Here is a 72,089-nt window from a genome sequence, read left to right as displayed (position 1 = left end):
TTTCAATATGCCAACTCATTAAGCTTAATTTGAACAAATCTCTTTGTGTCATAGCAGTGCATCAGTGATACAGCAGCACTTATCAATTAAATTACTTCTCATTAAATTTTTAAAAAGAAATGAAAACACAAGAGTTAAAAACTTCAGTACACCTAAATAACTAAACTTAATAGATACAACTTTAAGACAGTGCATAATTTATATATATAGGGAGAAAAACAACAGGAGAATACTTCCCATTTTTAATCAAATGGTATTGAAAGAGGAGGTGAGGCTGAGTACATCCATGACAGATGAGAGGAGAGGGGGCAGATCCTCCTTTGGCATTGTATCTGAAAACAGTTTCTGCTCTAGTTTAGTTTCTAGACAGCCCTCTGTCTCCACTGACCACACAAGGATCCTGGGGAGAATTGAAGTGCTGTATAACCTTTATGGCGTTGTCCCATTATCAGACCATGGGCAATCATAGGTGAATTTCTGATTAAAGGAAAGGGAAATTCTATGTTCCCCTAAGTGGTATCAAGTGCTCAGTACTGAAGTCCAAACCCATAAAGTCCATTCTTCCTCCAGATGATAACAACATCATTTGTTTTTTATAAGCAGGTTCTTGCTGATATTTGATTTAAACAAAGAATAGAAAAGCACAGGATAAAAGTGTGTCACTTCCTTGCAAACCTAATTCTATTACTCTGCTTTGTCACTGTTGTTTTGACCAACATGTTTATTATTTCATAGAAGAGGAGTACTCATAGTAAAAATCTGAAGGAAAATGACATTTTTTCATTGTTTTTGTAATTGAAGTTATTGTTTTGCTACAAACTTGCAGTCTTCCTTATTCTTATTTTTTGTCCTTGTGTGTTTACATCCCTCAGGTTTGGGGTGGAATAAATCATCAGGTGGAATAGCAGGTGAGGAGGAGAATATTGGCAGACAGATGATAATGCTGCTTAGCTTTCTGCACAGGAGATGCTTTTCTGGGCAGCACATTGCCACCTACCAGCAGCTTGGCTGAGCAGCACATTCCCCTTTATGGCTGAAGCATTTCCAACTGCACTGAAATGCAACATGAACGGTGGAAATAACATGCAACACTGCAAGCTGCACTTAGCAAGTGCAGATGGAGATCTCCCTGGGCTCATGCAAAATAAGAAACTAAGGGCATGAGACTACCACATGAACTAGAGAAAGCCCACATTTCAGCATCAACACTAAAAGGAAATTCAGTCTACCTTCATGGTGCTTTTGTAGCTTTACTTTTAACACCTTTCCATGCACAATCACTGAGTCCATTTGAGAGACCAGTAGCATTAGGGTTTTTAAGTAGTTGACCATGTTGCAAGGAGTAGTCTGATGCTTAGCAATTGTTTAGAAATTCAGACATAATTAGGCAGTTCCTCCAAATATACTGTTGTGCAGCAAATTGTTTAGGAGAATGCAGCTACAACAAAGAAGCTTCCAGAAAAATCTGAAAAATCTACCTGGCCATGTGATGAGAAATTCTAAACTGCGTGAGTCTTTAAAACGTGATCAACTTTTATTCCTTTCTTGCAGGGAAATAAGAAACTTTTTCAGTGTGCTCAGTGACCAAGGTGTATCTAGTTAAGCACATGGTTTCATAAATCCAAGCTCTTGAGGTGCTAGCTATTCTGAGAAAATAAGTCTTCGGAAATTTCTTTATGAAGTCTTCAATCTGAAAATATTTTATCTAAAAAATGCTACTTTTTAAAGTCTTCTGTGCATGAGCAGATTGACTATGAATCTCTTTTGTCACACCTGTAGAACTCTATTTACCATATATAAGCTAACAGTGACAAGCACTCCTTTGCTCTGCTCTGGGCTAAGAGCCAGCTGAAGTCAGCTGCAAGCAGCTGGCTTGGCTCCAGTGCACCTTACACTCTTTCCCACCATTGAATTATTACCAAATTCATCTTCTTAACAAGTCATCAATCCTTTATTCTGCTGCCCTGTGCTGCCCTGAGAAGCTGTCATCAGCCCAAGCTTTTCCTGTTGGTCTCTGCACATTCCCTAGTCTTTCCATTTTTTTTCCCAGCTGTGGATAACATATTGAAGAAGGATCCTGTAAACATCTGTGTCAGGTTTATCATTCATTTTAAATGAAGATACTGTTTTAGTATAATATCCAAGCTGGTAAACTCCTGACAGACTCTCTGAGATGCAGTTTCAGCACTAAAGCAAATAGGGAAACCAGAAGCTTCCTTATCAGTTGCATTCTATAACAAAGAGAAAGACGGGAAAAAAAAATATGTTTTAACAGAGGGGAGCTTGCAGAATGACAGGCAAGTGGAAGAGAATCTACTAGGAAATGCTACTATGGGAGTGTCTAAAAATAAGTATTTCTATTTTAAGATTGAAAGAAAGCACAAAGTACTGCACGACTACGTCCTTTTGTGCAACAAACGTGCCAAAGGTCTATTTTTTGACGTGTTTGTTTTTTAAAGCAATTATTTATACAAATAAGAAAAATTGAAATATTGAAGTGAAATCTGCAGCTTAGGGGTTGAACAAGAGCAATTCAGTCCCTTATCCATAAGGACTGATTCACTGTCCTGGAACCGCCTCAAAATCCCAGTACATCCTACGCCTTCTTCCTCTTAATCGAGTAGCAGCAATAGTTCAGACCCATGGGCCATCTAGGTCGCAGCCAGAGAAAGGGATATCCAGTGCTATCCAACAGTCATTTGCAATATTCCACAAAGGAAAGGGCAGCCAGCCAACAGACAGTAGCCTGGATTTGGTCTGTAATTCACACTGATTAAGGGTACAACAATGATGACCTCTGTCTGATATCAACTACAGAACACTGACATCACTGTTCTATGCCTTAGCTTTCAGTTTGAGATGGCTAGACAATAGCTGTTGAGAAATACTATCAGCTAAGATAGTATATCTTAACATACAAAATAACTTTAACTAAGAAGCAGAAAGATTTCTTGGATTTTGGCAGTCCTGGCTACCAACTTGAAAGGAAATTGTAAATATAACAAACACTCAGGATAAGACCTGAGTTTCGTAAGAGGACTGTAGATTCCAGCCAGATAATTTGATTGAAACAAGGAGCATCCTTCTATCACTAAGTTTCGTTAGCTAATAAATTTTCAAACTCCTATCGAGCTGATGAAAGTCACAAACAAAACACTGTTTTTGGTGGCCTTCCTTAAGCACAACGGCGGTTTCCCAGATAATATTCCTCACAGCCTCCTCATCGTCTAGCACTTATCTTCTGTTTGACTTTGACTATGCTATTATTATAAAATGCATTGCAGAGCACTTTACCATTAAGCTTTAAGTCTGTGAAGCATATTGCAATGATCTTTTTTGCTTGTGTTAAAGGACCATGCCAGATTTAAGAACATGACATCTCATGGCATACAACTTGTCATTTGGAACACAAATGCATGTTGCAGTATGTCTGGTCCAGAAGACAGAAGTTTCACATGGTGAAACTAGTAAATTAACCGATATTGCAAGATGACCTCAGATAGCTTCACTGCAAAACACTCCCTTTCAGTAGACTGATTTAAGTAGTCAGAAACAACTTTCGGAGAATGAACCACCAAAATAAATAAAAGCCTTTTGTGTCCCATATAACTTTAAAGAACCAAGAGCCATATCAAACAGGTTGCACATTTTTTATCTCAGGTGTTCCTTGGTAAAGAAAATATACCAAGTTTATATTATTTCCATAAAAGGTCAGCTTCAGTGAAATTTCATTTCTCCAAGGCTAAAGAAAAGAAAAAAAAAAAAAAAAAAAGAAAAAGAAAAATTAATCCAGGCAAAGTTTAGCTACAGTTGCATATTGTACACAAAAACTACTCTCCGCCTCCCACCCCTACATCCACCTTTTAAAAATCAGCTTGCCAGTTGCTATCTCCAACACATTCCTTGAGAGTTGAGGCATATCTTCTAATTTTTGCTATTTTCTGAAGCACCGGACATGTGCCATTTGCAAGCACCTTTTAAAATAGAGTTCTCCAAGGACAGCTTATACAGCATGCATCCAAAGTTTTAATAGAAGTAAAGGCAAAGACAGCTATTTGAGAACAAGATACGGGTATTGATCCATTAATAGAGTTTTAATCTTCACATAGATTATGATTAGACATTTTTCCTGTTTTAATAATGTATTACATGAAGGATGGAATAACATTATACTGAAAAAGTACATTTGCTTCCAATTTGATTAAACGTAGTCTGTCAAAAATACTTTATCTCCTCCAGTATTCTTCCCCTTAAATTTTTGTTTCTTTTGTTCTTAATAAGCACAAAGCCAAACGTTAGTGCCCTGAAATCCTTTAAGAAATGGAAATTCAATCCTCAGCACACATGCTTTTGTCACATGTTTCTGGTTTTATTTTATTACAAGCCACAGCACCAACACAAAGCTTGAGTACAAGCACAATATTTCATGACTGCTGCAAAGTAAGCAACAAAATATAAAAATCTGTTTAGTAAAAAACTCGAGCAGTGTCTGCCTAGCTATAGTGGTGCTTCAAATATCTTCGGATTAGTGCCAATGTAGTGCAGTATATGATTTAACAAGCACTTCAAATGAAGTGTTTATTTCATTGGTTATTTTATTTCATACACCATTCCCCCTAGATCTGCTAAAACATTTGAGAAACAGTAAAATGTAGTGGCAGACACACTAAGCCATACAACAATCTACTGAGGACTTTCTCAGACAGAAAGCTACACAAGGAACAATAATGAATAGCAAAGAAAAAAAAAAAAGAATATTGTAGTATGTTCAAGGAGCCAAGGATGTAGGCAGAAGAGGAGTGATCTTTTGGCATAAGGAATAAATTTAAGAAGCAACAGCTTTAGCTTTTAGATCCTGCCTCATCTGAACCAAGGCTTGTTGGACACTGTAGAAAAAATTCTTTTGATGTCCACAGGTTAGCAGTACTTTGCCTGAAGCCATCCAGGGGTGAAGCCTGATTTTTTCTTTGCTCAGGCTGCCAGCACATAAACCTGAACAGAAAAGGTGAGGGCCATCAAATTAGAGCAACAAATTTGCTGATTCCCAGAACACAAAAGACAAAATACCAGGAATCTTCAGCAGAGATGTATCCCAAAGCAAAGAAGTGGGATATATTCCATATACTGTGGAAGTGCTTATTTCACCCTTTCTTTTTCCTCCAAACCTTGTAGACTTACACCACACATAAAATAAGAACAATGATGCCTCTCTAAGTATGGGAATGGGAAGAGGGAAGGCTGCTAGGCACAATGGTCAGGAATGTGATTCCAAAGCCAAACATAAACACCTATAAGTTTGTGACAGATCATCTAACCAGACTGCTTCTGAGGAGTGGAAATAATAGAGGCTATCTTATAGAGATGCTTTGTAGTATTGATGATTCTCCAGGCTCTTATTTTTTCTTCACAACAAACTGCATTTATTAATGCTTCTGCATTTGCTCTGTTCTAAATTCCCTAACTACTTGCATCTTTTCCTCATGTAGGGTTCATTTTGAGGGTTCACTTTCTTTCTTTCTTTCACATACACACATTTTTAAAAAAATGCAAACCACAATGAGCTGAATATTAGTTGGACTCTAACTACAACTCTACTAAGCTAGTAGAGTTTTCTGTGCCTACCAGCAATTGACATCCGTGCCTTACTAGAAGTACATAATCTACAAATTTCATAGGCATGAGTAAGATGTCAGCTGTCCAGTTGCCTGCCTGTATGAATAGCTCTTCCCCTTTGTATTCTTTTTCAGCAAGGTTTTTGACCCATTCTCATCAACTCTTCCTATTAAAAATGATATAGAGGAAATTTGTTTATTCATTTCTGACATTTGTGGGAGTCTTGTTCATTCGTTACTAACAAAATAGAGCATGATTAGTCATTAGCATGTTGCCTAGCAATGGCAACAAAGAAAAAAAAAGAACCTCCAGTGCTCTGCAGCAGGCACAGTCCTTTGAAGTGTTAATATTAAAATTTCTGAGAATGCAACAGAGTTCCTGTGCCAGACAAACAAACAAACAAACAAAAAAGTGAGGAAGAGGCCTGCAAAAATGGAAACAGAAAGAGGGAAGGGAGACATTTCCTCAGTTTTCCTGAAATTTTTAATTGGTATTACTCAATCAGTTGTTAGCATCATTATTTTTAATTGCTATTACTAACTTTACAAATTAAATACATTATTTTGTAAACACACTAGTCCTTCTCTGAGAATGTGTTGGGAACAGCCCTGAGCAGGAAGCACCTCTCCTATGAAGACAGGCTGAGGGAGTTGGGGTTGTTGAGCCTAAAGAAGAGAAGGGTCTGGGGGGACCTTACAGTGGCCTTCCATTACCTAAATGGGGCCTACAGTAAAGCTGGGAAGAGACTCTTTATCAGGCAGTGTACAGTGAAGGGGACACGGGGTAATGGTTTCAAATTTAAAAAAAAGGTACATTTAGATTAGGTACTAGGAAGAAATTATTTATTCTAATGGTGGTGAGGCACTGGAACAGGTTGCTCTAAGAAGCTGTGGATGGGATGCCCCTGGAAGTGCCCAAGACCAGGTTGGATGGGGCTTTGAGCAACCTAGTCCAGCAGAGGGTATCCCAGCCCATGGTAGGGGATCAAACATGATGATCTTTAAGGTCCCTTCCAATACAAACCATTCTATGTTGATAAGACAGGTGGAAAATTTAACCCCTTAACTAATACTCTTAAGCGTTGAGTTTGGCTCCTAAATTCACTAGGAGAATATGGGAACAAACAAACAAACAGACAGCGAGACAAACAAACAAAAAAAACAAAACCAACCAAACAAAAAAACCCTTTGAACAGTCTTTCTTGCCATTTCACTTTAGCTGCAGTGACTCTGAATCTAAGCATAGTCCTGTAAGAGTTAGGAGGAGGTGGGAAGGAATAAATAAAGGAGCAATAAACAAGATAGCACTTTACCCTGAAATTAATTCAGATCCTATGAAAGAACAACCTTCACGTGACAGACTTCTGGGTGCCATAAAAAGGTGGTTGTTAGAATATTACAACAAATTTCCATAAGACTAGAAGCTTTGTGCTATCTCATTAACATGGCTAAAAAAGTAAATATCACTCCTGCAGAGGTTTTAAAAAATATTAAACAACAATAACAACGAAGCTATGTTTCAAAAGAAAAAGCCAACCTTTTTTTTTTTTTCTGTGAAACAGATGCTAAGCTTTCCAACAAAATTTACTCAAAGAAAACAACCTTTTTGTTTTGAAAATTAATTTATTAAATGCTCTTTTAAGGTTTTAGAAAATAAATACTTAGTGATCAACAACATATTTCCAACATATGGCTTAATTAAATCAAATTGATTTGTAATCTTACAAAGATACTAAGGAATAAAACTAGCTCCTTAGCCTTTAGAAAGGTCGTTCTTTTTTCCCCTGATTAAAACTCATAATTAAATTACAGCAGCTATGTTTTTCATCAAGGAAGTGGTTAAATTACTAATGTTATATAAATACATTACATGCTAGCTCAATAAATTAGAAAGAACAAGGATAATCTGGTTAGAATCCAATTCAGAGGAAACTGTGGGCGGATCCTTGTGTGCTAAGGATCCTTGAGCTGTGTAATGGCATTATTGGATGTGCCTAAATAGTTACAAAACTGTGTCTGTAGGAAGCCTGGAAACTATCAATGCGTTCTGCCAGAGCGAACTGGCAGCAAACAGAACTGGAGGTGTGCAGAAATTAGAAACGAGTGGGAGATAAGAGGTGACAAAGTTTGTAACATGGTAGAAGGGATCATAAAAACTAACTTAATGCCTTATTCGAAAAAAAAAAAAAAAAGTCTCTTTACTAGGTGAAGCTGTGTCAGCTGTGTCCTGTTGTTTCTGTACAGTTCACAGAACAAGCTTTAGAGACTCTGACTCCTAGTATCTGAAACTTTTAGTCAGTTTTTACTGAATACAAGATTCAAAATCTCAGGTGTATTTAATGATATGCATCCATTTCCTGCAAGTGCAAACTTGCTTCTGATCAACTTCTTAGAGACACTAGAAAAAATGAGGGCTTCATGGAAACTGGGCAGGTGTTTGTGGTCATCTAGCACAACTCTATAACTTGAAAGCAATTACTTGGTGTAGCTGGGAACCACTGAAGAACTAGTGAAACTGTTTCAGCTCCGTGGTGTGCCAGGTTAGTTCCTTGCTCTGTTTAAACAAATGCAAGAATTTTTCACTACATCTTTATCTCACACTTTGCATTTTGATTTTGAGGAAATGCAATATTTTTATTTAAAAAGAAACCAAAAACAGGCATATGAGGCCTTAAAAAAAAAAAAAATTATATATATCATCCAAGTAAACTGTATATTGACAGATTCCAAACTTTGACACACCTCAAACGAGAACATCTGTAGGTCCTCTGCAGTATGTGAGGCAAAATGCACTCCTAAGACACAGCTTGAGGTTGCCTTAAAGTAGAAACTGTTGGTAATTTTTGTTTTTTGTTGTTTTTTTTTTTTTTTCCCCACGTGCTGACTTTGCAAATAAGTAACTTCTTTGGAAGCCCGTAATAGAAGGCTGTGAACATTGTGTATGCAGTATTTTCTTAAACTCGTGTTCCTACAAAAAAAACACACTTCTAAGCATGTAAAAGCTTACTTTTTCAGTGGCTATGGCTGTACAAGAAAGATATATAGGGAGACCTTTTAGAAATTAAAAGAAAATCAAAAAAAAAAAAAAAAATTGTAGAGCTTAGGGATATGGTTTAGTGGGGACTGTTAGTGTTAGGTTAGAGGTTGGACTCGATGATCTTGAGGTCTCTTCCAACCTAGAAATTCTGTGATTCTGTGATTCTGGATGGCCATTTACATGAGAAAGCACAGGATAAATAAGGTTCATAAATTATTCACAGCTCACCAACAAAATTTAGGGCATCAAATCTTTTTAGAAATTAAATGAGAACTGCTGGCAGAGTGATTCAATTTATTCCCCCTGAAGGGAGAGAAAAAATAATTTCCAATCTTCTAATAATTCTGATTTCTTTATTTTGTCAAAATTACCCTAAAAAGGAACCAGTGACACATCACACTGTCACCAGTACTGGTATTAACCGTCTTGCTACAGTTCCGATGTTTCAAGGCAGATAACATAAGATTTTTTTGATTAAGTCTTTCATTTAATTAATGAATAAAAATGTCTGGTATTCCATTTTCTGTGTGAGTTACTCACATTAAATGGAATTTGGCCAATTCAAAAGCCAAATTTTTTTTGCAGCTTTAGAAAACTGCTGGTAGTGAAGTAACAGTCTGCAACCCTGTCAGAAAAGCAGTCTGTGGTGTGCATCAGAACATTCTAACAAGCTGGTTTTTAAGCTGTTCCTAAATCTTCCTCTGTTCAGGATCTGAATCTACCACTATTATACTATGTGAAAAGTTCCAAATTTAGGTGTTATCTTAAAACAGAGTAGGGCTTTTCACCTCCAGAATCTTTTTTTTTTCTTCTTTCAAAAGAAGAAGAGCAAGACTTTGCTCTCCCTCCTTCCAGCTAAGCTAAGGTTCTTGCTTCTTGTGCCGCAATAAAAGTTATGATGTAATCCTTATTTTTCCACATATACTATCAAGGCTTTATTAAATTAAATCTTATGATTAATATGGCAGTTACAGAAAGGAAGCTGCTGTCATCATACAAGGAAGCATTTCCAGAACCATTACTCTCTTCCTCCCTGCCCTGCCTTCTTTAAGCCCTTTCCTTCTTCATGCCCACACTGTTTACAGAATCTGTCTTCAATAACTAGTTAAAGCCAAGAAATATCTAAAAGGGAACGAATTGTACCTGCTTCTTCAATGCCTGAAGAAGGTGCAAAGTTCTGCAAAATCTGTGAAGTGTGAAGTATAGGAAGGTATTTGAAGCACAAAATCTGTCATGAAAATGAAACAGGCTGAAAAGGCTTTGCTATTTTGAGGCACCTCACAGGACTAGTCAGATTAGTGAGTTAGTTCTGCACAGAAGCCGTTTGATTTGTTTAGAATGTAGTAATTTCTTACCGTATTTACAGTACCCCCAAACCATGTATCTCTTCTCTTTCTTTTAGGAGGTAAATAATGGACAGAGAAAAATGGCTTCTCCTTTCCCGTACAAACTAAGCCTGGGCCATAAAAACAAAAACAACCACAGATTTTACAAGTTTCTGAAGTTGTGTATTTTTTAATGTATTTGTTGTATCTGCACATACGGATTCAGTATTTATGTACTTGCAGACTGTTATGGTTTAATTTGACACTTCTCATCTTTCAAGTGGAAAATTTTTAATGATGTGTAAAAGTCAAACATAAAATTGTGAACAGGATGGGTTTTTTGTTGTTTGCTTTTTTGTTGTTGTTTGTTTGTTTTTGCAATCATTTTTAAGCATGTTTCTTGAAAGAATCTTCCCTTAGTCCTACCCATACTTAAAAAGGTTTTTCTATTTGTCAGTGTTTGCTTCATTTAAACAAGCTGGTACCTCGATTTTCTAGTGCACTTCAGCACACTGAAGTCATTCTGACTTCAAAAATTAATTTACCTGCCTGTCTATTTCATGAGTAATTAGTTACCAACTACTTTTATTAAGAAGCAAAACAAAACAAAACAAAATGTAATGTGTGCAATGAAGTGACCTGGATTGTTTTCTGATAGATAATCTATGCAAGTAGATTGAGGACAGTATCTACCCTAGACCTCCACTGTAGAAGAGCAAACTTGGCTAAGATACAGGCCTGTGGCACCAGGTTTCATATTGGTCTATGCAGATTATGAGGTATTTTATCCTACAGAAATAAATTACTGTTCTAAATCTTCAGAGTACAGAAGAACAGATTGGAGTGCAGTTTTGTTACATTCAACAATAAGCAGCCCCATATCATTTTAGAGCATCTAACAAGTTTTTCCACCCTCAGCCTTTGACAAAGATTTCATTTTACAGACTTTTTACCTGTTGAAATCTTTTGGATACAGAACCAATGACTTGATTGATTCTTCTACTGATTTCTTGTGTAAGTTCATCCTTTGTATAACAGGAATAAAAAAAGATGAAGCACATAAGAATTCAGCCTCACCTTCACAACCAAAGTAGATTGTTTGCTGACTCTCAATGTCCAATATGGACTGTGTGGATATTTGCCAGGCTAGACTTAAACAGCAGAATATGAAACGTCATAAACTCATATTCTGTTTCAATTTTTCCTCTTCTCAAAAGACTGACAGCAGAAGGTGGTCAAAATAATGGTATTTAACATGATCAAATGATTGCATCTGAACTTCCCAGCTAACCTTCTAAAGGGGCTAGTGCAATCTTTGGTTTGGGGCAGAATACAGAAAAAATAAATAAATTTTATTGAAAATTATCAGTGCACTTATGCTGCAGTCACTAACCTTTCAGATAACTGAAAACCCTTTCCAAATTGTGGAAACTACGTTAAAATACTTGAAGTCTTCACGGATTCTTGCCTGCTAGCTGTCTTAATCTCTGCTAATACAACTGTATACTTCTACACTACTAGCCCTGCTATGGAATGTGACAAATTAGTATTTTAATTTGGGACAGTCACAATAGCAGTTTCCACTGGCTATATGTATATTTGGTAATCATCATTTTCAACTCAGATAACAACAACTGGAAAAAGAGTCAACCGCTCTGAGCAACCATATATTCATGATATGTCCATCCCTGGAGATATTAAAACTTGACTGGACAATTCACTTAACAAGCCAATCTAAACTGATCTGGCTTTGAATATGACAGTTAACAAGATGTCTTTCAGAGACCAAATTATATACTTCTGATTTCTGTTTTGTACAAGTCCAAGCAAACATTCCCAGCAAAGACATAATTTTTTCCACTTACAGGTTTGGTACTATGGAAATGGACTGTAGGAGCACACATATTGATGTGATGGAAATATAGAAGTTCCTGTATTGTGCCTTGAATTGGTGTTACAGCAAGACCACAGGGACAGACTCTGAAGAGTTGAAGACTTCTAACAGTATTTAAAGGCAGTTCTCAGTGCTTTTGTATTCTAACATATGATGTTTGGATAGATATTATTTCCTCTCTTCATTTTCAAAATGCATCATTTTTCTCTACTCCTGCACAGAATTTGATACAACATGGATTTTAAGATATTTTATCTGCTGTATCCCAAACAAAAATTAATTTATTCTTTTCCATGGGTAGAGAAGGAAGGAGATGACACTGGCCTAAAGCACTTGACTTTGCCCTGCATCATGTAATATTTCAAAATGATGCAATAGGAATTTTCTTCAGATGGAATCATTCTGTCATCAATGGTCTTAGCCTCAGATGTATCATAGCATCTATCTTCAGTTCTCAAAAATGTCCATGTAATCTCAATGGAACAATGATCCTTGAATCACAGAATAGCAGGTGAGACTGGATACAAAAGGGCCTTTCAGCTTGTGCTCACCAAAAATGTTATGACTATATTTCACAAAGCCATCTTCATCACTTCTTTCCTATTATGTCCATCTCTAGCCTCTACCACGCCCACAACTCTTCCTCTTACTACCACAAACTCCGTTTTGAAGCCAGCCTATTCTATCTGATCACAACTGATAAGCACTGGCTGTTGATGCTTGTCTCAGCTCAGCACAATGAGAAGCCAATGACAAGATAAAAACAGATCTGTTCGAGAAGCAACTCAGATGATCTTCCAGTGGTACAAACTACAACTAAATATACACTCTTCCTTCAGCTGGAAAGACAAAATATATGAGCCAACCCTTGGCAATCATAAACATGAGCTTTGAACTCGGCAACCAACACTACCCTATTAGCTTGCATATCAAACACATTTCCAGGGGTTCATAGACAGAGATCAGAAAGCCAGTCTAATAAATATAGTTCTTGCCTTTGAAGTTGGAAGTGTTGAGGCCTACTTTGATTTATTTTTGCTAACAGAAACTGCACACGTAGTTGAAAGGAAATAGTTAAAAAAAAAAAAATCAAAACAACAACAACAAAAAAAACCTGCTGAACTGCTGCTGGAAAGAAAACAGAAGATTACATGTATATGATTGATTACTAGCCAGCTACAGTACATTGCAGAGCAGCCATAACAATTGTAAAACAAAATAAAATCAAGTGCTACACATGCATAAAAAAAAAAAAAAAAGAACAGACACTGTCAGAAAATAGAAGTGATGGGCATCAAGGGTTCACTTATTCCTTGATGTTACAAGTGATACTGATGCACAGCATCTGGAGCATGCGCTGCCAAGTTCCTGCTATAGTTTGAGTAGAGAAGATGAAGGTTCCCCTCAGCTGCATTCACTTCCAAAAATGTATTTATATATCTCTCAAAACACTACGGAAAAATAGAGCCAATTATTCTGAAACAGAAAGGCCATGTCCTGGCTCAGTACCCATACAAACATAATGGATTATCCAGTTGATTTTAAAAGGGCTTTAAAATTTATGCCGCTGTTCTCCCTCTATTTTCTACAAAATTTTCTCTGCAAAGGTTTGCACTCAGCTTCAGGGTGGATATAAAATTCACACCACCTTATCTCCTTCCCTCAGCTACATCTGAAGCTGTGCTTAAAACCATAAATAACCCCATCAAGATGGCTATTTTACTGCAAGCTTTCAAACCTTCATACACATTTTAGAAAACACGGACAACCTGTGTATTGATTACTGTTTTGAGGTTCCATTTTGCATGGACCTAGCCAATTTTTTGGAAGGGTCCGCAAACCAGCTGCCCAGGTATACAGAAAAAAATCTGCATGGAAAATTCTTTGTACACTGTCCTCCCAGTTTCCTGCATTATCTGCTCCCTTGTGACACTGACATAATACCTACATGCTGTTGCTTCTTTACTTTCTGTTCAGCATCACGTGTTCTCTATCTACTGACTGTCACTGTAAATGAAGCAAGTTATATATTTTTGAATGACACACTAATTTTCAGAGCAAAACAGTCAAACTTAGGGACAAGGCTGGTGCAGACCAAAAGTAATATTCCCCCTCTGCTGTACAGGTGACAGAGCACTGGCACAGGTTGTCCTGAGAGATTGTGGGGTCTCCTTCCTTGGAGATCTTCAAAAGCTGACTGGGCATGGTCCTGGGCAGCCTGCTGTGGCCGGCACTGCTTGAACAGCAGGTTGGACAAGATGACTGCTAGAGGTCACTTCCAAACTAAAATAGTCTGCAACTCTATGAGATGTGAGATAAAGTAGAGAAGAAAAAAATAAGTCCAATTTGGCAGGAATTTTGGATAATCTTCTATTTGTCAGAGAGATCAAAGTAACTGTTTACTATAAGTGATCAACTGTGCACTAAGGCAACAGACAATAGCTTGTAGGTGTTGGCTTTGTAGGTGTTTTTGTGGCTTTCTCCTATCACTGTCTATGACCAGAATAAGCATTTGCATGACTATATGAAAGAGGATTTTTTTGGTTTTCATCTTCATCATTAAGAAAGAAACCACTAACAATTTACAGAGATCACAGACAAAGGAACTAAATGACAGATGGTTCTGATTTTTAAGCGGCACAAAGTACCCCAAAACATTGGAAAGTAGAATTTACAAAAGGCCTGGCTGCCTAAACTAATGCTGAAATTGGTAAATTTCAGTCCCACAACTGATCATTCACCTGTGATACTACACATAGCTTTACAAGCAGCACCTGCTTCAGGTACAGTTTCAAAGAAGCACATTTCAAAAGTTTAATATCCTTTACTCAGGATTCATTTTGCACTGTTATAATTAATTGTGTGTGACCTGTACATAAGCTTAAAAGGTTCTAAGACATATTATCGACAGCTATGGCAGGCACAGAAGATTTTGAATATTGAACATTAGAAACTATTTTCTCCTTACATTTACACCTAAATTTAGCAGATTTGTTTTAAAGAAAAAGTTTAAGTACATGCCTATTTGTTGAGAAGCCTAGATTACAATTTTTTTCTTTTCCAATCTTCTGTTGCAGAGGTGGAACTAAGCGGTTGGTTGCTTCCAACCTTACTGAACTGATTCCATCTGTTTACAAAGAAAACAGCTTGACTTTTTTCCTCCTGGATGAAAAACAAGATTTTGTTTATAGCAGGATGGCATAAACCATCTGCAAGGCTCCTTCAGATCAGTGAGAGTGATTTAACTTCCGTTCAGTACAGCTGTAGATCTTGTACAAACTTAAAGCTGCTTTCATTTATAATTCATAAAGGATTGACCCCAGTTTTCCAGATGGATGTATATGCTGAAAAAATGTGTCACAGTCTTCAAAGGCTGTGATTTTGCCATAGCACACACTCGTTCAAGTTATGGCCTATTTTATGCTACTACCAGTTCAAAATAATTTAAATAGCTCTGACTAATTTAAACAAAGCAACAATAACATAGGCAAAAAAAAAAAGCCCTCTCAGATGCCATTAGTATTTATGTAAGGTATCCTTCAGCTAGTGTATGTATTTTGATAAATAGATTCTTCATTTAGTTAAAAGAAATATTAGGGTACCCCAGTAAAACAAACCAAAAGTGAAACCATGAATTTGCAAAGTTGCTTTAGAATTTGACATTTCTGCTATTGGATTTCAAAACATATGTGGTATTTGACAACAATAAAACAAAATTAAAAGACCTTATAGTATACTGGGAATTACGCACTTATGATTGTATATATTCTAGAAAACAGCTTTATTTGTTGTTTTCATAACTACATACATTTATAAAACAACAGCAGAGAATCAGGAGGTAAGTACTGATATAAATATTTAGGTGTATCTCTTTAAATAAAAAGCAATTAGCCTTGATAATAATTTTGTTCTTCTGTCATATGTGAAATGTTGACTAAGATAATGGATGTCATTCCCATATGAATCATTATACTTACATATTTACAGAGGAGAAAGTTTCTTTGTTTTAGAGATAAAAACACTAAATTGTGATCCTACTTGCTTAGTCTTTGCATTGAATTTAATCGGAAAATTTTGTCTGACAATTCCAGATATTTAATACACATACAGCTGAGGAGCAAAAAAGTAAATAAACAAACAAACAAAAATCTGTAAGATCACTAGAACTACTAGTATAATACACAAAACAAAAAGTTTAAATATAGTTTTAGGATGAACAAGTAGATGTTTTAAATGAGTACATTTGGATGTCGGCATTCACACTGATCAGTTTAAAATGGCTTCTGTCAGAGAGGTAGAGATAATTGAGCTTTCTTTAGCTGGCAATCTTGAATCTGAGTATTAGTCACTTTTTCATTTCCAAAGTCATTCTTAGGGAGAAAAAAAAAAATGTTTTTTTTTTTTTTATTTATATATTCAGCTGTTCGAGACATTTATGCATTAATATAGAAATTAATGCATTAATATGGAAAAAGCATTATGTTTCAGACTGAATATGTGTATGGAGAAAAAGCAATAGGAAGTTTTTATGATTAGAATAATCAGCTACAATGAAAATAAAATCTGTAACTAAAAGAAACCAGCAGAAATCTTTGAAAATTGCTACGTAAACTGGTCTGGATGGATAAGTCTGTATGCACAATTAGCAAGAGGGCAAAGTTCTGATATGGACATTTACTGACTTAGAATCATAGAATCATAGAATATCTTGAGTTGGAAGGGACCCACTTGCTTCATGGAAACGCTTCTTCTGAAGAAGAAGCCAGCATACTCTCTTGTGTTAGAAAGGGCCAACTGCAGTGTGCTGTTTGACACCTATAGCAGTAACACTTTGGTATAAACATAAGCCATCAAGCCAATAGCAACAAAAAAAGTTAAATAAAAATTCACAGGAGATAGTATATGCAACCAGTGCTTTGATGTGAATTTTTAGTTTTAAGGCCACAGTAGCTGATAAAATGTTAACAACAGAGCTATATGATACAGCTTGTAGAGTAACCTGGATAGGAATAATCATATTTTATGACACCTCTCCATCCCCACTACCTCTGGAATATTGGGTAATCCAGAAAGTATTAAGAGACCCATTTGAATTTCCTCTCTGTCACAGTGAAAATCACAAGGTACTAATAAATATTATATCACAGCCACCCACTATAAGTGTTACTATAACCCAAGGCACTGTATGTCCTTCTCTACTAGCACCATAAATAACTGATTATAACACTCTAGGGAAGGTGGGTGGTTATTTTCAGTTATAAGCAGGATCCATGTTCAAAGAACAGATTACAGATAATTATGTGTGCATTTATCTCTATTAATTATTCATTAATAATTATGCATGTTTATGTCTCCTGTCAGCTCAGCCAGCAAATCACTGTTTTGAAGACAGTCTCATCATAAGACAGCTGGAAGCAAAATGAAGGCTTACACTCCATCTTTCAATAAACAGACACTATGCATTTTGTAGAACCTAGATATCTTCTAAATCAAAGTGTGTTCTACCTTACTAAAGTTTCACCTTCACCTTGTAAAATGCAAAAAGCTGAAACAGGAATACGACCAAAAACTTATATGCTTTCCTGATATTTAAAAAATAAAACATCAACATACATGTATATGCAAAATAATAACTACCAAACAAACAAACAAAAACACTTATGAATATTTGAAAGGGTCAAGCCAAAGAATTACTAGAACTTGACAAAACAGTAACAGTCCACAGTCACTTTACTGCAGAGTACTGAATTTCTTTTTAGATATCACTAAAAAGGAATGAAAAGGAATGAAGGGTACATCTGTCTTTTTTCCTGTTGGAAAGAACAGAATTTTTTTTGAGCCATAATTACTAGAAATGAGCAACAAAAAGGGAACAGGTCCTTCATATCACTCCCGCAGTCATCTATGCCACAGAACCACAAGTTCCAAGTCTGTGCTTACCAGCAGTAGCTGTAATGATAATCAGCCTCAGAATATTGCTGTGTCAGGACAGAACTGAAAATACAATGATTCAGCAAATCATGAAAAAGTTCACTGCTCTGTCAAGAGAATGTCACAAGATTTCACTGTTACATACTTTCCCATCTACTTCAATTATAATGTACATTTTAAAAATAATCTAGTTTATATTAATTAATACTAATTAAATATAAACACTTTACCAAATCAGAGCTATTGCTAGATAAATTTATTACATAAAATAAAGTGTAGGCACTTTGTAGGTACTGAAATCTCTAAATCTTGTTAACAGTATGCACTGAGCATGTATGGTGAATGTGTAACAGGAAACTCTGTACCACAGCATGCCAGAAGATGAAGCATCTTATCTGCACAGTCCCTTCTCAGGACACTTCCCCAGCTGGCTCCAAAGGCAGAGTTGCTCATGGAACTGCCACCTAGGCTGGCCATGACAAGGTGCATGTGGAAAGATAATTGGGAAGTCCCAACATGCTAGTCTTGTGATTTCACCACTGAATTAGACAGTGAGAATCTGCTCTACAATTGTGCACTTCAAGCTTTATCTTTTAAAACTAATCTGAATGAGGTAGGCTTTTGTTTTTATATTACCCCATCAGCTGAAAAGAGTTTGATTCTATCATGCTGTCCTAACTTGGAAAACCTTACCTCTGCAGTCATTTACACAGAATAAGCAGATTCACTCTGCACAGACATCAACTGACATGATAGTTCAATCTCATTTCTCAACTTTTTTTTGCTGGAAACAGTCTCTTTGTACTGTTGAAGAAAATTCCCCTGGAATATACTACTCAATTTTATTCAAATGTACTGTTACTTTTCAAGCATTTCCAGATAAACATACCTTCATTTTAAAAACAGCAACATAGTAACACAGAACACACAAAAGAGGAAGCCGGTGCGTAAAGGACATATGCCTTCAGTTATAAACCGAAATGATAAAGTTATGGGAAAAAAAAATCCAACTTGCAATGCTCTCTTCTTTACTCCACACCAATACATGTATAACTAATTAAAAGGGAAATTTATTATTTCTGTAGCTTCATTTCTTCTACTCTGTTACCACAGAATTTTGTTTTACTTCTGTTATTAACAAAAATGCTTAAGAATAGCAGTATTTATTATACAAATACTGTTGCTTAGTGCGTTTTCTAATACATTTACGTTAATTAGGAAGAATTTATGCTTGCACAGAAAATTCAATATATCTTTCCCTGTTGCATTTTGTGTCTCTTAATATCTCTTAGTTTTCCTCCTCCTTTTTCTTCATTTCCAGGAAGTTTCTTGATCTTTGATTTAAAGTCAAAATCTTAAAAGTTTTGGCTCTCCTCATCAAATCATCATCATCATCTAGAAGAAACTGAGAACCATAGCTTGCTTTAGTTTTTTGAAAACATTTTGGGGAAGGAATGGAATAACAATCATTAAATATTTGTAGTCATCAATATAAAAATAAGCTTTGTTTCTGCTTCATTTCTCTCAGTCATTCTTCACAAATCTTCACCCATCACCACCACAACTAATACTTCATACTAACAGCATCTGCTTAGCATATTCTTTTCTATAAACTTCTTGTGGAAAGCTTTACCTGAACCTTGTTATGTAACTTAACATCAACTTTTCCTCACAAGTCCATTTAATGACATTATTACTTGCAGTCTTGGAAGCAGAAGGCAATCTAATCCTTGTCTTTCGGTTCTACTCAGTATTTTCCCCAGTGAACAACTAGTCTGAGTACAACGATTTACAAATACTGAGCTAGTGTCTTCCTACACCTCCCAATTTGTCTCAGAAACTATCCTTTCTGAAGGTCTTATTGCCTGGCATAGGACGCTGGTGCAATTGCTAGGCCATCCCTTGTGAAAGCAGTAACTAATGCTCTTCTTTTAAGAAACGCAGCATTCCTCTGAGTTAATAAATACAACTTACCTTGCCTGAAATTCCCTTCTTTTAACTATTCTTGCCATCTTCTCCCAAGTCTGTAAAGCAACAGAGGCCATAAGTGAAGGAAGAAGAGGATAAAACATGGATGGAAACACAAATGGCAGTCACACACTGTGCAAGCAGAGATGCACTTTTCACACTGTGGGAGGCCTCAGTAGCTGTTCAAACAGCAGGGTCTGAGTAAATCTCAGCTAGTCTGCCATGAAGAGAGTTATTACTCCCATTTCCAGGGAATTATAGGCTACCTGGTATAAGAGACTAAGAAGCAAAAGAGGATGATGTCTCGAACTCTCAGCAGAAAAGGTTGTAGCCACATTTTAAATTGGCTTAGAAAAGAGCATCCTGCAAAAGCAGGAGAGCACTGTTCCAGGGCCAGCCTCCTGGAAACCATCTGAGACATCTCTGCAGCTGTGGTCCTGGCAGTGGGCAGAAGGGAAGGCCTTAGCAACACCTTTCTCCAAAGACCTTTCTAAAAGGTTCTGCACATGCAAAGTAATGGCTACTGGCTTATTAATGTGGTTATAGCTTGTTTTGTGATTACCTGAAATACATGAATACGGATATGCATGAGATTTTATGCCAGACCTCCACAAATCCACAAGTGAGTTCACTGTGAACTTCTACAGAAGAATTTTTTTTCTTCTAATAGAGAAAATAGTTTACTAAAAATAAATTTAACTGGAAAATACATTACACTTCTGAAGATCTAGCATGTTGGAACTTTGGATTTCCTGTCAAATGTCATTGAAGCACGAAACAGTAAGATTTGAATCCTGTTTTAATTGAAAATATTGCTACAATTTCAACCAGGAAACTGCTAACAAAGCTTTCATAATAAAGATTTTAAAACAAAATTGTTTGTTTCTAAACTCTACACATGCACTCAGTTTTATTTTGACTGAAAATGTAATTATATTCTTAAAGGCAAGAATTATATTCTCTTAAAACTGAGACTACTGCTGAATTATGCCAGTTATACAGCCATTTCAAATTCATATTGAGCTTTTTTTTTAAGAGAAAATAAATACTTCCAAACAATCCTTTGCTTCAGAAAATATAAGCATCCTTTCATGATAAATTTGTGTGTGTGTGCATGTACAAACACGTATATGCATGAAAAAATAATTCTTCCCACAGTACTTGTCTTCAAGAATCTCACTGATCAATCCCTTATTCTATCATCCCTTATTCTATCATGGCAGCAACTAGGAATTAGTTTTATGCCTTGCAGTAGATGGCACCTTTTGTGTTAATCATGCTACAAAGCTTAAATTTTATAGCTAATAACTAAAATTCAACAATGTGAGCGATATGCTAAGGGCCACTTCAAACTTCAGAATAGCAAATCTATTTTCTGCTCATGGTTAAGTGTATTTACATTTCTGGAGGCCTGAATAAAGAGGTCCTATTTACACAAAGGGTCAGCCATTCTTGAATTCTGCATATTGAATGGCATATTTTCTTTTGTCACTCATGGTATGGGTACAGGACAAACAACTCAAGTTCAGGATTTCTACAGATATTCTTTACTTTTTGCAATGTGGAGGTGTGTCATTTCTCTGTTGTTAATGTTTTTAATTCAACAACCTTCTTAGCAAAGAGGGAGTTGTTACATAAAATACAAGGACAGCAGTAACATGAAACTACTTAAATTTAAAACTGAATTATGTTGTGATATTATTGCACACAGACATGAATTCAAGCAAGAAAATGAAACATTTAATAAAGCAAGATGAATAAAAAATAAAAATAAAAATAAAATTTGCAACTTGTCATGACCACACTTCCTCTCAAATCACTTTTGAAACCTGTTTTCATAACTTAACCAAGACTCTAATCTTGACTTCCAAAGCTTGAAGTCATTTTAAAAAATAACCAACAAATCAAACAATGAACAAACAATTCACAAGAATCAACTCACTTAGTTTGCTACACTGTCCTGGGTTCAAATGATATGACTGAGTTTGGGGAATTACACATCCAATATTGGTATACTACAATTTGAACTTTTGAATTTTTTGAATTTTTGATTTTTTTTCGTTTATTATTATTATTATTCCTATGGCTTCACAAAGATGGAAACAATTTTGTTTCAAGGGAAAAAAAAAAGTTTTTCTAGTTAGAAAACATTCTGGTTTAGGCCACTTACTTATTCACATTACACTAAAAGAGACCTCAGCATTTCACATGCTTCATTTCTCAGCACTATGACAGGAAAAGCTGTATCTCTAGATAGTCCTGACAATGATATTTCTAGAATTCTGGTAGGAAAAACTCTAAAAACTCATGGACACATGTAGCCCATTCCTGTATGATTCCATTACTTTTATATATATATTTTTTTTTCTCCTGAAGTGTTGTCTGAAGTTCTTTCTTTCAGTTTATATCTGTTACATATCTTAAAATACATTGCCCAAATCTGAAATGGACACCTTTCTCTGTGTAGCAGACTTTTTTATGGTCAAATATCTATGTTTCTAAATATTCAGAGTTTTTCTAAACTTCTTGGACTAAGCAGCTGCAATTCATTCACTTGTACCTAGCAGATAAAGATTTCTAGATCTCTGATCATGTTCATTTGTAGCTTTTGAGACACTGGGGATCAACTATCTGGGGGCTTGGCCAGAGTAATTCAGTTAAAATTCAAAGCTGAACTTTGAAAAAAAGCAATGCTGAGCACTTCCATTACCAGGGCTATAGCCCTGTTCATTCATCAGAGAAACAAATTTGCTAAACATTCCTTCTCTCAGTTAGTTTTTTTCTCTAGTTAGTTTGTTATTAAGCAGATAAATAAACAAATCTAATTCTTGTATATTATTCTAGCACTGGCAATTAAATAATGTCTTTCACATTTTTGTGTTTTGTGTTTTTTTTTTTTTGGTTGTTGTTGTTGCTGTTCTCAAAATCATGTTATTTTAAGTACATTCCATTTGTTCTATTTTTCCTGTTTTTGTCACTTTGTTGACTTCTTGATTAGACAAGTCTGTCGCTAAAAATGAAGTTCTCAAGCCATCCACCTTTCTTGTTCTTGCTGTACAAAAGTTGACCTACAGTCTGCAGTATCTAATGTTTTATTTTCTACTTTCTAGTTAGGGATTAAATTCTAGACCTCCTGCTCTTAAATTTTCTCTGAACAGAATGATCCCTCTGGCGTTATTCTCATACAGCACATTTCTGAGTTCCTTGAAATCACCTGTAACCCCTGATGACTCTCATGGAAAAGCATGTTTATGTGTTAAAATATGTATGCTCAGAGACAGCTAGATAAAGAAGCCCACTTTATCGTGCAACCTTAAATCTGTGTGTGTGTGTGGTGGTTCTACTGTGCTAGGCAGCCAAACACCACAACCACTCTCTCACCCCACCCCCCCAATACAGTGTGCAACAGTGTTATCCACCTTTTCTACGATGCATAACTTACGAGCATCACCTGCTATTAACAAGTAAGCAAACACTTTCAAGCTTGACATTTCTTACAAATTGCTATAATTGTCTCATACGCAGAAACAGAGCAAAACCTGCCTCAGTTGTTCTGTTCATGCTCTCTAATACAACAAAACAAACTAACCAAGCATTTAATTTTACCATTTAACAAATACACTACTTACAAACACAGAGACCACAATACTGGCTTGTGAAATCAAACCCGATCTCCTGCTTGATTATTTACGTTTCAAAATCTGTCTTCCCTACTGAGACTCTACAGAGAGGTTCAAGTCATTGCAAGTTCTAGTGGAGACAATTGCCTATTCATTTGAAACCACATAAGCATATTTCATCTATACAGCTAAAAAAAACCCACCCATGAGATGGTAAGGTCTTGCTGTTTTATTACAGGGCTGCCTATGAATCAGTCGCTATACAGACAAAAAAGTTTCAAAAGTCTTTTATTATCTCTGAATCAGAAGTGATCCAAGAATCAGCATTTTCTCATTTATCTTCCTTCACTGAACATAATCAGGAATCCTCACTGATCAACAGAATTATTTTGCATAGGTTGGCACATCTGGAAAAAATGGATTGCATCACTCTTCATGCTGATAAATATTTTAAATTACAAACAAACTTTGATTATCATACTTATCCACTTATCCAAAGCATAGAGAAGCATAACTAGAAACATGGGAAAATGATATGCATAAAAGCAACAGACAAATGCAGCAAGCATAATTTAGGTGATTTAAAATGTAAGGATTTGGACCTAAGAAATATTCTGCCAAAAGTCTGTAAAATTTGGTTTTATTATTTACTGAACTATAAAATACAAAGTTTAGAAATGTAAATTTTGCACAGTGCAGATGACACACGATGTGAAAGTAAGCAAGTCACTATCACATTCCTTCAGAGACTGATGACGTCTAGTTGCATGATAAATGTGCCTTAGGGAGGCTGTGGTAAGCTCTCATAGGACTAACATGAAGATCAGTGTTTGCCTTGTGGCAAGCAGGTGTTGGAATAATTCGTTAAGTTTTCCTTTAAGAGCACTGTGTAAAAACAATAAGGCTATGCAAAGGAATAGTAAATGTTGTGAAATAAAAGGAAGCTGATTATGCTAGGTGAAAGGCCACAATCTCCTTTAAGCACCTGCAAGAACAACTGCAAAAATGCTGATGTTTATAAAGTAGCCTGCTGGGACTATAATGAAGATGTCAAAACCTCAGGCGGGCAGCCTTTCTTTAGTCCCCTTAAACCATCTGTGGATAATGTGTGGAGGGGGGGATGATCTCACAAACCATGTAATCACAAATTTCGTGTCTTTTAGTCTCTTAAAACAAATATAAAAACAAAGATCAAAGCCACCATCTAGACTGTGCTGATTGACTTTTTGAAGAACAGCCCAAAGCTAGCATAAGCAAGCACTCAGAGTTCTAAACAATCAGTATCAAAAAAGACTAAACAAGAACATGTTTATCTACCAAATATCTTCTTGTATCCTTTTTCTGTTTAAATCTTCAGCCAGCTGGACATTCAATTTATTGAAAGCATGCCTTCATTTACTAAGAACATGAGTATATTCTTATGGATATGAAAATATATATTTATAGACAAAGTAGAGAGAAAATACATATTAAGCTGTACATAAAATGAGGCAAATGGCTGAGAAAATATGTACTCAGGCAATGCATCAGCTGGTTATCTTTATTTTTTCTTTTTTTTCTTTCTTTTTTTTTTTTTTTTAAATGGGAAGTTTTTATTACAACTTATTACATAGCTTGTAAAGTAATGTAAAATCTCTGATGTAAAGTCTTATATTTCATATTGAAATGCAAAGAACCTGGAATTAAAACTACCACTTAAAGATGATATTTTTATGGAAACTTGAATCCTATCACTGTTTTTGATTCGAAGTGTTCTGAATCATTATTTCTCATAATTACATGCAAATTAACATCTCATATGAACACATGGATTTCTATTTTATTTCATTAAGAGACAGAAAATAGCAATCACAAACAAAAAGTAACTGAACTCTTTCCAAAGTCTGAAAGTCTACAGACAAAATTTGCTTTGGTCTTTCAATAACCCAAGCACTTGCCCAAATTTTTAATCTTTCTGGATCCTGCTTCTCTGCAAGTCTTCCAATGTTTTTGCTAGACATAGCCTGATTTCATATGGCAATAAATATTTAAAACAAGAACAGACCCAAAAGCACAGATTTCCTGCAACAGACACCGAGATTTAACTCTTAGTTTTTCACTAATCCAGGAGCTCCAATCGTCAAAAATAATTTACAGCTTTTTTTGTCTTGGTCCCTCATTAGCTATGCTAAATGTCCTTGGCATCAAGAAATGAAGTAGCCATTTGCTCACTGTAGTATCCTTTGAATGGCTGTAAACCAGTAACATCAGGAAAGGTACTGCTTTGCCTCATTAGATTTATTGAACTAGCAGGGAACCATTCTGTTGCATGACTGAAGTCACTATTTGACTAAGTAAACATTTAATGTATTTTAACTAATGTTTCATGCCTACTCACAGCTTACAACTATTGCAACTATATATTTCAGCCATTTTCCTTTTTTTTCCATAACTGCCTCTGATTTTCTTCAGTCTAAACAAGACAAACTATAAAAAGGTCTTGCTCTGCCAAACTGCCAACCTGCATTGGTAATTTACATATTAATAATTACATACATAAAAGAGTAAAGCATTACTTAGCACAATTCATTAACAAAAAGCAGTTTGCATGTTGCCAGAGTTGAACATCACACAAGAATTGCAAGACCTGTCGCCTTTACATTAATATGCAATGCAGGACTTCAGCAGGTGCTCTACCTCCTGAAATCATTTTCATGAACAATTCGTCATGAAAAGTACTCTGATGGAAATATAATTTGCAATAGAGACCAGTGAAAAAATCAGATGTTGTCTCTGGCAACTGTACCAAAATTTCCAGTCACTTGTATGGGTCAAAAAAAAACTTAAATCCAGTTCCATACCCTCACGTCAAATAAAAAGATAAACTTATTAAGTACTGTCCATAAGGATATGAGTGTTTTTATCTGCTTTTCATGAAAAACAAAGAAAGAAAAACACACGCACCCTATCCCAAAGTATCACCTCTCCTAAGGCTTGAAATTTGCTTTTAATTGAAGTTTTAACACATCTGTGCTCCATTCCTACCTCATCTCTGTGTGCCAATGGTGTCCATACAGAAATACATACTTCATAAGAGAAAAAGAAAGATGATGACAGTTCCCTTGATCAATTTTTAGCAGGCTCCTCTAGGCAGCTGTAGCTTTAATCCCAGAGTCAGAAATTAAGACTAAATCTGTGAAGAAGTGCATTAAACAAATTTCACCCACTATGAGGGTGGTGAGGCAGTGGCACAGGCTGCCCAGAGGAGCTGTGGGTGCCCCATCCCTGGCAGTGCCCAAGGCCAGGCTGGATGGGACTTTGAGCAACCTGGTCTGGTGGGAGGTGTCCCTGCCCATGGCAGAAGGGGTGGAACCAGGTGGTTTTAAGGGCCCTTCCAATCCAAACCATTCTGTGATTCTATGAATTGTTGGAACTGTACTGTAGCATTCCAGCCAAGCTTTGTGTACTGGGTACACATGGTAAAGGTTTGGCTGCAGGGGTGAGCAGAGCCCAGCAGCTGCCTCATGTCAGAGCAGAGCTAGCTCCGGCCGGCTCCAAAAGGTTCTGGCTGCTGGCCAGAGCTGAGCCAGAAAGTTTAAATCACGAATTTAAACTTTCCACTTACCACAGCAAACTTCTATGTATGTCACCTCTTGGTTGCTTAGATCTCTTCCTGATGCACAGTAGCGCAAGGCTCAATTTTAAAAAGTCCCTTATTAGGAAACCAGGATGAATGTGACAAGGAGGGAACAGTTTATCACTTCATTCTTTCTCTAACTATCTCCCATTCTTCACTTCTAGGGCGGGACGCTCAATTCACTATAAGCAGTAAAAAAAAAAAAAAAAAAGGCAACAGGCTGTAGCCACCAGGAAAAAAACAGCTATGATGGAAAGCCTTCAAGGTAAATCATTAGCTCCTAGACCTTTTTAAGTCCAGTCAACTGATCTCGTCATAAAATGAAGATGAAAGACATGGTCAATACAAATTCAGAGAATGGTAGAACAATCTGTTTCTTCAGACACAGAACGTCTGCATCCAGCTAGTTTGCAAGTAATCCGATGTGCACAGGAGGATCAGGTGGAGCAGTCAGTTTACTGCAATACCACTTTTCTCAACTTATAACTTTGTAAGTGCCTTGTTTTATCTCTGCTTGTCAAGCCTTTTGTACCAGGTATGTTTTTGTACCGTGCCTTCTGCCTATTCAGGAGAAAGCAGAATGATAAGGACAATATGCTTGCTTGCCTACTGCATGCTACAGTAGACAAATCATGGAAACCTTAAACATGGAAGTTAAAATTTTCATGAACGTCTTAAAAACAATAATAGGAAACTTCTTTAATAGTTGCTATGATCAATCTAAGCACAACTTTTAATTTCCAGACCACTTGTTTTCAATTTTTCATTTCTAGACTATGTCTTTCTAACTGTGGGATGGGAAGTGGACAATAAAATTAAAAAGAATCATGGATGGATTGAAGATAAATTAATACTGATATTACTGATATATTTTTATTAACAGGCTGTGAGCTGTGTCTATTTTCAGATTAAAGTTTGCTATAAAAATACGAAGCCAGCATAAGTTTAAAGCCTTCAAATATATTTTGGGTATTTGCATAATTACACTTGCAAATTAAAATTCCACTATTAATTACATATATATACAAGCACACCTTTTTATTACTTTTTTTTTTTTTAATGGATTGGCACTGGACATTTTCTGTAACAAATCTTTAAATGACGTTTAGATGTAGAGCTTAGTGATATGGTTTAGTGGAGGACTTGTTAGTGTTAGGTCAGAGGTTGGAATAGGTGATACTGGAGTCCTCTTCCAACCTAGATGATTCTGTGATTTTGTAAAATATGAATGACCGTGATTTTACCACACTTATTACAAACAATTAAATATCATGCCAAGTTTATTACATCAAGGCACATATCTTTGTTGAAGAAGATAACCACAATGCAATTTTAACATTTAAATGATAGTACCCAGCACCTCAATTAACCTAGTGCTCATGGCACTGAAAGGAAAAAAAAAAGACAAAGAACTCCATATGCATCTGCACATTTCTTAGCAAACAGCAAATTAATTCTGAGTGAGCAGTTTTGAAGTTAGATACATCATGCATTTGTGTCTCTTGGTAAGAAGTCAGTTTCTCTCGTATGCACGGTTGAGCTACAAAATAAGGAATTACCAAGCACCTGACCTGTTGTATGTCCACACAGATATGGAAATCAAGCTGAATTGTTTGCAGTTTCTATCTTTTCTAGAAACCCTAACAGAACGCAATGAGGATAACACAGGTTTAATTCCTATTTTCCAGACAAATGGCAGTCCTCCCTCTAACATAGTCTATACTTATGGGTTTAGCTTTAGACAAGTGTACTTCAGAGAACTGAAAGGATTGGCCATCTTAATAGTAACAAAGGAATTTCTCAGAATTACTGACCACAGAGATTCATAGGAGCAAAGAGTAAGAAAAGATTTTGTAAAGGTTTGTGTACTCTAGGAGACCACAATCTCTTTGTCCCCTCGCCCCCCCCACCGCTATAGCCAGAATTGCAAATGGCTCTGTAAATGTTATGGAGAGCTTTTCTGAAATCAATTCTAATAGCTTTGAATATAACTATAATCAGATTTTGTTTAAAGCTCTTGATATGTTCTTTGCACAGGATGGCTATCAGGCACATATAATTGAACATTATATAATAAAGAAAAAATACATTGGCTTTTTGTTCTAGGCACTAGTTTCCATGGACTACTTCTCATTGTATATTACCATTTTCATAAAAGCAGCTCCAAACAGTTGCAAAGACTTATATATGTAGTCATTTTTTTGCAACGCCCACAAGCTTTAACATTTCAGTTGTTCAGAATCTTACTGGCCTATGCCCCTTTCCCCAACAAAGGAAATAAGGGCACAAAAATAATTTCTCTTCTTGTTTTCTAATGTCTTAGAACAACACATATTCTACCTACACCTGAAGAGGCAACAAGTCACCAAATTTCAGGAAGCATAAAGCATTTAAGCAGGGAAGTCATGCATACACTATTTGGCATGTGTGAAAACCATTCAATTTCAAACATTCTTATCTGTATGGAGAATTTAGGCACTTCAGCAATTCCATGCAAATTTTACTGCATTAAGAGAACTGCTTAGTCTATCGCTTCACAGTTCAGAGAAAACATAGAAGACCCAGAACAGAATCTTGATGCACTTCTGTTTTAAAATGCAAGTCCTGACAACCTGACAATGTTTCATGTAGCCCCTTTATCTCAAAAAATATATAATAATAATAAAAATTAAAATTAAAAATCTCTCTCTCATATGAAACTTGAGCTATCCCAGAATGTATTGTTTCATTTCCAGCACACATGAAATGTAACAAGATATTGCACTTTGGTTGCCTTTTAAAAACAGAAGCACAGCAGAACTCAACATTATCCATAATCCTTTCATTCACATATTTCCTCTCACCTCTTTCATTTTTTAATCAGAGAATTGAATTATTATTGGCCTTAAAAGGCTGATACTTTACCACATCTTGCAAAGTACAAAAGCAACTTTACCTTTTCCCTGCTGCAGCCTGCCTTTTGTTCTTCTTAGATTAGTCATTTTTAAAATCTTCTCCACTGTGAAATCAAACAGGTCGCGCAGGCAGGGCGAGCAGGAAGGGAGGAGAGCAACCCCCGCCCACACGAACGCCTCTTAACGACGGTCTTTAGCTAGGCGATAATGGTCTCCACAAGGCACGGAGCGCTCTGCAGGAGGTCGGTACACACCCAGACCGACTGCCCGTTAAAGAATGCAGCGGTTCAGGTCACCGGATGCAGGGAGTGTCAGAGCCTGCTGCTGCCGTCGGCGGGAGGCAGAGACACTGCGTGCGTGAGATGTGAGCAAGTGGATGACCTGATCCGCATGGTGGCGGAGCTCAAGGAGGAGGTGGAGAGGCTGAGGGCCATCAGGGAATGTGAGCGGGAGATAGACTCCTGGAGCAACTCCCTGCAGGGCCTCAAGGAGAGGTACCGGGGTGAGACACCCCAAACGGGGGTGGACCCCCTGCCCCGTCGCCGTCGGACAGAGGGAGGGGATCTGGGAGTTGAGAAGGAGTGGAGACAGGTCCCTGCGCGACATGGCAGGCGATGCCCTCCCCTTCCGGCCCCACCTTCCCAGGTGCCCTTACAAAACAGGTTTGAGGCCCTGGAGCTTGAGAGACCAGCAACTGAGGAAGAGATAGAAAGTGTTCCCAGGAGGATGCCTAGGGTGAGGAGGTCGACTCCACGCATCAGGACTGCCTCCACCAAGAAAGAAAGAAGGGTGATTGTCGTGGGAGACTCTATCCTTAGGGGGACAGAGGGCCCTATTTGTCGGCCTGACCCTACCCGTAGGGAAGTCTGCTGCCTCCCTGGGGCCAGGGTCAGGGATGTTGCCAGGAAGCTCCCCAACCTGGTACGCCCCTCTGATTGTTATCCTCTCCTGATAGTCCAGGCGGGCAGTGATGACATTGATGACAGAAGCCTGAAGGCTATCAAAAGAGACTTTAGGGGGCTGGGACGGTTAGTGGACGGAGCAGGAGTGCAGGTAGTATTTTCGTCCATCCCTACGTTGACAGGGAGGGGTATGGAGAGGACAAGGAAAGCCCACCTGTTAAACACGTGGCTCCAGGGCTGGTGCCTACGCAGAAATCTTGGGTTTTTCGACCATGGGGCAGTTTACTCAGCACCTGGTCTGATGGCCGTAGACGGGTCCCTATCCTTTAGGGGAAAAAGGATCCTGGGCCAGGAGCTGGCGGGGCTCATTGATAGGGCTTTAAACTAGGTAAGAAGGGGGATGGGGCTGAAGCAAGGACTGTTGGGGCTGTGCCAGGGGGAGCAATGGCAAGGCCGGAGGATAAGGTAAAGGCCCAGCTGAAGTGCATCTACACCAATGCACGCAGCATGGGTAACAAACAGGAGGAGCTGGAAGCCATCGTGCAGCGGGCAGGCTACGACTTGGTTGCCATCACGGAAACGTGGTGGGACCAGTCTCATGACTGGAGTGCTGCGATGCCTGGCTATAGGCTCTTCAGAAGGGACAGGCAGCACAGAAGGGGTGGCGGTGTGGTTCTCTATATCAGAGAGTCTTTCGATGTTGTAGAACTCGAGGCTAGGAATGACAAGATCGAGTCCCTTTGGGTTAGGATCGGCAGGGACAACAAGGCTAGTGTCCTGGTCGGGGTCTGCTATAGACCGCCGAACCAGGATGAGGAGACGGATGAGGAGTTCTACAGGCAGCTGACAGAAGTTGCGAAATCGTCGGCGCTTGTACTCGTGGGGGACTTCAACTTCCCTGACATATCCTGGAAGCACAACACAGCCCAGACGAAGCAGTCTAGGAGGTTTCTGGAGAAAGTGGAAGATAGCTTCCTGACGCAGCTGATTAGTGAACCTACCAGGGGTGGTGCCCTGCTAGACCTTCTCTTCACAAACAGAGAAGGACTGGTGGAGGATGTGATTGTCGGGAACAGTCTTGGGCAGAGTGACCACGAAATGGTGGAGTTCACTATTCTTGGCGGGGCCAGGAAGGGAACCAGTAAAACCACTGTATTGGACTTTCGGAGGGCTGACTTTGGGCTGCTCAGGACACTAGTTGGTGGAGTCCCATGGGAGGCGGTTCTGAAGGGCAGAGGGGTCCAGAAAGGCTGGGCGCTCTTTAAGAGGCAAATCCTAATGGCGCAGGAGCGGTCTATTCCCATGCGCCCAAAGATGAGCCAGCGGGGAAGAAGACCAGCCTGGCTCAACAGATAATTGTGGCTTGAGCTTAGGAAAAAAAAGAGGGTTTATAATCTTTGGAAAATTGGGCAGGCCACTAAGGAGGACTATAAGGATGTAGCGAGGCTGTGCAGGGACAAGATTAGGAAGGCCAAAGCTCATCTGGAGCTCAATCTGGCTGCTGCTGTTAAAGATAACAAAAAACGCTTTTATAAATACATCAACACCAAAAGGAGGACTAGGGAGAATCTCCATCCTTTACTGGATGCAGGGGGAAACTTAGTTACAAGAGATGAGGAAAAGGCGGAGGTGCTCAATGCCTTCTTTGCCTCAGTCTTTAGCGGCAAAACCGGTTGCTCTCTGGATACCCAGTACCCAGAACTGGTGGAAGGGGACGGGGAGCAGGATGTGGCCCTCACCATCCACGAAGAACTGGTTGGTGACCTGCTACGGCACTTGGATGTCCCCAGTCAAGGGTTTTTTGGCCATGATGGTAATTGGTGATTTCCATGTTCTTATCACAGGTTAGGAGCTTTTCCACCCTGCCCTGTCAAGGACAGGGTGTGGGAGGCTGGAGGAGGCTAGGTGGGCACCTGGCAGTTGCCACGGTCAAGCTGTTTTACTGGTAAATAATATTCATGGTGTATTTGGGTGACCCCTGAAGAGACACTCCAGAATACAGACCCAAGTCTGTATTTCCATGAAAAATACATGCCAAAACAAGCTCATTTTAAAAATCTTACCCCCTTTGCAGAAACATACCTGTCTCTAAAGGGAAAGAGGAAAAAAAGAAAGAATTAAATGAAGCATTTGCCCTGCCAATAACCATTATTTATTAATGGCAACACCTCACACATAGTCTGAATTAATCATATTGCTTACAGAGTTTGCATTTACTGCAAGGTAAGTTTTAAATTTTTATAGATGGTTAAAATACAAATGTATCCTAAATTCTCAGAAAGTTGCAAGCATAGAGGAGTAATGACTCTAAATTTCTTTACGAGCATTACGTGGGCAAAAATATATGCTGGGTTTTGACTGCGGATTGGATTCTCGTTAGAGAGAATACTTTTCTTCTTTTTTTTTTTTTTTTTTTTTTGAGCAGAATAATAAGGGTGTATTCTTATAGCTCCCTTTCTACCTCTACAATTACTTTAAAATGTTGTGAAGACTCAGCTTCTCAGCACAAGCTAAATAGGCAGTTCTTTGCCAAGATCCCTGTCCATTGTGCATTCATGAAAGCAAACATGAATGCCATTGATCCCAGCAGGAAGGCTTGCAGGCTTGACACACTCTGTGCCAAAGCAAGGGCTCTAATTAGTGATCCTTCCAGCTGGACAGTAAAGGCCTTACCCTTCCTTAGGGAATAATAAGACAGGCCATGTCTGAAGTCCCCAAGTAAGCTTTATAGAATAGGGAGCATGCAGAGAACTGCATTAAAGGCACTAAACCAGCCGACACAGGTGACCGAACAGTGAACTGTGCACTTGGCAATGAACAGAAAAATGCCTGCTACACAAGCATCATCTGGTCTTTGGTTCCTCCTGTTTGCCTGAATTACTGTCAGAATTCAAAGGACTGTAATGGATGGCGCAACTATTTAAAAGAAAGCAATAGATTTGTTGCAACAGTGATAGTTTTGAATATCTTCAAACCTTTTCTTCAAAAACAATGCTTGTTGACAATATAACATACCAATTCATAACATCACCATTCTTTGCAGAATAATGATAAAAAACTCATTAGCAGTAACAGGCTTTGAAAAATAGGCAGCATGTGTAATTTCAGCACTTCAAAACTGTTCGCAATAAAGTCACTTTTAATTATATTTCTTTATAAAGAAAAATTATCTAAAGGATTAAAAATAGAAAGTCCTTTCATAGTAAAGATTACTAGCACTAGACTGCAAACACTGTAACCAGAGAAAAGCACTTATACATATATGCAAAGTGTACATCTAGGTTTCTGTATATAAAAGATCTTATACAACTTCTTTTATTGCATTGCTGCTTCAGAATTCTGACAACCACAATATTCAAAACGCGAGTTTCACTGAAAAAGCAGGATCTACTGAAAACAGTGGCTTATTTAAACATACTTTACATATAAGCGCATGAAATGTATAAAGAAGCATTGACATCTTGAAAGATTACAATGCCAAAAATTGCGTGAAGCTACAGTAGAAAAAAAATCCAAATGGTATATGCATATCCATTGTATACATCAATTATCTATTAACAAATTCCCAACGTAGATAAATTCCTCCTCTGTTCAAAAATAAAAATAAAAAAATCCTAAGTTAACACTTTTAAAAATAAACGAGAACGTACAAGTTTACACCCTTCTAATCCAACCACATTTGCTTTTTGAAAGCAAATGCAAATTCTAAAAGTGAAATATTAAAAGTATTTAAAAACGAAAATTTTTCACTTAGAATTATTATCCTACCTTGAGAACTGCAGTTTCTTTAGCCAAGCAAAATGCTTGGTCCTTCTGATGTTTGTTCCATTTTCACATCAAGTGGATATTAATTTTAACTACTAGCTTTCACTGAGAATCTTTCATTCTTGAAGAGAAATAAGAAAATTACTTATTGAAAACAAACAAGTCTCATTTCAAGATAGCAGCTTTTAGCCAATAGTTTTCTGATTTTCTACCTTTTGTTTAATACTGGTTATTCTTACTTGCCTGAAAGACTGCTACATTTCTCTTATCAGCAACATTATTATATTTTTTCTAAAAATAAGATTGAAAAAAGAGAGGAAGAAAGGCTGTAAACAAAAAGCTGTAGAATACAAAGGCAGTTAAAAGTTGGCTTCACAGCTCCTCAAAATAAATACTGATGGATTATGATTCTGTAACCACAATCAGGATCTTTTTTACATCAAAGCTAGAGAAAAAGTAATGATATTAGTGCTTTGGACTCTAAATGGAACATACTGTTATTGCTGGGCAATAACTGTCCTTGTGCTGAGTGACAAAAAAAAAAAGGGGAAAAGGCGCACTTCCCCTCCCACATTCCCTGTATATCTCTAAAAATAAAGGACAGGTGAATATTCAAGGTGAAAATCAATATAATTTTTAAGATAGCCAGGAAGCCTTTAAATTACCTGAAGCACATTCTGTGCTCATTTAAAGAACATTCTGTATGCAGGCTGTAGTAAGAAAAGTATCTGTAGAATTAAGCAAAAGATCAATGAACAAATTTTCAGTGTACCACAAACACAAAGAATTCATAATGTAATAGTTATAAAACAATTGACTTTATGATTGTTTAATATTATCACAGGCTCATAGAGATGTATATTCAAGGTATTATAAGGTTGCATTAAAGAAGGTCACATTAAAGTGAGGACAATAGCTCTGAATCTCAAAGGATTTGGTCTAAGAATGTATTGGAAAACGAGAGATTCATAATAGTTTTTTCAGCCTGTTTTAGCATGTTTTCTAATACCATGAAGTCTTATGACATATTTAAAGTCAGTTTAAAGCTTATTTTTCTTCATTAAGACAATGAAGTGTGTTTTTCCTACATTCATGCTATCTATAGCACTTTGGTTTGCACTTCCGGATGCAGCCCAGCTAGTATGCATTTTCTTCTACATTCACTAATGAGGTGGTACAAAAATAAAAATAAAAATCAGGGAATAAATTAGGAGACTAAAATGCAGCCTACAGTGAGATGCAATCTACAGGTGGAAAAACATAAAAATTGAGAAGTATGTCAGCGTAAATTCATAGAATCATAGAATATCCTGAGTTGGAAGGGACCCTTAAGGATCATCAAGTCCAACTCTTGACACCGCACAGGTCTACCCAAAAGTTCAGACCATGTGACTAAGTGCACAGTCCAATCTCTTCTTAAATTCAGACAGGCTCGGTGCAGTGACCACTTCCCTGGGGAGCCTGTTCCAGTGTGCAACCACCCTCTCTGTGAAGAACCCCCTCCTGATGTCAAGCCTAAACTTCCCCTGCCTCAGCTTAACCCCGTTCCCGCGGGTCCTGTTGCTGGTGTTAATGGAGAAAAGGTCTCCTTCCTCTCGACACCCCCTTACTAGGAAGTTGTAGACTGCGATGAGGTCGATTGTTAATTGATTGTTAATTGATTGTTATGCTCTGGTAAAAGACGTATTCAAGTGGAGAGAATATCTGTCCAGGCTTGGAGTCAATCATATGCAGTCAGTAGAACCTGGCTCAAATAACAAAACCAGTTTCTGACACTAGGTCCTTACTACTTCAAAAATGAGCAGCTAGGTTCATTTGATGCTAGACACTGCCCCTCTGGTAGTCTACCCAGGGCCTAGAAGGGACATACCTCCAATCTCTAATGACCTAATAGGTGGGCTGGCGGGAAACTGGCCATCCAGAAAATGACAGGTCCAAGTTTGAGGTTTGATAGGAAGGTTTTGAGAGCTCTCGCTTTGTCACAGCCTGCCAGTTTTCTATGCCCAGGAGAGAGCTCTACTCTTTTTCTTCTCATGGTTTTATTCTCCATCTGAACACATAGAAACTGGCTTCAAAGTCTCAATTCTCCCCACACTGTGATCAAATAAATGAAGTAGTATCGAGGCTCATTCTGATCTCTCCACTCTAATTTATGTACCAGAGCTCTCTAAATGGCATCTGACAGACAAACTCCCTCTGCACCCATGTCTCTGGCTGGACAGCAATTCAAATTCAAATAATAATAATAATAATAATAATAATAATAATAATAATAATAATAATAATAATAAAGCTCTCTGTCTTTTCTTCCTTTTTTGAAAACTAAGCAGTTATCACAATGACAAAGAAAAATGATTGCCCTCCTTAAGACATTTGCAAACAACAGATGATTGATGATTATAGAATTTGGCTTACAGAACCTTAGTAACCAGTCAGAAGAACTGCCAATGGCATATACATGTATACAATTTTACCACATGGCATCAACTTGTACCCACCTCTGACTGCCACACACCTTAAGTTAGCACCACTCAGTCTGCAGGAAGGGGCTGTTACCTGCCTTTAATGTTAAATGTTTAATGTCTAAAAAACACACTACCGTGTATAGAACTTGTTGGAAGTCTCTCACCAAACATAAGAAACTTAACTAGCTTAGCAAACGAGCCAACCTTTCAGACTTTATGTTTATCCCTACTAATGAGAGCAGTACCACCACGATGAGGCAGAGCTGAGAAGCCTGCATGTGTGGAAAGAAACCTCACTAATGTACTGCACGAGCACTAAGCTTTACATACTGCTCAACATGAGCATTAAAATAATGGTGTGCTTTGCAAGCCCTATAGTTTTTAACAAATAAAAGAATCTGAAAAGCTGAATTAGTAAGTATTTTAGGAAAGACTTAAGTGTTAAATATTCTGTATCACTGAATTAAAGCTGAAAGGTTCCCATGTTATCCACTCTAAAAATATCCACTACCCTGCTTTACAGCCTTTTGGAGGCTGTTTTCAGCTACGATGGGGGAATAGACCCCAGCTAGACCTCACACGTATCAGACAAGCCTCAACTCCAATGCAAACGGAGCTGTCTGACCACCAACTAAGGCTCATGAAGTGACTAAACACTTCCTTGACAAGTGCCAAATGCTGATCTAAAATTCCAGATATAAACATGTAGGTAACATAGAGCCACCACTGTGGGCTCTTTATACATACAGCAATTACTTTTTTTTTTTTTTTTTTTTTTTTTTTACTAATTCACACACCTTAGCAATTACCTAAACTATAAACTTTAACGCTCCCACAATCTATTCCCTTTAGGTTTATTACTAATTTTCATTTGAAACGGAACACCTGAAGCAATAAAACTGCTAAGCATTCATATCTATCTTGAGAACAGTAGTTTCCTAAAACTACTATGAAAGAGCCCACTATATGAACTGCACTGTTCAAACCTTACACTAACCTACAGCTTTTGGGGATTTATAAAACTCCTTGCAGAAGAGAATGTGCAGCATTTGTACACTTGGCATGGATTCTGCTATTCATTAGAAAAACTTTATAAACACTGAGTTTTTTCTGACACCACAATGATCATTCATGTACATACACATATACATGCATGCATATAAAATGGGTGAAACCTATAATGCTTAAAAATACAAAAATTTGAATGTACTTATGTGTATTCTTCATGATGTCAGCCAGGTCCTTAGAAGTATACTGACCAGTCAAAAATAACAGTATTTTTTACAGTGCTTATTAACAGTTACATCAGTACAGACTTCTAGAGAAGTTTCATGGTTAAACTTCTGACTTTAAGATCACATTTTGTTTTTTGCTTTTTTGTTTGTTTGAACTGTTCGTCTGTTCATGCTGAAATTTAAGATCTGATTTCACAAATTCAACTTTCCAGATGCCTTAAGAGCCAAGAATTAAATTCTGGATAGCCTTACTGTCCACTATATTATGCATATATTGAAACAGCCAGCCTCTTAATTAGCTGATTATACAGGGAGTTAACATCCCCTTTTTTTGCATGGAGTTACCTCATTTGGATACTCACGTTGCAGTCACATATTCCTCATGTTTCTAGCAGAAATACTTTATAGACTAGTCCATATAGGCAGCTTATAAGAAGGACTACACGAGGACCTACATGAGAAACCAGAAAATAATTTCTCTGCCATGCCATCTTGCAGGACGGAGGGGGAAGGAACCACCACCAAAAAACACTTCAGTTTCATCTCTAAAACACTGCCGCCCCCCAGAGGCAGCGGTTCGCGAGCTGCAGCTCTGTCAGCTAAAATTTGCAAAATTCGAGCAAAATTTGAGCGCCTGAGAAACATTGCTGGGCGTTTTCGCGTTAACCGGTGCAGACAGAGGTAACCGTGATAACATATAATGGAAAACCAGCCTCCGTGAGCAACATCACACCGCAGGTTAGACATGATTTGTTCCCAGGTATTGCTACCTAACCACACACGGATGGGATGGCTGCAGCTGTATTTCTGCCTCTTTGGGCCCCGGTATTAGTTATGGCAATAACGGGGTGTCACGGCGAAGAAACGTGTCCGCCCCGGCACTCGAACCCGCAACCCCCGGGTCTGGAACCGCCCCGCCCCGCCCCACTGCCCTCTGCGTGCGCACCGAGCGGGGCTGCCAGGCGCATGCGCACTGGGAGCCTCCACCCCCCCACACACACCCTCATGGCCGTGGGCGGTGGCCGCGCATGCGCAGTTGCAGCCGGGGGGCAGCGCTCTGGGTGTCTGGTGCCGTGGGTGGTGTTCCCACTGGATCGGTCTGGGCAGATACACATGCAACCCCATTAACTCTTTTAGAGTAGAGCGAGGGGTTAAGCCATCACCTTAAGGCTTATTCTGTCTCGATTCGTAGAGGCTTGTTTTGTCTCTATTTTGAGTTGTAAGTGACTTTGCTACCGGCTCGGTATGCGAAGATACATCGGAGGACACGCGTCTCTATGTAGCTGCCAGGACCCAAAACAAGCTCCGCCGGTAGGGCGAGGTAGGGGAGAGGGGGGCGTGCGCATGCGCGGTGCGTCCGCGTGAGGCCGGCCAGCCCTGTGAGGGGGGTGCGGGCGCGGCCGCCATGGGGAAGCTGAACGTGGCCGTGCTGCGGTACCTCAGCGGGCAGCACTTCAGGGTGCTCACCGCGGTGAGACAGGACGGGACGGGGACAGGGGAAGGGAAGGGAAGGGAAGGGAAGGGAAGGGAAGGGAAGGGAAGGGAAGGGAAGGGAAGGGAAGGGAAGGGAAGGGAAGGGAAGGCGCAGCTCCCCCCCTCCCCTCCCGTCCCCTCCCCGCTGATGCCGCCGACCGTTCCCTCTCGCCCCCCGGCAGGTGGAGATGGGCATGAAGAACCACGAGATCGTGCCTGGCAGCCTGGTGGCGCCCATCGCCAGCCTGAAGCACGGCGGCTGCAACAAGGTGCTGCGGGAGCTGGCCAAGCACAAGCTCCTGGCCTACGAGCGGACCAAAAGTGAGTGTGGGGCCTGCGCTGGGAGCCTCCTCCCGGCCCTCCCGGTTCTTCAGCGCCACAGAAGTGCGGTAGCTTGGTCATTCGGGTATCCGGGGCGTTTGTGAGCCCCGTCTCGCCTTGGGGCTAGCTGGGGAATGTGAACTCCTTCAGCAACAAATGGTATTGGTGATTTCTGAAATTCATGGATTCGTTCGTCCAAATTCGTGGATAAAATAAATAATTGTTAGCTAAGGTAGTATTTAAGTTCACATAGGGATCAGCCCAAATGTGTTACAGTCTTACAGCAGACAAACTGGAGCGGACTGCAAAAGCCTTATACCTTCAGCCGGTCAGGAACGATCACTAAAGTAGTATTTATTCTGTCCCATTCTGTTAGTAGCGTTGGATTTCCTTTAGTCTTGCACTTGCATCTGGCTTTGCAAGCACAATGTGGGAGTCTTCATGAAATTCATCTCCTTTTTGTCTCCATTTTTCAGACCATTAAGGTTTGGTTTAGGTCTTTGAAACAATCCTGAATCCTTGCCGTGTCTCCTAAGTAATCATCTTTCAAAGTAATCCTATGCAACTTGAACCATTGTCACTGCCTGCGTTACCAAGGGGCTAACAAAATGTCTACTTTTTATCCAGTTAGTTTTCAAAAGGCTTGCACGAATTTAAACTTACTGTCAAGTTGGGTTGATACTAGCCAACAGTGAAAATACTATTTGAGTGTTGTGTACCATAAGCAGGAAAAAAAAAAAAGAGAGACCAAAATGAAACTTCTTTTAAAAGAAACACATGCATAATATGGAATGAAATGTTGTGTAATTTATTTTTTCCTAGCTGTCCAGGGCTATCGGTTAACTAAGGCAGGATATGATTACCTTGCCTTGAGAACTCTGTCTTCCCGGCAAGTCATCAGTTCTGTTGGAAACCAGATGGGTGTTGGCAAAGAATCAGGTAATTTAAAAAAGTGTTTTCAGTATATAATTTTTTTTTTTAGAAGAAATGGGTCTGTATTTTTGTTAATTTGTTGGAAACTTGGTGAATTTACCTTTGGATAGTCATATCAGTTAATCTGTCAAACACCAAAATTTATGGTCACTTCAAGTTCTGTGTGAGTCTTGACTACATCTGATTTTTTTCACAAGTGTTGTTCCACTTTGACCATTTTGTACAATTCTTGGATGGTTCCTTAAAAGGTATTTTGCAAACAGGTGACAGTTGTCTTGTGACTTGCAAAGAATTTTGAAGCCTTCTGTCAAAAAGATTAACATCAAATGTTTCATCCCACCTAAAAAAAAAAAAAAGTAATATACAGTCCAAACTATTGGAGTGCTATCTTGGTTTCTCATGCTCATATGTTGATTGTAATTTGGCACAGCATGTCTTTTGTCATTAAAAAATGACGAAAAAAAAAAAGAGGATTATTGGGGACAAATGGTAAAAATGAAACATAGCCAATTGCTAACACTGTTTTAAAGTAAGAGGTACCTTGAGTTTTCTGTCCAGTCAGGAGAAGTCTTTTCTAGTGTGCCATTAAGTTACTTCTTATCCCCTAGTCTGAAATATGTTTCAGATCAGATGGATGGTTCAACCAGATGATCTTGGAGGTCTTTTCCAACCGTAATGATTCTATGATATTCTACTAGTGGAGCAGCATAATCTCTTCACCAATGACTTCTTCTTGTTCAGATTTGTAATACATAATATACAAATTTGGTTGTCTTTTCTGTTAAAAGAAGTGTAGTAGACTTTGCTATTCCAGAAATAGCAGTTACAAGAAGTCAAGTAACCGATTTCTCACTGCACTGTTGCATTATATACCTGTCAGATACCATTTATTTCTCAGATCTGTGCTGCTGTTTTTTCTCCTAGATATTTATATTGTTGCAAATGAAGACGAGCAGCAGTTTGCAATGAAATTGCACAGGCTTGGAAGAACTTCCTTTCGCAGCCTGAAAAATAAGCGTGACTACCATAAGCACAGGCACAAAATGTCATGGCTGTATTTATCCCGGCTAGCAGCAATGAAAGAGTTTGCCTACATGAAGGTAGGTGGTTGTTTGCACCATATTAACAACGATGTAATAGTCTGGAATGTACTTCTCAGATTATCTTCTCATCACTTCATATTTGCAGTATATGTTAGGATGTATGCTTTTTATTTGTTTTTTTTAGTGGACTTAAAGTATACATTTCAGAGAATGACAGTGCTGATGCATTTTGTATACTTTCAAGTGACAAAATCAAACTTTGCCATGGAAGTCATATGGAACTGAAGCAATTTCCATAAAATTTCAGGTGAAGCTGTCCAGTCATCTGAGTCTTAATAAAGGCAGTGAATAAACTATCGCCATTTCACTTAACCTTGTCTTAGGAAAGACTATATGCTAGGGAAAATTCGTGAAGTATCTACTAGTATTTTAGTCTTGTCAATTTGGATCACTTCCACAAACATAATTACAGAGTATTTGTTAGGTCTGTAAGCGATGAGTTTCAAACTGGGAGGAGAGCACACTGAGAGCAGCCCTGCAGAGAAGGACTTGGATGTTCTGGTGGATGAAAAGCTTGACATAAGCCAGAAGTATTTGTTTGCATACCTGAAGGCCAGCAGCCTCCTGAGCTGCATCAACAGAGGAGTGGCCAGCAGGTGGAGAGAGGTGATTGTCTCCCTCTGCTCTGCCCTTGTGAGGCCCCACTTGGAGTGCTGCATCCAGGTTTGGGGCCCCCAGCACAAGAAGTATGTGGAGCTGTTAGAGTGGGCCCAGAGGAGGACCACAAAGGTGATCAGAGGGGTGAAGCACCTCTCCTGTGAAGAAAAGCTGAGAGTCAGGGTTATTTAGCTTGGAGAAGAGAAGGCTTAAGGGAATGCTAATAGCAGCCTGCAGTACTTAAGGGGGCCTACTGGTAAGCTGGGGAGGGACTCTTTCAGGGAGTGTTGTGATAGGACAAGGAGTAACAGTTTTAAATTAAAATAATGGTAGATTGAGATTAGATACTAGGAGGAAATTCTGTGCTCAAGATGGTGAGGCACTGGCATAGGCTGCCCAGAGAAGCTGTGGATGCCCCATCCCTGGAGGTGTTCAAGGCCAGGATGGATGGGGCTTTCAGCAGCCTGGTCTAGTGGAGGTGTCCCTGCCCATGGCAGAAGGGGTGGAACCAGGTGGTCTTTAAGGTTCCTTCCAACCTGAGCCATTCTGTGAATCAAGTGAATGATTTGGTAAATATGGTTAGAGCAAGCTAACAGAGCTACAAAATACTATGGCCTACCTTTAGTTAATCTTTAATGTAGTGTAATACTGGATATTAATATTTAAGAAGAAACTTTTGCCTTACTGAGACTGAGTGTGGATTACCTGACCAGGCCAAACTGTATTTACAAGAACTGTTGAACCTTTTTCTAACACCCTATTCCCAATTATCTGCTGGTGGTTTCTTAAGCTAACAGACCAGATACGATTCTGCTGTTTTTCTATCCTGTTGTGTTTTCCTGCCACCTGCAGGATAACTAAACTCTGGAAAATACAGAAGCATAGTTAGTAGTGAAAGTTCAGATTGCTCTTCCTCCTTAAGCACATGATTTGACTTTTACAGTTAGCAGTTGAATAATGTGTAGGATGCTGCTTCCGCAATGGTGCTTAACTGCTTATCTTATATTTGTAGTTTGTCAGGTATGTAATGTTTTCTTAATGGTTATCTTTTATTTTTTCAATATGTTGTCTCTTTCCAGGCTTTGTATGACAGAGGATTTCCTGTTCCAAAACCTGTAGACTACAACAGGCATGCAGTTATTATGGAACTCCTTGATGGCTACCCTTAGTAAGTTTGGAAGCTTGAAGTCTGTTTTACAGAAACCCTAACAACGATAGGTTCAGTAAGACAGCAGGGATGACGTTTTTCCTTATCGTGTGAGTCAGTTCTGATCATGCTGAATAAAGCATGAATAAAGTCAGGCCCAGAACAGCTAGGGTTCTGCTTCATTATATTTGGAGAAATTGGTGAGAGAAGGAAAACTAAAAACATACTCTCTTTGTCCAAAAAGACTGGTGGAAATAGACTTTTTTTTTTTTTAAGTACGGAATACATCAGAGGAGCAATGTGATACAGAGGTTAGTGCTACAACCATTTTCTACACAGAAATTTTATGTTCTATATGTTATCTATTCAATGATATTCAATATTGATATATTCAGTATATCAAATATTCAGTATTGAGTTGTGTATCCTCCACGTTCTGAGCTCCAGTTCATGATCCATGTTGTGGTAAAGATTCAGGTAGGATTACAACTTGTACAGTTGCCATTGTAGAACTTCTGTGTTGATTTTTTTGGGGGGTGTTTGTTTTTTGTTTGTTTTATTTTTTATTTTATGTATTTGTGTGCATTGAACGCTGTTTTTTGCTCAAGGAAGATTACTTTTCTTCAGTTTTTCAACATCCAGAAACATGAAAAAATGTTGAATTTTGTATGTGAATGAATGGCTTGTTTTGTTTCCATAGCAGAATGCAAAATAGCTATTTGATACTCTGTATAATGTACAGTAACAAAGGTTCAGTGTAATTAATCCCAAAGTATACAGTTGAAGAGTTACATTGAAGAAGTGCCTTTTAAGACTTTATTCTATCCCATTTCCCCGCCTTTGTTAAATAGTTCCACATCTGTCCTGTAGACAGAAAGCTTTAAAGTTACATGTGGGCATTGCAGGTGAGGCTTACCATGCTATCCCAGTTCTGCAATTTTAACTAAGCATTTCCTGAAGGAGATGCTGTACTAGATGAGAAATTATTTCAGGTGATCAGCATCTCAGAAGATACCAGTTTAGATGACTTCCAAATTCAAAGAACAAATGATATATTTTATGATACAGACCTCTGGCTATAAGAAATGTCACCAATTAATTTTGCTGTTAATATGAAAATATTCAACAGCAGCCTATTACAGAGCTGCTTGAATTCCATTGTGTTTTGTTTGTATGTGCAACTGATATGTTCTCATAACACTACAGTGTTGCATTCAGGCCAAAATATATCACAAATTAGCTGTAAATGACGGCTTCTTGACAGCTCCTGGTATAATAAGACAGCTGCCTATTTATTCTGCTTGTAAAAATAAGGTGATGTCTATTCTGCGCACTTTTGGGGCAAAACATATACTTTGCTTTTATTCTGGAGTTTATGCTGGAGTATATTCTGGAGTGCTTTAAGCTTTTTTTTTTTTTTTTTTTGGCTTTGCCTTATCCCCAGCTTAGTCTTGAAAACACTTTTTTGTGAGACATTTGAATGGCATTTGAATACAAGAAGACCTAAGTTACCTAAAACAATCCAGACATAAAAATTCGCTGATCCATTGTTTAAATTAGGCAGCATAACCATCGTGTTTGATAGGAGTACAAGAGACAAAGGGCTTTAGTTAAAACGAGGGATTTAACCTGGAGATAGGAGAAGCTTTCTCCCCATGAGGGCAGTGTGGTGGAGATTGCACAGTATGTTTCCATCCCTGGAAACTTTCAAGCCCGCATTGGTAGAGCTCTGATTAGTCTCATCTAATCTCAGAATTGACATAGCTATGAGCAGAGTATTGGACTAGTAACCTCTGGAGATCCCTTACGACTCAAATTGTGACCCTGTCATTCTCTCAGATGTAACTCATATGCCTTGTCTATATTTTTAAATTAATTCCTTCAGGGTTCAGGATATTTTCTTTTTTATTTAACTTTCCAGATGCCAAGTACACCACATCGAAGACCCTGCCGCTGTCTACAGTGAATTAATGGATCTAATTGTAAAACTTGGCAATCATGGTTTGATTCATGGGGATTTCAATGAATTTAATCTCATACTGGATAATGATGATCATGTCACTATGATTGATTTCCCTCAGATGATATCAACATCACATCCAAATGCTGAATGGTACGTACAAATGATGTATGCAAAATAAACCAGTTAAGTGCTGATAACAACAAATAGTCAACCATGATTTGTTTTCATAAGCCTGCTTCAAATTCTTTTTCTACTGTTTTCACCATACATTACAAATGCAATTTGTTTCATGAATGAGTAGAAATCTCCTTAGGATAAATGTGTAATTAATTGCTTCTCAGTTAATATTATTTCTTTCAATTAAGAAATGAATAGAAATAATCTGCATTTATGTATGTATACCTACACGTGTACTTTCTCACTTCGAGTCACTGATGGTTATTAATATTCAAATAAAAGGCAAGAAAGTAGAGTAAAAGTTTGTCATACCAGTAGACTTAATTTCCTTGATTATTGCATTTTTACAATTCTGTCTTTTTTAAACAGGTATTTTGACAGGGATGTTAACTGCATTAAGGAGTTTTTTAAGAAATGCTTCAACTATGAGAGTGAGCTCTTCCCATCATTCCAAGATATCAGGTAAAAAATGCCAGCTGACTCGTAATTCCCCCATGTTATGGTAGTTACGTTGGTTTTCTGAGAAAAATGGATGCCTCTGAGAGATGATTTTAGAAGTGAACAGGGGGAAAAAGAGCCAATTTGAAATATTTTTGTCATTCTTACAGTAAAAAGGATACATACTTTCTTCACTGGCAGTTACTAAAAGTGGTTTCCAAAAACTGAAGCACGTCTTAAAATCTGCTGTCTCCTTTGTCTTACCTCTTGCAGCTAGGGGAAGGAGATACATCCAAATGCCGTAAATGTTACGGTGACGCAGAATTAGTTTCTCTGACTCTTAAAACCATATTTAACAGTCCTGGGGGATCAAGTATTAACTTAGTTTTTAATTTTAAATTTAATTTTCAAAATGCTAGTACATGTGGTGACCGCCTCTTCAAATATTATCTTCAAAATTTTCCTACTGTAGCTTGTCCCTTTTGAAAAGCAAACAATTTTCTCACATATTTTAAGAGCAAAGCTGATTCAGTTAAAAGGGTTTTATATCACTCTGAGCCCTTTCTCAAAGGGGAATTGTCTGTGTGTGTGTCAACATGTCCTTCATCGTTCTGTTTGCACAAGCATAATTTAAGTATTATATTTGTTAAAATCAAATTGTTTGCTTTCAGTAAGTGCTGATTATGAAGATGGAATCATCTTGTATGAAAGTCTGGTTCTGTCAGGCTACATTCTGCTAACTACCCAAAGCCCTGCACTGTAATATGTTACCTATGTTCCAATGGAGTATACTCTTTTTGTTAATAGCATGGTAATTATAGTCTAACTGGATAGTATTTTTAATCCAAAATACAGCATAATGATTTGATATATTAAAAGAAAGCTCACTTCTATTTCTTTCAGGAGAGAGAGTTCTCTTGACATAGAGATTGCTGCCAGTGGTTATACAAAGGAAATGCAGGAAGATGATGAGCTGCTTTTCCCAGAGTGCTCTGATGAGGATGATCATACAACAGAGGAGAGGGAATTTGTAGAAGATGCTGAAAGTAACGCCAACTTCCTCAGCCAAGATAAAGAAAACAATGCAGACTTCATATATGAAGTGGTTTCTGAAAGCAGAACCTCTGAAGACTTGTTATCACAGTGAAGATGCTGAAGCCACAGAAAGTAGTGAAAATTCACAAGGACTGAGTATGTCAGAGTTGAGTTCAGCCTTAGAAAAGGTTGAAGGGCAGCCTGTGCTTTCGAAGTCCAGTGAAGATGCAGAGAGTTGTGCACTTGGTTTTTCTGAGCACAAAAGAATACCTGACAATGCTGCTGAAAATCAGACAGAGGGCAGCAGTGATAAGGACAACGATGAATGCCCTGATCTGGTTGACTTGTCAACTTTAAATAAGGAATTGAGACCTTACAGGTAAATACTTATATTTACTGTCTAGTGGTGTGGTGAAATTTTCTTCTTTTTTCTTTATTTCTAGTAATAATGTGAGTAAAAGGTTTTTTTTATATTAAAACGCTGCTGCTGCTAAGTAGCTTTGACAAGTGAGTTTATAATTAGAGTGCTCTTTCTCAGCCTCTGCCCCTCATTCGGCTGAAATTAGCAAGAACAAGCTCTTTGGAATATATTATTCAAATATATTTTACTGAACGTCATACCATGTGGCTTTTAATGCCTTTACTGACACACTTGGAAATTCCTTCTTACCTTTAAGCTAACCCCTTCTTATATAAAATTCAAACTATTAGTTTGCAAGCTCCCCATGTACCTGAATGCATATATAAAGTTCATATACCCTGTTTTCTTTTTGAATTTTTCCTTTTTCGTGAAATTCTACGCCTAGGCAATGTACAGAATCTGAATTAATCTTTTTAGTGTTCTGAAGCTTCTTTTTCTTACACTACTTTGTGTAGTATGTATGTGGCTATTGCACTATAATCCTTCCTGTCATAAAATGTGTTTTTTGAACTAGTGTTAATATTTCAAATGTAAATGTTCTTTCTGTAGTACTCAAATGTTCTGCTAGCACTTTTGATTGTATATCAAAAAAATGACTGAAACATGATGCTCACTGAATGGAATAAAACATTAATTTACATATTTTAGAAATGAAGACAGTATGGTTCATATTGCGGAGCACAGAACAAGAACTAAAAGTACGTCAACCAGCAGTGTTGGGAGCTGTTCAACCATTCCACTGGTAATTATTACTGCTACTGTCTAGTTTACTCTGATACCATCTTAGGACGTAGCTGTTGAAGATATTTTTACAAATACGTAGTTAGCAGTAACTGTCTTTAATTGATTACTACTATGTACATCTTTGGTTTGTAGTTCCATGTTCACAGAAAATAGGTCTGATGCTTTCTACATGTTTACAAGTGAATTATATCCAGTGCTGTACTTCATGTGTTGTTCTTTGCTCTTTCACAAAAGCTCTACTCCGGCATTAGCAACTTTAATTTCATTTCTGTTGCTAGAAATCAATTCTGTTGCCCATAATTAATGTTTTTGTATTTTAAATTTGCATGCGTGAGTAAAGATTTAACTTGGCCTTTTTTCATCTGTCTTTTTAACACATCTCTTACCACATTTCTGAAACATAGATATGAATTCATTGTAGTCATGGTGTCTTTGGCAATATGAATTTGACTTTCAGCATTACATAAATCAATACTTTGTGGCAGAATTTTACATCTTTCTTCATCCCTACTCAGTATACTATCCAGTATGGCTACCTCTATCACATTTTAAAGAGTGTGTCTAAATTTTAAATGGAAGAAAGGCCAGTTTTATGCATAAATAAATGTGTTAGGGAACAGCATGTTTGCAAGTTGTGTAAGACTTTTACAGGACTTCGTGTGAAGGAAAGAGAGACTTTTGTTAGTCATCCCTGTTCTTACTGTAGGACATGGCCTTGTGCCTTATTAAGGAGAAAAAGAATTAGCCTTGAATTATGAAATGAAGTAAAGAAGAGCTAGGATAAATGCTAGGATAAATGCTAGGAATCGCCTGGCTTCTGATCCATGCGATACATATTTTTTCCCTTTCAGTTTGCTAACCTAAATGTGTAGGATTTCTTTTGGAATCGCCTATAGATCCCTATTTGAAATTATATTTCTGTACACCAGTAGGTGGTAGCAGTGGTCACTCACTGTAGAAACCTTCCTGATTGTTTAGCAAACACATGTTTTTTCTGTAGGCAGACACATCGAACTTGTTAAAATATTCAAATGGCATTTAAGTACCTAATATTCTGTTCTAAAAGAAAGATAAAAGCAGAAGCAGCTTTCAAGAGATTCAGCCACATAAACATCCTGTGTCAATTTACTTTGTGTAATCTTTCCATTTATATGCTCTTACGCTAAGTAAAATGTTTCTGCCCATTGTTAAATCTTATTTGAACTTTTGAATACTAGAACTAAAGAAAGGATATGCATGATGAGCTATTTGTAACATCAGAACGTGATTGCAAAACGAAAAACACAAAAGGCACTGCAGTAAGACCCACTGAGCTGCTTAGAGCCAATGCCTGTTACTGCTTCTAGCACTTCTCTGTTGTTTATATAGCTTTCTCAATGAAGAAACACATTAAAACATAAGCAGGTTTCCAGATTAAACACACAGAAGGAATTCATATGGGCATGTATAAACAATAGCAGTAGGTGCAGTCATAGCTGGGTGACTGTGCCAAAAAGAAAGCCTTATGAGTTACAGACAATAAGCTATTCCAGACAAAATAAAATGTCTTGTTGTGCTTGTACAAATCTTTGTAGGGACTGCTGCAATTTAATTATAGGAAATAATGCAAACTATGCAAAAATTTAAATAATAAATGATAGATTTGTTTATTCATTTTGCTTACAGTCAGGCTTAGGATGATGGAGAGACTAGTGAGACTTGCATGCTGTGGTTGAGCAGTAGTATTTTGTGAATTTACATTTTTGCATAGTGAAAATATCTGGTATTTGTATTGCAAAGTTTCTTCTAGCGAGCCTTGTATGAACTGTGAAGGAAGTCATCTGTCCACTGAAGTGGGAGAAGTAGAGAAGCCTTCTTTCAGAGCTCTGCCTATAAAAAGCAGAGGATGACAATTGTCTTACTGACAGAAGAAAAACATCAGTGGCCCAGTTTAAACTAGTTCTTACCAGCTTTCCTCAGGAATTTCTTCTGGAATATTTTTAAAGAGCATTCACAGATTTAATTTCCAAAATGCTCTTGTTTAAATACTGAGTTCTGCTAAGCTTCCGAGGAAAGAAAGACAGATCTTATACTACTCTTTTTATTCACATTTTTGATAGTCAACCTGCATGTGGTAAAGCTTAGGAAACTACTATTCAGGTGAATACTATGTAATTACTACAGCATTCTTACTGAAATCAGCATTGGGTACCTGGATTTATTTACTACCTTGTATTTGCATAATTTAGTTGTATTAGTCACAGCAGTTTTTAAACAGTGCCAAAAGAATTCTTTCTGGTTCCTGACTTAACTACCAACTTACTACTTAATGTGCTGACAGTATCATAAACAAAAAACAAGGCAAGAGAAATTGGGGTAAATGCAAAAGAAATGTTACTAGATTGTGGGGTAATTTTGCACCAGCAGGTACCTCAGCTCCTCCATGCTTCTCTTAGCCCTGTCCTCAGGTGGAAAAAGGGGGAGAAAACATGATGATGTAAAAAATATTCATGGGTTGTGATAAGGACAAGGAGATCTCTCCTTGTGCTGGAGCAAACTCTCTTGGTCCTTTTTCTACTTACAAGATGTTTGTCAAATCTCCAAGCACAGGACATTATCATTTTTGCTGAAGGCATATGTTTTGCACTGAAAAGTACTGGTTCATTATGATTCCTGAATGAAAGGCACCTAAACTCTGCAAGATATCACCTAAGATGCTTTTTATTAGAGCTAACGCTAAAAGAAAAAAAAAATAGCACAGGTGATCGTACACCCCTTCAAATGCTAGAGCCCTGACCCTGACTCCAAACCACATAGCTATACTGTAGACCTTGTCTGTAGCAGAGGTTCTCCCCTTTCACTCAGTTGAGATAATTACATGATTTTCTTACAAAGAAACAACTCTGCTTGCTCAATTTCTGCTGTTGAGAAGAGGTGAAGTTCTTATTATAACTTCTTTCTGCTCTGTTAGATAAAGGCAAGACCACAGAGCAGTGGTAATCACTGGAACCAGGCGGAAGCTGCCTGCAGGCTCCTCTGTCCCAAGAAGCTGGCTGAGTTTGCCCCAGGCCAAGGGATTTGTGCAGCCCCACAGGGGGTTCTGGGGCCACACAGTATGGGCAGCACAGCACAGGGCAGGCCTGGGCAAACTCGAGTTAACCCTGGTGTGGATCACCAGCTGCTCAGCGCATGGTGGTCTTCTCGACAGGTTCACTACCACATGTTCATGTTAGTACTGAGAATACAGTATCATTATGGTAATGTTAGTACTAAATGATGTTCAAAAACTTCTGATACTGAATTGTTTATTTATTTGTAGGAACTGGTGAAAAGGAAGATAAAACGTCAGCTGACAAAACAGCAGAAGTCTGCTCTGAGGCGACGACTACAGAAAGGAGAGGCAAACGTTTATACCAAACAACGTCGAGAAAATATGCACAACATTAAGTCAAGCTTGGATGCAGCTAGTTTCTGGGGATAATTTATCATAGCTGCCACCGAACATGAGAAAACTCACAGTACATACAGCTAAAACAGTTACCTAATAACCAAGCATCCTTTTATACAGTGGAGGAAAAAGTTCTTAACGATACCGTGTATTTTTGGAAACTAATAAACATCACGCTGGTTCCTCTGGTTTTGTTTGCATGATTTTATTTTGTGTTCCTAGTTAAAAATATCGACTGTGATTTAAAATAAATTAGTAGTACTAGGTACGATCATTTAAGTACAGTATTTCCAACAGTATCTTGTTTTAGGTCAATTTTACTGTTTTTGTATAGATTAAGAATCTTCTGATGTGCAGAGGATTCCTCTTTAAAAATTTTCCTTTGTTCCTACAACATAAAATTTAAATGTGAAATTCTGCCCTCAGGTTACAAACAGATATTTGTTTGATTTAATTAAAAATCAAAAGGAAATAAAAACTGATAGCTTTTAACACTCTAAAATTTCTTTTGAACCTGTACAAGGATCATCAAACAACATGATAATGTACATTCTTTGAACCAAGCAATTCTTACTTGTTTTTCCTTTCACTCCAGGATCTTGTATAGATCTTGAAAAGATCTATAGATAAGAGAAAAGGAATAAGTCAGTGCTGTAGAGATCTGGCAGTCACTCAGGTTTTGAATTTGGCTGTGCAGTTACCAATAAATCTAATTCATTTAACAATTTACATAAAGTGGTGAGCATTCTGAACTTCTCTTTTTAAAAAATATTACCATGTTTTTTTTTATGTTATTTTGGGTCTCTGAAGACCTAGAAAAACAAGTATCTTGATGTATCTGTGATTTAGGTGAAGAGCCTTCCTAGAGACGTATGACATGGTAAAGTTTGTCATCAACCCATAGTTTGCAACGTTTAAAATCTTTTACTTGGCTGGGGAAATGAGGAAGTTTGGATTTGAGGTTGATTTTTTACTCACACCTGATACTATCTATATTCTACTTTACCCTAACTGAAAATCAGCTTTTAGTCTATTGAGAATTACAGCCTCTGTCCTGTCTTGCAGCATGCTCTGCTTTGAAAGTTTTCAACTTCTGTCTTTTTGCTTTTACAATAAAAAAACTAGTCTTAGCTAGCAGTGGTATACATTCTTAAAAGCATGGCAGGCCGGAGCAGAGATGTAATAGATAAGTGTTTCTTTTAGCATCAAAGCTGCAGGAAGGTCTGGTGACAGAAGTAAGGAAGTCCAATTAAATCTTAAATGTGATTGTTATCAAGGTATGTAGGGCTGTTTCCTGATGCAAATAGCTCTTTTTAGCACGGGCAGAAAAGCAGCCTAATTGAATTTAATTTTATTTCCATTTTAAATGTAAAGGGAAAAAACATACTTTTATGTTTCTACACTCTTATCTGTTAAGGGGTTGTTTCAGTGACTGCTTAATGAGATTTCAGTTGAAGCTCTTTGCATAAGATGTGCACACACTTTTTGGCTTCTAATTTAGAGCTTTTCACAGTGGGTGAGTTCTTTCTGGTGCATGACCTGAAGTCTGTCTTGGTAATGGGTTCCAAAAATATACAAAGCCTGTCCCGTTTTATTGTGCTCCATGAGAATAGAAAGGATGGAATGATGGAAATCCATGCTGTTTATTTTCAAAACGTTCCTTTAAAGCATCCATTAACTCTTTTAAAGGTATTCTAATGGATGGCTGTAAGTTATCATTTTCATTTACTCTGCCAGACGAGACTTTTCAGAGAGTAGAGTAAGTGAGGGAGTTACAGCTTAATATATCTTTATTAAGCCTTTTTTTTTTTTTTTTTTTTTTCAAAGCAGCAGAATTCCTGAAATATCTGAAGTCATCAAAGGTCGCCACAAAGTTTACACATGGGATGAAGTTTAGAGTTCTCTTAGAGTGAACTTGGGAAAATGCAGAGGTTAAGACAATAGCATTATTGATTATCTTAGCGAATTCACCTAGCAAGGAATGTGCGGGTAATAACAAAATGGGTTTTAAATGTTTTAGTAAACAAACACAATGTTAGTTCATTAATTTGTAAACAAAACATGAAGATAAAGAGTAGATACACCTTGTGCAACGCACACTCTATAAATGAAACAGTATGTACTGAAACTTGCAAGTGATGGAGATAAAAGGTTGCCCAGCAGTTTTCCACTGCTGCATCTTTAAAAAGAAAAAAAGAAAAAAATAATTTTTCTTTGGGAAAGACTGTACAGTAATTAAAGAACACACATCCTTACTTTGGGATTTTTTCCAAATCAAAAAGAAGACTTTACTGGAATTGAAATAAAAGTAAGCTGAGCAAAGCAACTATTTTGTACAGTTTATGACTCTTACACAAATGTGTGTGACAGCAATGTATTTACATTCGTGCTTCAAGCTTTTGCCACTGCATCTGTGTTTGCCTTGATTGGAGTGCCTCTTCAGACCTCTGCATATCCCACAGGTCCTTTTAGATGTAAAAAGTTTAATTCACTGGTATTTTAATACATTTATTGTATAGGGAGTAAGGAAACTGCTTTTCAGGAAACCAGATTCAAATTGGGTTAACCTAATATATCACAAGTTTAATTTTGCTAATCGGATTAATTTTCTATTTGCCATTAATATCCTTCTTCTCCAGTTACATAGTTACAGGAAGAAAAAAAAAAACACCATACTTTTTATCGAATTTGTTGTTTTCAAACAAGAGCCTGCATGCTGCTTTCAGGCTATCACGTTTAGTATAGCTTTACATAAGTATTTCCTTATATTTGCAATCTTTTCCATAATTTGAGGGTTTGGGTGAGCAAGAGAGTCTCTTTATTCATTTGGTATGAACCAGAGAGGTCTTTGCCTCAGCACATCGCCAATAAACCGATGAAACAAACTTCTTTCTGGTGATTAGCTTCTCTCCCTGGCCTGTAGGTGGGTGTGTTTAACAGAAGGAAGGAGTAGGAATGCGCCTGTCAGCCTGCCTTTGCAGCTAATTAGCTCAGCATACAGCAAAGATAAGCAGTCCGGGGAGGTGGACCCTGCGGAGGGTCGTGGGGTTTGAGGCAATGCCTGATTGGGAGACGTGGGGAGATTCCTCAGGAATCCAGAGTTGGTACAGGACTTGCCTGACTCAGGCATGAGGGCAGCTTGTGGCTGCTTTCTGGAAAAGCAGAGCAGAGATGGATAGAACCTTGGAGTCTCTGCAACTTGTAATTGCCCAAGTTCTGCCTCATCGAGACCCTGCCCTGGTTTTTAAAGACTGTAAGTACCAAAGATAATGATTTTATTTCCCTGATAGTGAGTGTATTTAATTCAAATGTCTGTTGTACCCAACAAATTAAGAGAGAGAAGTAATTAACATGCTTGTACATGTATTCGTGTGCATACAACAAACTATCATTATTTTATCTTGCCTATTTGAAGGCAGTGTTGCTGCTTATTTTTTAAGTTTGCATTTCAGAAAACTGATTCACAACTTTTACCTAGGATATTTAATTACATTCTAATAACATGGTAAAAACTTTACTGCTTGACAATTTTGGAAAACTTTATGCCAACTCTCTTTCTGTGGTTAGTTTGTCCTATAAATTACCTTTCTTGACTGTAGTACTGCAAAATATCAAATATTGCAATCTTAAAACATAAGATGTTTTCCTGCAAGTATATGGAATGTGATTTCCCTCCCCCCCCCCCATATCAGACTTGACTATGGATGCACTTTTTAAACCTGGCCAAAACACTTTATTCTCTCTTTCTCTCTCATTTTACAAACTATCCCTTGTGAAATGTTCTGAAGTACCTTTCAGTAGATGGCACATAATAAACTGGCCTGATACATTCCTTGAAACAGAGTTCAATGCAACTCACATCACGGAAATAAGAGTATTTAAATTTGAATTTATGATTTGAGTGGGGCTATGCATGGAACAAAGTGCTATTTAATTAGTAATTTCTTAGAAAATACATCCACAGATTTCATACAATGGAAAAAACCCTCTTCAACAGATCAAATGAAACAATAGTTAAATTCCATTGTTCTCAGTTTTCTTCACAGGTGAATGAGATCTCTTGATGTCATGCCCCCAAATCTGGTCCTACATAAACAATTTGATTGTAAAATTAGTATTTTGCTGGGTGTCATTTCAGTCTGAATCACCTAGTCAATCATTTAACATGCAAACAATGCTGGAACAATGTTAGATTTTTAGAAGGGAGTTTTATTTATTTATTTATTTAACATTCACTTCTAATTGTAATCTCCCGTGTGACCTGAGGCACACTGCAGAGACATTTATTTAATCTCCACTTCATTCTTTTGTCAACAGCTCTGTTAGAGTTAATAAAATCAGTCTCATACTGATGACCTCAACTGTTGCCTTCTAAACTTGCTGTAAAAGGAATAAAGACTTAAAGACATGGCTAGTGATGGACCTAGGGGAAAAACCCATGTACATCTGCATTAAACAACTCCACTTGCCAGATTCTTATGCTCATAGCCACACTGAAAAGTCAGAGGCTGACCCAGTAGTTCCCTGGGACTAAGTTGGATTTACTCTTGTAGAAGGATGCTACTCTTGTGTGAATGTAGCATAAGGATCTGTCCCAGAGCTTAGGAGTCTGACATCTGTTTCTCAGGCCACCCTGCAGGAGGTTTGTATGCTGCTGGGTAGGTTTGTATTACTGTTGCAGTCTTGGGACCTCGTGGAGCAGTCTGTGAATGTACACACATCACAGGAACAAAGAATTTGATCGGGGTGCAGTGTGGGGGGTGGGCTCGAGGAGAGGGGCATTCCCTTTCATAAGTTTCCACTGGTAACCAGTTCCTGCAGGTCTACTGACAAGGCTTTTATTGAAAGTGTATGTACAAGCTGCTTGGACAATGCATTTGTAACCACCCACAGATCTAAGGGAGGGAGAGATGATTAAATAGAAACAAAAGTGCGAGTGGATTCGTGTAGTTTTGTTTTTTTTTTTTCTACTTTAGATTTTCTGAGGTATGAAAAGAATTTTGAAGGCATTCTAATATAAATTTAACCTATACAGGCTTGAAGTTGCTGTGAGTGTGTGCCACTAATTCTGACTGGTGACAGACATTCATAGTGCTTTGTCTGTAAGTCAGATGAGAATTTACATGCATTCTTTTTATCTTCAGCAAAAAGTCATCTTTAGATCTAGGTGGTGTCCATCTCTGACTTTTAATCAGATTTAAATACAGCAAGCAAGTATTAGACTAGAAAGAACATAGTGTCTCATGTTTCCCCATGGGACCACGTCCACATCTCTTACAAACGCATTACTTTCAGACCTTATTGGAAAGAACAAAGTAAGAATGAAGTCCATTCAGGATCTACTTTGTTGCAGCAGCATCTACCCTTTTCACAATGTGGTGTGACTCAGTATGTCAACAGGACTGAGTTTTGCTAGGGCAAGATGTCAGAGCAAGTCTGCTCATCACTGCTCAGCACCACATACACTTTTTGTTCCCATTCCAACCTAGAGGTCTTGGCTTGCACTGTCCCAACACTTTGTTCTGTTGGGAATGTCTCACAGAGGGCTTTCTTCAACAGCAGCAGGGAGAGACAAGATGTTCAAAAGTCCCTGCCCTCCTGGGTGCAGCTTGCAGGAGCAAATACAGTGAGTGGTGCTGTGCCTGCTGCAGCAGTGCTCCTTCTGGGCTAGCATCTGCCCAGCAGAGGCAGAGATGATGGGATTTGGGAAAGATGCAAGATCATGGCTGGGTGCCCTGGCAACAAGACAGCAGGGATAATTTGTTTCTCACAAGTTCCTCCCTGCCATGAGAATGCTTTATCCTTATAGTGGTAAACAATCTTTGGCAGAGAGCAGGGGTCTGAGCAAGGCCCCGTGGTGCAGGCCTGTCACCAGCCCACCGATGGGGGACGGGGAACAGTGGGCTGCAGAGGGGCTGGCAGCTCCAGCAAGAATGGGACAGGCAAAGACATGGAGGAGGAAGGCAAGAAGAAGGAGCCCAGTGCTCAACCCATGCTACTGCAAGAGTTGTGTTTGCTTTTTGGTGTGTGTGTTTCCCTGAACTGTGCGCTGTATGTAGCTTCCATCCCAGATAACATGATAAAAAGATAATGCTTTCTACCATGCAGACCTAATTAACCCCAGCACTGGTCTAATCCATATGCTGACCTTATTACAACTTCGTTTTCATATCAAAAAATATTATGGTATCAGGTAGGAGTTACGATAAAGCTTGGAAAAAAGCTAAGTACTTCCAGAAAGTCTTTTTAAGCCCTGACTTGAATTCATGGTTCCTAGATGGATTGCTACTTGGTTGGTTTGTGAACATTTAGCAAAGTGATTTTACATCAGCTGAACAGCACTGTGTCTCCATTTCTTTTTACTGGTAGCAACAAATCGCACATTTTCCTTTGCACGTTTTGCCAGCAAAGATTTCAGGTCAGCAATAGATGGACAGGTTAGACTGTAGAGTTTTTAATAAGAAAGTATGTTAACTTATGGGGATCTGCCCATAATTTTTGGTAGAATCAGCCCAGCTCACTTTTCTTCATTTAACATTGAAATAGATTTGTCAGTGGGTACCATACTAGCTCTCTGATACAAGCTTTTAAATTGAAGTGCACTATAGCCAGAGTAAGTCAGTTGCCTTGGAGAAATATTACAAGATTAAAAGTTTTATCAAACAAACAGTCTTTTCCTTTCTAGATTAATGTTATTATTACTATACTATTCCTGTGCGAATCAGTTATACTTCTGATTATCACAGGAGATTGACCAATTTATAATTCTTTATTGCTATATTCAGATGCTGAAATTATACCAAGGTTCTTATCATTTTCCCATGTAATGCTACATAAGAATGTAGACCAAGCCAAGCTCTTCGGCAATGATTAACAGTTGTCTTCAGACTATCAGCTTAAAAACACCTGACTTTAGTATGTCTACTCATTCTGTTCCAAGTGATAACCTGCTTACTCAATTCATAATGCTGCAGGGATTGACTTTTTGCCTCAGTCCAACGGTGGTGTCAGTGAAACCCTCCCAGTCTCTACCCTTCCTTTCCCTAGCTGCATCTAAATCTGCTGTGACTACAAACATACCAATGGTTCACAAAGCCTACACCATTCTCTGAGCTGCTTGCCTCCAACATCTTCTTCTTTCTTCCTTTACTTGGTAACATGTTCAGAATGGCTCTTGAGGAGGCCATCCAGTTCATTTATTTAATTTTATTTTGTTCGTTTTCCAAATCCTTGAAGTCTAGGAACTGTCAGTCAGTGCTGGATTTAAGGTAGCCATTGCCAATTAAAGATGTTGCTTCTCACAAGTGGAATCTCACCCCACAATCAGATCTTCTTTTCCTGGAACAACATCTTGCTACTTTTTGTGCTTTTTAAGGGTTTTAGACAGAATCACCTAGTAGTCCACTGCTAGATCAGCTCACTCATATAGCATCCAAATCCATCATGGAGAAGGAAAAATGCCCCTGAAGTCCTCTCAGCATATTGTTGGTGTCCCAGTACATGATACTTGATAATGTTTTTATATATATTTAACAATATACCTAATTTCATTAGGTTTAGTAAGGATATGGGGCTTTTTATTTTTGTACATATACATGGAGAACAGAATAGTATAGCATATGGACCAGAATATCCTAACAAAATCACTGCTAACATGCTAATACATAACATAATATATATGATAAATGCATAGTAAGATCATGGGAAAATTAATTGATATTGCCTACTCACATTTGTACCTTTTTTTTCCTAAAGCTATTATTTATATGTTTAAAAATATGCAAAATAAATCAAAAGAGAAGCAATAAAACCTTCCCTCAAAACAGCTGGATCCCACTCCAGTTGCTGCCTTTTTTTTTTTTTTTTCTAGAGATTTAAACAGTATCTCTTTGCTAGCCTGAGCCCAATTTAACAGCTTCCCTAAGATGTATGCATTAAGTTACAAGCCTTAATAGGCTGCAGCTGGGGAAGGGTGCACTTGTAACTTATGAACTTTGTTTAAACGATATAGTTTTACTGATTATGTGCCATGGCTTGATTTAAGACATGTAAGGGAACTTTACTAGCCTCTCACTGAAGAATCTTCTTTAATAGATTTCATATTACATATTTCTTTCATTCAAAAAGCTTGTATTTTTCTTCTGCATTCACGTATTAAATTAAATCCACGAAGGCAGTTAAAAGGACTTTTAGAAACAGCTGTTTTAAGTTTTAAAATGACAAAGTAGGTGGTTATCTTGTGTGTGTGTTCTTTATACTCCACTCTCTCGGCAGTGAGACATTGTCAAGTATATGACTCCATTCCACTTCAGTGGCAGAGTCACTTGGCTCCCACTCCGATTTGCCCTTCCAGTCTTGGCCAAAACACCCCCCTCCCAGTTGGCCAGCCTCCTGTTTATGGCATTGTTTGTTTGCCTTGGTTGAGGTGAATGCCTAGCCAGTATTTTTAGCAGTAATTCACAGAAACCTGGAGCTATTTTTTTTCTGGCATCAATGCAGTGCAAACTTACTGACATAATCCAAGTTGGAGAGTTCTGTTTCCCACTTAGAATGATATTTAATTTGACTCACAGACTTCCTTGAGCAGAGGCAAGACAGTTGCTACTGAAAGGTGAGAAATTGTCTGGAAAACAATGTTGTGTTATAATAAATGTGTTATCATTTAATCCTCTTTCAAACACAGTTCACATCAAACTGTATTTCTGAACTCTCAAAAGAGCTCAGGGTTCATTTAGGGTAAATGCAGCTGTATAACCCACATATTTGTTGTTCCACAGAACTCGCAGCCTGTCCTAAATTCAAATATATATATATATATAAATAAATAAATAATAAAAAGTCCTTAGAGTCTAGGAAAACTTCAAGAACTCTACCAGGATTTGCACTTGGGGACAGCTTCATTTGGTACAATGCTCAGCCCCTGGGCAAGAGGCTTTTCCAGCTGAGTAAAAAGCAAAGTAGAGAAGAAAAATCATCTTCTCACCTCGTAACTAGGCATTACAGCCAGCTTCAAATAGACTGTTGTGGAACCATTAATATTCACAGATGGGAGAGTACTAAAGGAGGGTATATGGAATTCTTGCTCTTGAACTTGGTGATGCACGTACTACTATGAAACTCTAACTGAGAAAGATCTGAGGTATAAAGTGGATAAAATATTGTCTGAATGGGGTCTTGGCATTGCCTACAACAAAATCAATACTGTTAACTAATTCAGCAACTGACAGTGTACAAAATAAATTGTTTTAAAGCATGGATGATTTAATCCTGAAGAAAATTGTTTGTCATTGCATACAAATACTATAAGCATTATCTTAAAAACTCAACCACATCATAGGCATCTTTCAAAATACGAAAGTCAATTACAATGAGAATGTCCTTTCAAAATGAGACGTAAATTACAGTATTTTGCTGCATTAAACCATGAATCTTGTTGTTTCATTTATGTACTTCTGAAAATTCTCATTGTTTTCCATACTGCATTTTTAGACTTAAGCCAGTTGGATTCCAAATACCGATATACAGCATAGAGACTGAACAACATTCTGCCTGGAATGTTTAGAAATGAAGGCAAACAATGCATGTGATTGCAGGAAAAATGAATATTGAGAGATCTTAATAAAACATTAGTAATCATCATATTAGTAATCATTAGTTACTATCTTAGAATAGTAACTTAGTATATTTGATTGTGCATCTGATCATATGTATACATTTTTCACATCTTCCTAAACTACTACAAATCCATGTGATACATAATGAAGGAAAAAAAAATAATAGTGGCTGTAGTGGCTGTTAGGCATAAATAAAATTTTTTTTTTTTTTTTTTAGTAGAGAACTGTTTTCACACACACCGAATTTTTACAAGTTTAGCTGAAATTGTTTTAATTATATATTTGAAATTGATATGCTGTTTTAATTTAATGATGATAAACATACTGATTCAAGCTAAACAGTTGAGTAAAATAAAATTAATTAAATCAAAACATAAAGAATTCTTGGGGAAAAAAAAGTTTGAGGCTTTGATATCATGGCTGCATTCTGTAGTTTAACCTGATGCATCTTCATGTTCATCACTGTTTTGAGGTGCTAGTTTTGGCTAGGATTGAAAAAATCACAGCAAAAACTGCAGTGATAATTTGATGCTGCCACTACATATATACCACCAAGTATTTCCTGCTACCATCCTCACAGCTAAGCCAGGTTTTATGTTTATCCAATTCAGTACAAACCCAGGCACTTTTAATTACTTAATTACAGAGATATCCAGCTGCACTGTGGGATAGGCACATAGCTTTCATTTGACAGAAATTCTAAACAGAATAAAAATGATGCTGCTCAGCTACTGTTTCTGTGTTAGTCATACACGTATTAGTTTAATCTGTAGCAGCTACTCACTGCTTACTAGTCCTCTGGTAAAATATTGCTTTATCTGTAAAATTTGAGACAGCTTAAAGCATGTTTCAGGATTTCAGGAAAAGAAGGGAAATATATTTCTGTTGGTGTATTGCAGTGAAAGTAGATACCTCTCTATAGCTCTAAAAAGTCTTTTGAATATTGGTTTTCAGAGTGGAAACTTTCAGCCAAGTGAGAGATGCAGGCTGTCTAAATGCTGAATTACCATCGAAAGGACTCATGAACAAGAATGGAAATTAAAACAGAAATTTTACACTCTGAACTCTTAATTTCTGTAAAACTAACAACAGAAGAGAAGCAAGGATCAGACACACAGCAATTTAGGTCACTTATTGCTATCATTGATACTAAACAGTTTAAATACCTGTTTCTTTTATAGACCACTATACCAGTATAATTTCCTCTTGGTAAGCAAAAGCACGCATGATATTTATGGGTAGTTTCCCCTCCATCAATGAGGGGCTTAGGATACTAAAATCTAGGGACTTGGACTGGACAAAAAATGATCATGCTTGGGATTTCCCTGTGCAGCTTTGCCAATTGCATTGTACATCTTCTTAGAAGACTCAACAGTTTATTACCTACAGAATAATCGATCTCATCATGATGTGGGAGAAATCAAGCTTTATTAAAATTTATTTATTTATTGTTTTACCAAAAGTTGTATCATACAGGCTGAATGATGAGACCAGAAAGAGTACTGTGGGTTACCTACACCACCAAATTCATTATTCCTGTGGACTTTGCATTATTGTTTTTAAGGACTGCACTCTTGGACAACAGTTGTTTCAAAAACCAAAGCACTTTATGGAAACATCCTAAATCAGTGATATTCTTAAAGCTGATACTTTCTGTTGCTATCTATTTCAATACCAGTAAAGGACTGAATGTCACCAATACCATTCTCACACTGAAGCAACAGCTCCTACTGAATTGTCATGTTTAAACTTGGAAATTTTACATTCATGAATTTTATGTTCAAATATCAGTTTTCACTTAATGGGTTTAAAATTAGATTGTTACCCAATGTGTGCATGCTCTGTGGAGCAGAAGGTCTCATAAAAAAGAAAAAAAAAAAAGAAAAAAAAACACTCAGATGTTTACATCAGTGAGGTATTCAGCCAGAGACCAATTTCTGAAGGTGGATTACCATTTGGAGTCCGTACCGGTAGCAGTTTCCCTGGCTAGTAGACCAGTTTTTCTCCCACATTCATCATCATTTAGAAAAGCAGAAGTCAGTTTCTGTGGTTAAGAGTTCCTCAATATTTCAGTTTTTTCTCACAGCTGCACTGAGACAGTGGTTATCCCAACGTGTTTCCTGTTACAAATACAAAATTTATTCAGATAGCTTTCTTCTTTACGGTGAAGCAATATTCCAATGCCATGAGAGTTCTGCAGCTTTAAATGCCCAAAATGCCAGAACTGGTAGGAGCCAACACTGCTGCTGCATCCGTGACACCATCCAGTGGCAGACAGCAGTGTGCTCCAAACACCCTGCCTCGCCTCCCCAGAGCTCAGACCACGCCACCCGCACTTCCTCATGGCTTGAGCACAGCAAAAAGGGAACTGGTGATGACCACACTCTGTGTGTCTGCCCTTGTCATGGCTAAATGCCAAGAAAAGCTGTTGTCTGTGAGAGCAGTGCAGCTGCCAGAAGTCAGGAAACAGGCGGTGACAATATTGGAGCTCACATTGCTCACCCTGCAGCAAACAGAGCAATGCCCTGTCCATAGATTGCATGTGAGCTACCACCAGGGTGACACTGTCTCAAAATGGATCACTTCTACATTATTCCACTACTAACAAGGTCAGACGAGATGAAGAAAGAGGAAAATTATACATGTATGAGGAAAATTATCTCTGCCACTGATTCCTGTATGCACTAACACTTGATACTGAACCAGTATCAGTACTCTGAAGGACCCATACTGCTGCCTAGGGCTTCCATACTTCCACTGGAAGGTCCAAATTAAGAAACATACTTCTTACCTTCTGAATTTAAATTTTCAAGTGAGAAATGATGAACATCATACACAGCTGTTTTTTTTTTTGTTTGTTTGTTCATTTGTTTGTTTTTGCATAGTGTTGTGGTTTAACCTATTAGGCAGCTAAGCACCACGCAGCCATTTGCTTACCCTCCTCCCTCCCTCTGTGGGATGGGGGAGAGAATCAGGAAAAAGAAAAAGAAAAAAAAAAAAAAGGAAAGAAAGCCTGTAGGTTGAGATAAAGACAGTTTATTTGGAGAGAGGAAAAAAAAAAAAAAAGAAGAAGAAAAAAAAGGAAAATAATAATAATGATGATAAGAGTATTAATACCACTAATGTGTACAAAACAAGTGATGCACAATGCAATTGCTCACCACCTGCTGAACGATGCCCAGAAAGAAAGAAAATTATCTCTAAGCTACACATGGCTCTGTAAAAGGAGTCTAGATAAACTATACTAAAATTCTTTTCGAGTCCAAGCCGAAAAGTGTTGAGAAAACCCCAACACAGAACGTAAAACTTTGGAGTACTGGCTCAATAGTCATGATGTCAATTGGATTTCTGGTTTTCACATTTCTATTTTCACATTAGCCTGCAACTATTATCATCATAATATACAACACCTTTTTTTCCAGCTACTTCATAAAGTTTTGCATTAAAAGTCAGCTGCTTTCCTTGCATGACCATGTGTTTTTGTTTTTGTTTTTGTTTTTTTTTGAGAATGGAAAAGAGGAATCTGAGTATAACATTTTCTCATGTTTGAAAGTGAGCAGCTTAATGGCTGCTGTGATATCAAAGTTCCAACACATTGACTTAATAGTACAATATTGCTGACCTGCAATTTATGTACTACAGTAGCCTGCAATCCCAGAAAGTCCAAAATTGCCACAAAATCATATTTTTCACACCAGCAGAAATAATCACAGACATTTTATTATCAATAATAAATGTATCAAGCTCATATGTCTGCATTTCTTGTGTAACACAGAAAACACTAAGATCAAGGACATGTATGCATCCTACATTCAGCATTTTTATGTCTTTGACAGTGAATGTCGTAGCAATATTGCAGGAGTTCTGGGAAAGCAAACAGAAGCAGAAGGCCGTATTCCCAAGTGAAGGCATCATTGTGTATGAATCACTGAGCTCCCTGGGCCCACCATTTGTGAGCTATGTTACCTTGCCGGGAGGAAGTTGCTTTGGTAACTTTCAGGTAAGTGTCAGCTTCCAATCTTTGCCAGGGGAATTTTATCTATTTATTTATATATTTATTCAGGAAAATTCTTTTGCCATAGAAGATACAGGACAACTACTTCTGTAACAATGAATACTACACTTGACTTTTCCAATCTCATTCTGTCCCAGCCCTCACCGACTTGAGAGACAAGGTACCTGAAGGAAAACAACACAGAGTTCTAGGAATGATTTTACCAGTCTTGTCTCTGGTTTCCAGTCATATCTACAATGAAGTGAAACATTATGAGTAACTCAAGTCAGGCCAGATATGTCCCTTCTACGTCAATAACCAAACCTGTCAAGTTAAGAACATGGAATTAATGAAAAGGAAATCCTTCTATTTTGATCTGAGTTCACTTTTTTTTTTTTTTTTTTTTTTTTTTTTTTTTTTTTCTAGACCAAGAAGAACCAGCAAAAGTCGGGTGAAAAATGAAATGAAAAATGTTAAGGCCAGGCAGCTTGCTCACTGCAAGTGCTAATCTGAAAGCAGATGGAGTGCATCTTCATACACTCCATCCTGAGACACTCCACTCAACAGGCCAGACCAGCTGATGAAGTGCATTGCTGTCCTGAAGTTTCATGTGATGGGCTACTTTTAAGTCTCTTGTTTATGCTGTAGTACTTGAGGTCTATGGCAGGACCACAGCACACTCTTATTTGTCTACCCTTCTTTCTTGATCGTGTGTGGGAAAGAGAGAACGTGCAGAGGCCCTCAGCCACATGTTGCACCTGTCACTCTGTGCAGCTACATCCCTGAGCCAAAGTACCAAACTTCATGCTTGTGAAAGGACTTTACACAAACTACAGAAATCTAAAATGAAGCATCCAAACACTTACAGAAGGGTGGGCCCTCTCGATGCACCTCAACGTGGGATCCACAAGTCCTCACGTGGTTTCATCCAGCACACTTCTCTGTCCCTCCTCGCTAAACTTGCTCAGAGGCAGCTGTTACCAAGGTGTCACAGTGACATCATTCAATTCTGTTTCTGAAGTCATCACCGTAGGCCCCTGGCAGCGGCAACACAACACTCTCTCTTGCTAATGCGAATGTCTCTGAAACAAGTAGAGAAGTCCCACTCTCCCCAAGCTGACTTTAATTGGAGTAGTTCCAAAATTATTCTCTGCCCCCCTACATCTGGGGAAGGTGTGTGAGAAATCTTTTCCTTAAGAAAGGATTACAAGCCAAAAAAAGCTTGCTTCTGATATGTTCCCCTTCCTTTTAGAGCTGTTCACCTTTGATTTCCAAGGAAGAAAAAAGAAGGTGAAATCAACAATTCTCCTCCTCCGAGTTGGGAATATGAAATAAGCCCAATTATTTAGGAAGCGTGAAAAAGGAAACTATACATTTCCTTGTTAAACACCTTGTTGCTTCTGAAAACTTTTCCAGTACTTTGCAGCTGCAGTGCTTTTCGGTGGGTGGGCAGCCGAGCTCCATCACGGCCACTCTCTCCCTCCCCCTCCTCAAAGAAAAGGGAGAGAAAATACGAGGCAAAGGGCTCAAGGGTTGAGACAAGGACAGGGAGATCGCTCAACAAGGATCGTGATGGGCAAAGCAGATGCAGCATAGGGAGACAGTAAGATTTCCTGCCTAACTACTACTACTACCAGGCTAGACAAGTGAGAACCAAAGGAAAGAAACCAAAAACACCTTCCTTCCCCCCATCTGAGCTCTTCCAGCTCCTCCCCCCGTGCAGCGCAGGGGAACAGGGGGACTGGACTGGGGGTTGTGCTCAGTCTGTAGCACTTCATCTCCACCACTCCTCGGTCCCTCTTTGCCCCTGCTCCACGTGGGCTCCTGTCCACGGGCTGCAGCTCCGGCCCGGGGCCTGCTCCTGCGGGGGCTCTCCATGGGCCGCAGCCTCCTCCAGGCCACAGCCACCTGCTCCACCGGGGGCTCCTCCACCCATGGGGGGGCTGCAGCGTGGAGATCTGCTCCATGGGGGACCCATGGGTGCAGGGGGACAGCCTGCTCCACCAGGGGCCTCTCCCTGCACAGCCCGCAGGGGAACTGCTGCTGCCTGCCTGCAGCACCTCCTGCCCTCCTGCGGCGCTCACCTGGGGGGCTGCAGGGCTGCTTCTCTCACGCTTTCACAATCCTCTCTCCCAGCTGCTGTTGCACAGCAGTATTTTCCCCCCTTCCTTAAATCTGCTCCCCCGAAGCCCACCCAGCAGCACTCCCTGCCTCGGCTCTGGCCAGCAGCAGCTCCTTTTTGGAGCCATCTGGAGCTGGCTCTGCTCTGATGCTGACAAGATGGGGCTGCATTCATTTCCAAACTGCCTGTCATAAAGGCCTTCACCTTTGCATTACATTGAGGCAGCGGTGATCTCAGCCTTATTGTATTGCTCTGCGTAATGTAGCTCCCAAAAGAGATCCCAAGGTCCAGAACAGACATGGAAATAACTGGGGGGTTGTAAGGAAAACAATTGCATTCCATCTACATGCTTGGGTGTTATTAACAGAGCTTTGTATACTGAGCTGGTGCTTGGTAGGAGAAAAACCATAAATCTTCCCTAGGAAAGTAGGACCCCCTCAGCTACATACTGCTGTGAGGAAACTCAGATGTAAGAACACACTTAAATAACACATCAGCAGAGCTGTTGTGCTCCTGACCACCAAAGGCACCTTTTTCCAACACCGTCGTACTGGAAGTTGATGCAGCTGGTTCCATCCTTAACGTGGGACTGTACAGTGCTTTAAAAGAAATATTTTTTCACAGCTTTGGAGAAAGCGAAGCAGAGAAAACCCCACCTAACCACTGATACCTGGACCCCAAACTGCCACAGACTGACAGCGATGCCCACTGGATATCTCCTGCTGCCTTCTGCCTGCTCCAGCAGAAGTCCCGTTTGAATTAGCCAGCAGGTCCCTCTGAGTGGCTTTGCTGAAACTCCTGCCGTAGGAAGTATCCTACGGGAGCCAAGTTGCTAAACTGATGTGTGGTTTTCCCTTAACCCCCTCAGCCCTGACTTTGCAGCTCCTGACGACACTGCCAACGTGTGCAGTGTCACCGTGTGCCAACTAGGTGCCAGCTGCCATGGTTTATAGATTGTAAAATGAGTGATTTGGGACTCGTGAGCACTGAGAACAGGTTAGCAATTGCTTAAGAGCTTTACTTGTGTCGCTCTGGGGCAGGGAGATGGGTGAAACATCTTAGGCTTGAAAAGTGATTCCCTGCAGAGGGACGTGCTCAGATCTGCACAACAGATCTGTTGTTTTGCTCACCTTATTAGATCCCTGCTTGAGAGGTTGCTTGCAAGAATTGATTCCTCTTTACCTTGATGTGTCAAGCTAAAGACAAATCTGTGCCAAAGCACTGTCTGATCAGACGAGTGCCTCAGTTCAGGATTGTTCTTGGACAGCTCCAGAAACACCAGGACGATCAGCGCCTTCAGGAACTGATTAATTGGATCTCGAGGCTGTCATAAAACAGGTCCCTGAAGTTTGAAGACTCTTCCAATAGTTTGGGCCAGCAAGGAGCAGCTGTACCTGGCGGCTGCGGTAACTCGGGGCTCAGAGTCTCAGAGAGCGTGCTGAAAGGTGACCCCCAGCTGGCTGCTGGAGGAAGCTGAGGCAGCGTTCAGCTCTAACCTTTGCCTTCTTGGCTGTCATCTTTGCACTCCTGCTGTCAGTGGGTGTTGAGTGTCCTTCCCCCCAGCCTCAGAACGTGCCCTCAGATGTAGGCAGCGTTTAGCAGCTAGAATTCACTCAAATATAAAGAGTACAAATCATGCGTTTTCTGCTTTTGCTTTGGAACTCTTAGCTTGAGGTTTTCCTGCAGGCCATGAGGTTTCTTGCAGCAGCAGGGATGAGTTCTGTTAGCAAGAGGCTGTTCTGTGCTTCGACTGTGGGAAGATGAATGGTTACCTGTGCACCGTTAAATAGAACTTGACACCTAGCACACCGCACTTGCAGCCTGTGGGGTGCTTTAACAAGCAGGTAAATCAGCAGAGGCTGTTTTGCAGCCGGGGTGATGCTGGGTGATTAAAAAGCAGGGGCAGAACAAGGAGTTTCTAGTGTTTGTTCTTGCTTGTCATCCGACTCTCCACTTCCACTGTTCGTTAGAAAAAAAACAAAAACAAAAACAAAAAACAAAAAACAAGGGGTAAGCATCTTAATATCTTTATTATAAATGGAAGGCACAAAACAGACCAGCTACAGAGACTGTCCAAGAGAAATACTTGGTGCTTTATAAACAAACAAGGAAGTACCCTTAGGTGGGTGTGATAATCCTCCTCTAATGCGTTTTTGGAGTGCAAAAATAGATTTGTTCCTTTCTTGCTCTTCTCTCCAGGACAAAGGCAGAATAGGCAACTGCAAAGTTAGACCAGGGAGGTCAGTTTGTTCCATACTGAGAAAGACAAGCCTGTAAAACAAACTAGACAGATTTTCTTGGTACTATTCATCTTCCTTCAGCAAAGGCAAAGCTTATGACACTTGTTGGTGTGTATTTCCAGACCCCCAGCTACTGGCACTGTAGCGCATCTCTAATTCTTTGGTACAAAAGGTTCAAAATCTCTTAATGCAAACATTTTACCAGCACCCTGGAGCAAAAAAAAGAAATCTAAAAATCTTACCAACTTCTATTACAGACCTGCTGAGTGCACCAGAGTTACTCATTTTTATTCAGGCTTTCAGGGGCAACTTCAGTTGGTTTAGCGCCCGGATTGCCGTGTTAGCAGGTGTCAGTTTAAAAAAAAAAAAGCTTTTGAGGTCCTTTTTAAAATGAGACTGCTTTTTTGGAATTTAGGGCTGCGAGGTATGCTTGGTTTTGCTTTCTTCCCATTCCTTAGACCAGATCCATTCAGATTCTGAACAGCGTTCCCGGTCTGTTCAGGAAACTGGAAGGCAACAAGCAAAATGATGAGCTCCTTGGGCAGTCAAAAGAGCTAAATCTGGAGAGTGTTTTGAGTCAAACTTCCATGCTAAGGAGCACCAGTAACTGTTAGAAGTAGATGCAGAGGAACCTGCATGGCACTGGGTGTGTTTCTGAAGGTGCTAAAGGTCCGAAGTGACGATTCCTATCCATAGTAAAGAAGAGAAGGAAAGCTTGCACTTAACTACTGTTTTTATTCCCTTTGCCCAGCAGTCAAAAGCAGTAACTAATATGAGAAGCCAACTTTTCCTCTCTTTATTTTAGATTTGGGAAAATTCCCTGCCAAAAAAATATTTCCTGGAAAATTCACTAGTGTTTGTGTGAGTAAAAGGTTTCAACCTTTGATTATTAATTTGTAAGAACTATTTCATCCACTTTTGTCCAGAAGAGTCAGAAATAATTTGCACAGAAATGTGCAGCGTTTTAATGAAAGGTTTCAGAATCACTCTAATTTGAACTTTATCTGGTCTGGTTGCAGGTTTTGTGTTTAGTGTCTTTAAAAAAAATAATAATTAAAATTTCTGACTTCATCTCAGAAAAAAGAAAAAAAAATGCTTGTGGCTAAATAAAATCTGTTGCAGCTCTGCTCATCGAAAAATCATTGGCTGTTAAATTGGACCTAAGTCGTCTTCTCTAACCTTTCATGATCCTGCAGCAATGGATGAGGATGGATATATGGATTAGGGAACAGCACGTGGTGGCAAACCTGTGGTATTTGCTACAGCGCAGAAAGAAAAACCCAATTGCTTCCAAAAAATCCAACTAATTCAAAATCCTTGGCATCATGCAGTCATGCCACTGGCAAAGTGAGCATTCCCCTGCCTCTCAAAGCTTGCTGTACCCTTGATCTGCTGTCTTCCTGCTGTTAATTGATTGCAACTCTACGTGTCTGATCAGGGCTACGAGTTGTTCTCGCTATGGAGATCATACAACATATACTGTGCACGCTTGTGTGTATAGATCTGTTTATCCTGTATGCATGTACATACGTCTGCATATTTGTGTGCTGGCCCCCAGATCACTCATGTTACAAAGCATCGGCCTCGAAGGCATACTCATCAAAATCTTTTGTAGAGCCTCCATTTTTTTCTAGTTCCCTCAAAATGAGAGAATTTTTACGCGCTCTCTGTGTCGAAAAGGCAAAAATTCTGATTTTCACTGTCGCTCTCACTAACTTTCTCTCACTCCCTCCTCGTGTGTGTATAAACACAGATGTGTGTATGCGTATGCACATCTGTGGATTTATATGCACTGGTATGTTTTTTGCTGTACAGGTAATAAAGACGGGGAAAGGTTTTTGTGTTTTCTTAATAGGTGAAGAAATCTTGAAGACCAGAGATTGGAACATACTGAATTTTAAATTAAAAAAAAAAAAAAAAAAGTTAAATTGTCCGGCTGTGGAAGATGGAGCCTCATTTTTGCAGCCACTTTGAATCATGAGTTCATCTCTAAATGCGCTGGGTTTTTTGTTTTTGTTTTGTTTTGTTTTTTGGTTTTTATTTTTTTGAAGAGCTAACTATCCCTGGCTGTCTCCA

The 72,089-nt window shown here is 38.5% G+C and overlaps 1 protein-coding gene and 4 long non-coding RNA genes across 7 annotated transcripts in view; 2 read left to right on the top strand and 3 right to left on the bottom strand.

Annotated features, from left to right (window-relative positions):
• The window catches only part of LOC140000845 (uncharacterized), a 6,433-nt gene extending 4,197 nt beyond the window's left edge, over positions 1-2,236 (top strand). The window contains exon 3 of the long non-coding RNA XR_011806090.1: positions 873-2,236. This is a non-coding gene — a long non-coding RNA (uncharacterized lncRNA). The remainder of the gene's footprint in view (positions 1-872) is intronic.
• Positions 2,237-18,627: 16,391 nt separating this feature from the next.
• LOC140000841 (uncharacterized) lies at positions 18,628-29,929 on the bottom strand. 2 transcript variants are annotated; one of them, XR_011806083.1, is made up of 3 exons: positions 29,847-29,929; positions 19,774-19,823; positions 18,628-19,204 (listed from the first exon to the last, which is right to left on the bottom strand). It is a non-coding gene; the product is annotated as an uncharacterized lncRNA (long non-coding RNA). The 2 variants fall into 2 exon arrangements; XR_011806082.1 differs by lacking the exon at positions 29,847-29,929 and adding an exon at positions 26,412-26,943.
• A 3,827-nt stretch (positions 29,930-33,756) lies between these two features.
• Positions 33,757-39,490, bottom strand: LOC140000842 (uncharacterized). Of its 2 annotated transcripts, XR_011806085.1 has the most exons (5): positions 39,035-39,490; positions 38,627-38,715; positions 35,230-35,292; positions 34,568-34,685; positions 33,757-34,386 (listed from the first exon to the last, which is right to left on the bottom strand). It is a non-coding gene; the product is annotated as an uncharacterized lncRNA (long non-coding RNA). The 2 variants fall into 2 exon arrangements; XR_011806084.1 differs by having other exon boundaries at positions 38,627-39,490.
• Positions 39,491-39,925: 435 nt separating this feature from the next.
• LOC140000866 (serine/threonine-protein kinase RIO2-like) lies at positions 39,926-47,834 on the top strand. Its single transcript, XM_072031836.1, has 8 exons — positions 39,926-40,058; positions 40,881-40,997; positions 41,916-42,091; positions 43,704-43,711; positions 45,760-45,951; positions 46,348-46,440; positions 47,320-47,462; positions 47,536-47,834. Exons 1-8 carry the CDS (start codon positions 39,926-39,928, stop codon positions 47,832-47,834), a joined length of 1,161 nt encoding a protein of 386 aa, XP_071887937.1.
• Positions 47,835-63,065: 15,231 nt separating this feature from the next.
• On the bottom strand, positions 63,066-66,730 carry LOC140000844 (uncharacterized). The gene is made up of 2 exons (XR_011806088.1): positions 66,518-66,730; positions 63,066-63,777 (listed from the first exon to the last, which is right to left on the bottom strand). It is a non-coding gene; the product is annotated as an uncharacterized lncRNA (long non-coding RNA).
• Between the last annotated feature and the right edge of the window lie 5,359 nt (positions 66,731-72,089).

Source organism: Anas platyrhynchos, chromosome 34, assembly GCF_047663525.1.
Source record: "Anas platyrhynchos isolate ZD024472 breed Pekin duck chromosome 34, IASCAAS_PekinDuck_T2T, whole genome shotgun sequence".
NCBI classification, from domain to species: Eukaryota; Metazoa; Chordata; class Aves; order Anseriformes; family Anatidae; genus Anas; species Anas platyrhynchos.
This window is presented reverse-complemented; position numbering and strand designations above follow the sequence as displayed.

Coding starts and splice junctions, on each gene's coding strand:
- LOC140000866 (XM_072031836.1), top strand. CDS start 39,926: ATGGGCATGAAGAACCACGAGATCGTGCCTGGCAGCCTGGTGGCGCCC. Junction 40,059..40,880: donor GGCCTACGAGCGGACCAAAA/GTGAGTGTGGGG, acceptor ATTTTTTCCTAG/CTGTCCAGGGCTATCGGTTA. Junction 45,952..46,347: donor TCACATCCAAATGCTGAATG/GTACGTACAAAT, acceptor TTTTTTAAACAG/GTATTTTGACAGGGATGTTA.